The 72089-nt window shown below is 42.9% G+C and overlaps 2 protein-coding genes across 6 annotated transcripts; both read left to right on the top strand.

Moving 5' to 3' along the window:
- Positions 1-17923: 17923 nt before the first annotated feature.
- On the top strand, positions 17924-26515 carry LOC115134087 (adhesion G protein-coupled receptor G3-like). Of its 2 annotated transcripts, none has more exons than XM_029667717.2 (15): positions 17924-18011; positions 18214-18324; positions 18911-18982; positions 19122-19292; positions 19566-19869; positions 20106-20232; positions 20336-20464; positions 21297-21416; positions 21611-21653; positions 21752-21852; positions 22162-22286; positions 22557-22825; positions 23101-23191; positions 23340-23620; positions 25580-26515. In XM_029667717.2, exons 1-15 carry the CDS (start codon positions 18005-18007, stop codon positions 25660-25662), a joined length of 2034 nt encoding a protein of 677 aa, XP_029523577.1. In that variant the 5' UTR covers positions 17924-18004; the 3' UTR covers positions 25663-26515. The 2 variants fall into 2 exon arrangements, with proteins under 2 accessions (XP_029523577.1, XP_029523576.1); XM_029667716.2 differs by having other exon boundaries at positions 22557-22834.
- A 10560-nt stretch (positions 26516-37075) lies between these two features.
- On the top strand, positions 37076-65182 carry LOC115134088 (adhesion G protein-coupled receptor G3-like). 4 transcript variants are annotated; one of them, XM_029667719.2, is made up of 18 exons: positions 37076-37160; positions 37368-37463; positions 37638-37676; positions 37773-37826; positions 38157-38195; positions 44664-44831; positions 49836-50006; positions 54736-55027; positions 55379-55505; positions 55592-55720; positions 56329-56448; positions 56623-56665; positions 56765-56865; positions 57175-57299; positions 57556-57833; positions 58037-58127; positions 58273-58553; positions 58983-65182. In XM_029667719.2, exons 2-18 carry the CDS (start codon positions 37376-37378, stop codon positions 59063-59065), a joined length of 2229 nt encoding a protein of 742 aa, XP_029523579.2. In that variant the 5' UTR covers positions 37076-37160; positions 37368-37375; the 3' UTR covers positions 59066-65182. The 4 variants fall into 4 exon arrangements, with proteins under 4 accessions (XP_029523579.2, XP_029523582.2, XP_029523578.2 ...); XM_029667722.2 differs by having other exon boundaries at positions 37773-37832; positions 57556-57824; XM_029667718.2 differs by having other exon boundaries at positions 37773-37832.
- The last annotated feature ends 6907 nt before the right edge of the window (positions 65183-72089 follow it).

Raw genomic sequence — 72089 nt, 5'->3', positions numbered from 1 at the left:
ATTGGTCATATCTCCCGAGTGGCGCATTCCTCTATGGTACTGCATCTCAGTGCAAAAGGCATCACTATAGTCCCTGGTTCAAATCCAGGCTATAAAGAAAAACCCTTGAATGAGTAGGAGTCCTAACGCTTTTAACCGGTAGTGTAAATATATTTTTTCTTCTTCAGAACATTAACCATGTGTGTTCTCTTGTTTTGTACTGTTCTGTAGTTTTCGACCCACGGATTCATCTGATAAACAAAGAACTTTGCTTAAAGATGTTGATGAAGAAGCCACATTTGCCTCAGGGTTTATCCCAGTTGATATTCTGTGGAAACGTGCGTTTTTTTCTGGTGCGGCCCATTGTCTAGCCCTTTGTCCACTGATCTCCACGGATGGTTGTTGGCATGGTTGTATGCTCTGCAAAAACACATTCACGTTTTTAGTACACAATTATCTATATTATTACACAGTATGCCTACACATTGATAGGCTATATAGATTTTTTTTAAAGAAAATGCACTGAAACCAAAATACCTCTAGTTTTGGTGATCCTCTCAGCTCCGGCTCATTTTCAAGTCCTCTGGTGGTTACAGTCCTAACCCTATTGAATGAATGCATTAATTATAGTAATTTACCATTCTCATTCTCGGACTGGAAACGTTGTTGCAGAGTTCACAATCTCATTTTCATGCCCTTGTTTAAAAATAATGTTTTGGGGATGATTTCGTTTTCAAATAACCGAAAGTAAGCGGTTATAATCTGAATAAAGGGGAAAAGGCCATTCTTGAACATGGGGTGAGACAATAGGCCCTTTTTATTTTGTCTGGCTTGCCATTCCAATTTTGCTTTTATAATTTAAACAGGTCACTCTCCACCTGACTCTCCGCCAATGCAGCCTGGCAATCAACCAGAAACACAGCATCTACCGGGGTATTCCATTTCCAGCCATACTATTCAAGCCATGGACTCATTGATGGTTGAAGAAAATGAGCGATCGGCAAAGGCGATCTGGAATCTGCATGCTGCAAAACCAGTTTGGATTTAAGTATAACTTTTGTCTGACTGACGCCTTTAGTGAGATGTCTAATGTTTTAATATTTAGTCATTTCTTCCTTCCCAAATTCATATTCATTGTATAAATAGGCCCATGTGCACCTGTATATAATACAGTTGCAGCCAACTATATTGGCACCATTGCACTTTTCTTTAATAATTCCCTATTTCTTCCAAAATAAGTAAAAAATATAAATAAAATAAACTTTTGGTCACCACACCTTGTTATTGGATTTTCAACATTGCAGAACCGATTTTATTTTTGTAAACTTAAGTTTACAATTTTTGTTTAGATAATTAAGAGAAAAGGCATGGACAAAATTATTGACACCCCGGAGCTAGTACTTAGTTGCACTGTCTTTGGCTAAGACGCTTATTGTAGCCATCAATGACCTTGCTGCACCTTTCTAATGGCAAGTTGGCTCCTGAGTGGTGCAGAGGTCTAAGGCACTGCATCTCAGTGCTTGAGACATCACTACATACACTCTGGTTCAAATCCAGGCTGTATCACAACTGGCTGTGATTGGGAGTCCCATAGGGCAATACACAATTGTCCAGGTTTGGTGAGTGTAGGTTTCATTGTAAATAAGAATTGTTTGCTAACTGAGTTGCATACTTAAATAAAAAATGAATTACAAAAAAAATGTATTTTTTGTTTTATTTGTTGGTCACACTAAAAGTAAACTGACCAAAATAAATTAAACCTGATTTAAGTTGTCAGTAAATTAAATTCCACAAGGGAATCCAATCAGTAGCATTGTTGTTTATCTTGTTTGTCTGTGGGTTTGGTCATGCTAGTCGTCATGCTGACACTCCCTATGCACTTGCATTGACACACCACTAGAGGACAATGCTAACTTGCAACGGAACAGTTTCTTCCTTAACGGTTTCTGTTTTCTATCTCAACAGACACCACTAGTCAAATTTCTCTCTCTTGACTTTATAGTCTGCACCTTTAAGACCTCACCTGTGAGGTGGAAAGTGGTGGAGACGTGGAGAGAGCAAAGATGTAGAGAATAAACAGTCATAGCCATGTCACTCATTTGAAAGGGATATACAGAGAGAATCAGCCAGTCTGGAGAATCACAGGTGTGGGAGGAACAAAACAAAATCCACTAACGGGCCATCTACCTACAGAGAGGTGATAACAATAATATCTCTCTCTCTCTCTCTCTCTCTCTCTCTACCTCTCTCTCTCTCTCTACCTCTCTACCTCTCTCTCTCTCTACCTCTCTCTCTCTACCTCTCTCTCTCTCTCTCTCTCTCTCTCTCCCTCTCTCATATAATGGTGTGATTGTGGAGAAGTGTGCCCTGAGGTGGGGGGTGTTCTCAACCGACCGGCCATGTCTGTGTTGGAGAGGAAAGCAGCGAGCCGCCGGCACCCCCATAAATGTCTTCCTAAAGTAGCACAGCTATGGATTATGGAGGCTAAAGCTAATTTCATGCATTTCTACACAGTCTAATATGACCAATGGCCCTTCTAGAAGTCTCTATTTGGAACAACAAAACGTAGGCAAAAAAATGCCAACAATCAAGCTAGGTAAGCAATCATTATTAAGTGATTGATAAGACTAAACTACATCAAGAATAATTGAATAATCAATATTGTGTTGCACCTTTAACCAATAGCCTAACAAATCAACATCTCTTTTTAAAAAAAGTATGAAGACATTTGATTGTCTTTATTATGACATCCTCTTTATAAAATTTCTGGCAGACCGTCCAGCCAGCCCGAGCCGCCTGCATGCTCGACCACCACCAGTCTAGTCAATAACCCTACTCTCTCCCAACAACATTTCCTTCCCACTTTTTGGAAAAAAAGTTTAATAAAACCACTAATTTTTTCGTACTGTATTCAATATACGGCATCCAGACTTCATGAAAGTTGCCCAGTATACCCTTAATCCTGTAAAAATCTAGTGATACATAACCTTCCCAACCTTCCAATTAATGGCAATGCATTTCCTAACCACTATAAATACTACGTTACACAGTTTCCTTTGATAACAGTCTCCAGTATCAGAATTTCCATACAAACAACAACAGGGAGAAGGGATAATCTTTGTAGACATGCTGAGATAAAAGAAGAAGAATTGAGCTCAGGTGCATCCTGTTTCCATTGATCATCCTTGAGATGTTTCTACAACTTGATTGGAGTTCACCTGTGGTAAATTCAATTGATTGAACATGATTTGGAAAGGCACACACCTGTCTATATTAAGGTCCCATAGTTGACAGTGCATGTCAGAGCAGAAACCAAACCATGAGATCAAAGGAATTGTCTATAGTGCTCCGAGACAGGATTCTGTCAAGGCACAGATCTGGAGAAGGGTACCAAAAAATGTCTGCAACATTGAAGGTCCCCAAGAACACATTGGCCTCCATCATTCTTAAATGGAAGAAGTTTGGAACCACCAAGACTCTTCCTAGAGCTGGCCGCCCAGCCAAACTGAGCAATCGGGGGAGAAGGGTCTTGGTCAGGGAGGTGACCAAGAAGCCGATGGTCACTCTGACAGAGCTCCAGAGTTCCTCAGTGTTGATGTGGAAAAAAGCAATTGAATCCATTTTAGAATAAGACTGTAACGTAACAAAATGTAGAAAAAGCCAAGGGGTCTGAATACCTTCCGGTTACACTGTAATGTATTGTGTCACTTTTGTTGTAAATAAGAATAGAATATGTAATGTATTGTGTCACTTTTGTTGTAAATAAGAATAGAATATGTAATGTATTGTGTCACTTTTGTTGTGAATAAGAATAGAATATGTTTCTAAACACTTCTACATTCATTTGGATGCTACCATGAATACGGATAATCCTGAAAGAATCGCGAATATTGATGAGTGAGAAAGTTACATAGGCATAAATATCATACCACCCCCCCTCCCCCCAAAAATGCTTACCTCCCCTGTTATTGTAATGGTGAGAGGTTAGCATGTCTTGGGGCAAAAATAACATTTCACAATGTGGGGGACCCCCCCATCCCCATATAAATTTGCATCCCTGCATTCAATGTAGACCCACTTGCACGCCTGCTCCCCCTCCCCTCCCTGGCACTCTAGGGCACCAGGCTGCCCATCATTACGCAAACCTGTCATCATCATTACGCTCATCAGCGCTCATTGCACTCACCTGGACTCCTTCACTTTGTTGATTGCCCCCTCTATATCTGTCTGTTCCTTAGTTTGTTACCTGTGTCAGCATTATTTTCGTATTGTTGTTTTGTTACCCATGTCCAGACGCTGTTCTTGTTTTTGCTAAATGTCCTTTTATCCATTAAATGTTCACTCCCTGTACTTGCTTCTCGTCTCCCAGCGTCTGTCCTTACAGAATGCTGACACCACTATTTGTTTTTTGTTGGGGTTTGTGACGTTTGGTCCGGGTGCCGCTGCCGAAAGAACCGGGGGTGCCTCAGCTGGCCCGTCGGGCTTCCATCCCTTAGCTGGCTCGGTTGGCTCGGCAGGCTCCCATCCCACGTCATGCCTCAGCCGGCTCGTCGGGCTCCCACGCCTCAGCCGGTTCATCAGGCTCCCATCCACCGCCTCAGCGGTATCGTCAGGCTCTCACGCCTCAGCCGGCTCGTCAGGCTCGCCCAGGTGGGATGCCAGGTGGCGCCCCTAGAGGGGGGTACTGTCAAGCCTGCTCCGCTCTCCCTCCCTGCCGCTCGAGTGCGCCAAGATGCCCATCCTTACACACACATGTCACCATCATTACACGCATGAGCGCTCATTGGACTCACCTTCACTTTGTTGATTGCCCCCTCTATATCTGTCTCCTTAGTTTGTTTCCTGTGCCAGCAGTATTGTTGTATTGTCATTTCGTTACCACTGTCCAGACGCTGTTCTTGTTTTTGTTATATGTCCGTCTATCCATTAAATGTTCACTCGCTGTACTTGCTTCTCATTTCTCAGCGTCTGTCCTTACACCCACACACTTTCTGAGTGGTTATGATGTTGCTTAGGGGAGGATGTTTCCACCCAGAAAGGAGATAGTGTGGGTTTTCTCTTGCTGCTTATACTTTTAATAGCTTGCACTCTACATGTACAACATTATAGACATACTTTATACTAATAATGAGACATGTATTGTCGTTTTATTATGTTTTGATAGAAAAACAACAGGCTTAGTTTGATCTTGTCGTCTTGTACACTCCATGGACAAAAGTATTTGGACACACCTTCAAGTAAGTGGATTCGGCTATTTCAGCCACACCCATTGCTGACAGGTGTATAAAATTAAGCACATAGCCATGCAATCTCCATAGACAAACATTGGCAGTAGCATGGCATGTACTGAAGAGCTCAGTGACTTTCAACGTGGCACCGTTCCTACAAGTCAGTTCGTCTAATTTCTGCCCCGCTAGAGCTTCAACTTTAAGTGCTGTTATTGTGAAGTGGAAATGTCAAGAAGCATCAACGGCTCAGCCGTGAAGTGGTAGGCCACACAAGCTCACAGAACGGGACCTCTGAGTGCTGAAGCGTGTATATCGTGGAATAATCGTCTGTCCTCGGTTACAACACCCACTGCCGAGTTCCAAACTGCCTCTGGAAGCAACATCACCATGCGCAATGCCAAGCGTCGCCTGAAGTAAAGCTCGCTGCCTTTGGACTCTGGAGCATGTGGAAACACATTCTCTGGAGTGATGAATCACGCTTCACCATCTGGCAGTCCAACGAATGAATCTGGGTTTGGTGTATGCCAGGAGAACGCTACCTGCCCCAATGGATAGTGGCAACTGTCAAGTTTGGTGAAGGAGGAATAATGTTCTGGGGCTTTTTTTCATGGTTCTAACTAGGCCCTTTAATTCCAGTGAAGAGTCATCTTAACCCTGCAGCATACAATGACATTCTAGACGATTCTGTGCTTCCAACTTTGTTCGAACAGTTAGGGAAAGGTCCTTCCTGTTTCATCATGACAATGCCCCAGTGCACAATGCAAGGTCCAGAAAGGGTTTGTTGAGATACGTGTGGAAGAACTTGACAGGACAGCACAGAGCCCTGACCTCAACCCAAAAGAAACACCTTTTGAGATGAATTGGAATGCCAACTACGAGCCAGGCCTAATCGCCCAACATTAATGCCCAACCTCACTAACGCTCTTGTGACTGAATGAAAGCAAATCCCTGCAGAATTGTTACAACATCTAGTGGAAAGCCTTCCCAGCAGAGTGGAGGCTGTTATACCAGCAAAGGGAGGACCAAATCCATATTAATGCTCGTAATTTTGGAATGAGATGTTCGACGAGCAGGTGTCCACATTCCTCTGGCCGTGTAGTGTATATTGACACCCTTGCCCTTTTCTTAAATAATTTCCTATTTCTTAAAAAAAAGAATTGGTCTCAACATCTTGCTATTGTATTTTCAACATTCCAGAACCATTTTTTTCAGAAAATGTAAGATTATATTATTTTATGAGGAAATAAAGACAAATGTCATGGACCAAATGATTGACATCCCGCAGCTAGTCCCTGGTTGCACAGCCTTTGGCCAAGATAACTGCCAACAATAGCTTATTGTAGTCATCAATGAGCTTACTGCACCTTTATATGGGTAATTTGGCCCACTCTTCAGCAGCAAACAATTATTCAACGTTTGAGGAGTGCCCTCCACCAACGGCTGTTTTCAGCTCTCTCCATATGGATGTGATGTAGATCTGGACACTCCAGAACAGTCCAGCGTTTCTTCTTGAACCGGGGATTGTGATGTGTGTTGGGGGTTGTGGGAAGACCCACAACCTTTAACAGAGACTGGGTTGAACATTAAACTCCAAAACACCTTGATCATCTGCTGATTTCACGATGTCTTGCACACATTCAAGAGCCCCAGTACCAGAGGCAGCGAAGCAACCCCACAGCATTATCAAACCTTCCCCATGTTTGATTGTGGGGAAGGTGTTTTCTTCTTCTGATTCTTCCTTTGGTCATTGGTAAACATAGGAAGACCCCACTGCTGAAGGAGACACATTAGAGCCTGAATGAACTTTTCATAAACCCACCTAAACAAGCATAAATCCTATGTAAAATGTTCTGTGGACCAATTAAACAAAATTAGAGCTCTTCGGCAAGAGAAACCAGCTGTGTTTATTGAGGACCAAATGAATCATCCAATGAAAATAACACCCTCCCTACAATCAAAGATGGGGAAGGTTTGATATTAACATGATGTTTCTTTGCAGACTCTGGTACTGGGAGTCCTTGAACTGTAAAACCCACAAACTTAAACAGAAGGTTTTGTGATTTATAATATTGTAATACTGAATTGCTTAAAGGGTAACTTCAGCACTAGATACTTGTGTTTCAGACACAATTATACACTATAGCAGTATTGTTTTATTTTCACGCCGGGAGAGTTCAACCAGTGACATCGGTTGATTGAGCCTGCTGTCTAAAAATTTATGGAGTCATGTTTTTCAGCAATTAAATATGTCTGTCCTTGTTCAATAAAGCCATTGGATTTGTCTCAACAATGTCCTCTGCCAGGACATTGCAGGATATCTAGATTGACTCATTTAACCTGCCTTTGTAAAGACTACAGCCGGACGTGAGCGCTAATTACCTTGTCCAATTGTGTTCCCATCCTTGAAGGTGGGCTTGTAAAAATGGGGGTGGTAATAGTTTCTACAGGTTCACAGGAGCCATGTCTATCCGCGATTGCTAAACAATTACAATGGCTGCTTCTGACTATTCATTTTTCCAAGAAGAGCTGGACGACAATTCGTTTTTATCTGTTCTTTTACATAGGAACAATACAGCTATATTTGTTTGAGCTTGAAAACACTGAATAGGAGTTGAGAAAGCAAGAAACACTATTACGAGGCCAGCAAGCAGAGGTGGCAGACTAGACCAGATGGACCAGGAGGGCGAATGACAAACGAGTAAGTTATTTTGCTGTTGGTAGCTAGCTAGCAATATGTTCCCTATTCAATGATCACGCGGACTGGAATATGTCCCGGGTTGCCTCTGAGAATAGCATTAACGTATACACGGACATAGTGACTGAGATAATCAGGAAGTGCGTAGGGAATGTTGTTCCACACTGTGACTATTCAAACCTACCCAAACCAAAAACCGTGGATAGATGGCAGCATTCGAGCAAAACTGAAAGCACGAACCACTGCATTTAACCATGGCAAGGTGACTGGGAATATGGTTGAATACAAACAGTGTAGTTATTCCCTCCGTAAAGCAATCAAACTGGCAAAACGTCCGTACAGAGAACAGAGTCGCAATTCACCGGCTCAGACACAAGACATATTTGGCAGGGTCTATAGACAATCACAGACTACTAAGGGAAAACCAGCCACATTGTGGACACCGATGTCTTGCTCCTGAACAAGCTAAACACCTTCTTCACTGCCACCTACACAGCCCACACCCAAGGACTGTGGGCTCTTGTTCTCTGTATCCGACTGTGAGTAAGACCTTTACAGACCAGCTGGCTGGAGTGTTTACGCACATATTCGATCTCTCACTATCCTGTACCCAAGAAAGAAAAGGTAACTGAACTAAATGACCATCGTCCCATAAGACTCACTTCTGTCACCTCAACCTTACCTGACACCCTAGACCCACTTCAAAATGTCTCAGCTCGGCGCAAGCTCAGGCAACCCTCGCCGTTTTACGGGCTCTTGACCAATTCTGCTATTTTGTGTGGTTTTTGCGCCACCATCATTTCCGAAGACTGGAAAAAACTTCTGGACATCAGCATTCACTTACCTCGATCTGGACGAAGACTTCTACGTCTATGAGTCTTCGACACGGGAGATACTCCTTACCTCAGACCAGGTCCTAATCCCTGACACTTGAAAGAGGAAATGATGTCGCTATAGAAGTTGCCATGTGGGCATATTGATGAGACTACGGAACCGCACCTACCTTCTGTTCTACTGGTACATGTGCAATCACTGGGGAACAAACTGTAGGAGCTTGATTCAAGAATATCCTATCAACGGGACATTAATAACTTATTTGGGATAGGGGGTGGTATTTTGACATCCGGATGAAAAGTGTACACAAAGTAAACTGCCTGCTACTCAGAAGCTAGGATATGTATATAATTGGTATATTTGGATAGAAAACACTCTAAAGTTTCTAAAATTGTTAAAATAATGTCTATGAGTATAACAGAACTTATTTGGCAGGCGAAACCCAGAGGGCAAACCATCAAGTAAAATTTTATTTTGAGTTCACTGTGTTTTCAATTGGGTTTCTATGGGAATCTAGATTTCTGAGGCACCTTGTTGCAGTTTCTATGGCTTCCCACGAGATATCAACAGTCTTTAGAAATTGGTTGATGTTTTTCTTTTGAGTAATGAAGAAGTAGCCCTTTCCTTTCTGAGTGTCGAGCCTAGTGGACTGTTTTGTTTGGGGCGCGCGAACTGAAGCTCACTCACTTTCATTTTATTCGCTATTGAACACAGTATATTCTGTCTTAAATGTTATCGATTATTTACATTTCAAAATACCTAAAGTTGGATTAGGAAAGTTGTTTGAAATGTTTGGACCAAGATTACAGTTAATTTATTAGATAATTTGTAGTGATGTTGGGCGAGTTGGAACCGGTGTTTTTCTGAATCATTTTGGGGATATAACGACGGAATTTATCGAACAATAGGACCATTTGTGATGTTTATGGGACATATTGGAGTGCCAACAGAAGAAGATCTTCAAAGGTAAGGCATGAATTATATCGTTATTTCTGAGTTATGTGTCGCGCCTGGCGAAATATGATTGTCGTGTTTGTATGATGGGGTGCTGTCCTCAGATAATTGCATGGTTTGCTTTCGCCGTAAAGCCTTTTTGAAATCTGACACGGTGGCTTGATTAATAAGAAGTTAAGCTGTATTTTGGTGTATTGCACTTGTGATTTTATGAAAGTTAAATATTTCTAATAATTTAATTTGAATTTGGCGCTCTGCCATTTCACCGGATGTTGTCAAATCGATCCCGCTAACGGGATTTGGTCCATAAGAAGTTTTAAGAACAGTAATATACTAATATAAAGATCAAATCAAATCAAATCAAATTTTATTTGTCACATACACATGGTTAGCAGATGTTAATGCGAGTGTAGCGAAATGCTTGTGCTTCTAGTTCCGACAATGCAGTAATAACCAACAAGTAATCTAGCTAACAATTCCAAAACTACTACCTTATAGACACAAGTGTAAGGGGATAAGAATATGTACATAAAGATATCTGAGTGAGTGATGGTACAGAGCGGCATAGGCAAGATACAGTAGATGGTACTGAGTGCAGTATATACATATGAGATGAGTATGTAAACAAAGTGGCATAGTTAAACTGTGGCTAGCTTGATAGAGCTCTGGAAATACGCTAAATGCTAATAGTATTAGTTAAAACTCAAAAGTTCATTAAAATACACATGCAGGGTAATAAAGCTACATCAGAATCCAGGCAACAAGTCAGATTTTTAAAATATACATATATCTGATAGCATGCAACACCCCAAAAGACCCACAGGGGACGTAAACAAAATAATTAGGCACAATAAAATAGAAAACATTCATTACCTTTCACCATCTTCTTTGTTGGCACTCCTAGATGTCCCATAAACACTATTTGGGTCTTTATTTCGATTAAATCGGTCCATATAAAGCCTAGATATCGTTATATGTAGACTGTGTGATAAACGAAAAAAAACATTGTTTCAAAACGTAACGTCATTTTTAAAATTCAAAAAGTGATAAACTTTCACAAAACACTTCGAAATACGTTTGTAATGCAACTTTAGGTATTAGTAAACGTTAATAAGCGATAAAATTCATCAGGAGGCGATGTAAAGATCATTAGCTGTCCGTCTGGAAAAATGTCCGGCTAGAAACTCAACGAAAATATCCGGTCCTACCGGATTAGATACGGTGTCCTGTATGTGTTTGACCAAGAAAAAACTCGAAGGAAATGACAAGACTCTAGACACCCTGTGGAAGCTGTAGGTACTGCAACCTCAGTCAATTAATTGTGGTTCACGTTTATCAATGGGTTCAAGTAGCGCATGGATATATTTTCCCCATTTTCAGTGATCAGTTTTTCCTGTGCTTTTCGATGTAAATGCCGTTCTGGTAAAGCCACAGCAGTGATTAAACCAGTTTTTTAAACGTCTGAGTGTTTTCTATCCACACAGACTAAGCAAATGCATATACTATATTCCTGGCATGAGTAGCAGGGCGCTGAAATGTTGCGCGATTTTTAACAGAATGTTCAAAAAAGTAGAGGGTCGACTGAAGAGGTTAAAGTGGCTAGTGATACATGTATTACATAAAGATGCAGTAGATGATATAGAGTACAGTATATACATATACATATGAGATAAATAATGTAGGGTATGTAAACATTATATTAGGTAGCATTGTTTAAAGTGGCTAGTGATATATTTTACATCATTTCCCATCAATTCCCATTATTAAAGTGGCTGGAGTTGAGTCAGTGTGTTGGCAGCAGCCACTCAATGTTAGTGGTGGCTGTTTAACAGTCTGTTTTTCAGTCTCTCCGTCCCAGCTTTGATGCACCTGTACTGACCTCGCCTTCTGGATGATAGCGGGGTGAACAGGCAGTGGCTCGGGTGGTTGTTGTCCTTGATGATCTTTATGGCCTTCCTGTGACATCGGGTGGTGTAGGTGTCCTGGAGGGCAGGTAGTTTGCCCCGGTGATGCGTTGTGCAGACCTCACTACCCTCTGGAGAGCCTTACGGTTGTGGGCGGAGCAGTTGCCGTACCAGGCGGTGATACAGCCCGACAGGATGCTCTCGATTGTGCATCTGTAGAAGTTTGTGAGTGCTTTTGGTGACAAGCCGAATTTCTTCAGCCTCCTGAGGTTGAAGAGGCGCTGCTGCGCCTTCTTCACATTTACATTTACATTTAAGTCATTTAGCAGACGCTCTTATCCAGAGCGACTTACAAATTGGTGCATTCACCTGATGACATCCAGTGGAACAGCCACTTTACAATAGAGCATCTAAATCTTTTAAGGGGGGGGGTGAGAAGGATTACTTTATCCTATCCTAGGTATTCCTTAAAGAGGTGGGGTTTCAGGTGTCTCCGGAAGGTGGTGATTGACTCCGCTGTCCTGGCGTCGTGAGGGAGTTTGTTCCACCATTGGGGGGCCAGAGCAGCGAACAGTTTTGACTGGGCTGAGCGGGAACTGTACTTCCTCAGTGGTAGGGAGGCGAGCAGGCCAGAGGTGGATGAACGCAGTGCCCTTGTTTGGGTGTAGGGCCTGATCAGAGCCTGGAGGTACTGAGGTGCCGTTCCCCTCACAGCTCCGTAGGCAAGCACCATGGTCTTGTAGCGGATGCGAGCTTCAACTGGAAGCCAGTGGAGAGAGCGGAGGAGCGGGGTGACGTGAGAGAACTTGGGAAGGTTGAACACCAGACGGGCTGCGGCGTTCTGGATGAGTTGTAGGGGTTTAATGGCACAGGCAGGGAGCCCAGCCAACAGCGAGTTGCAGTAATCCAGACGGGAGATGACAAGTGCCTGGATTAGGACCTGCGCGGCTTCCTGTGTGAGGCAGGGTCGTACTCTGCGGATGTTGTAGAGCATGAACCTGTTAGTTGAGAACGACAGGGTGTTGTCCAGGATCACGCCAAGGTTCTTAGCGCTCTGGGAGGAGGACACAATGGAGTTGTCAACCGTGATGGCGAGATCATGGAACGGGCAGTCCTTCCCCGGGAGGAAGAGCAGCTCCGTCTTGCCGAGGTTCAGCTTGAGGTGGTGATCCGTCATCCACACTGATATGTCTGCCAGACATGCAGAGATGCGATTCGCCACCTGGTCATCAGAAGGGGGAAAGGAGAAGATTAATTGTGTGTCGTCTGCATAGCAATGATAGGAGAGACCATGTGAGGTTATGACAGATCCAAGTGACTTGGTGTATAGCGAGAATAGGAGAGGGCCTAGAACAGAGCCCTGGGGGACACCAGTGGTGAGAGCGCGTGGTGAGGAGACAGATTCTCGCCACGCCACCTGGTAGGAGCGACCTGTCAGGTAGGACGCAATCCAAGCGTGGGCCGCGCCGGAGATGCCCAACTCGGAGAGGGTGGAGAGGAGGATCTGATGGTTCACAGTATCGAAGGCAGCCGATCTGCCGGTCTAGAAGGATGAGAGCAGAGGAGAGAGAGTTAGCTTTAGCAGTGCGGAGCGCCTCCGTGATACAGAGAAGAGCAGTCTCAGTTGAATGACTAGTCTTGAAACCTGACTGATTTGGATCAAGAAGGTAATTCTGAGAGAGATAGCGGGAGAGCTGGCCAAGGACGGCACGTTCAAGAGTTTTGGAGAGAAAAGAAAGAAGGGATACTGGTCTGTAGTTGTTGACATCGGAGGGATCGAGTGTAGGTTTTTTCAGAAGGGGGTGCAACTCTCGCTCTCTTGAAGACGGAAGGGACGTAGCCAGCGGTCAGGGATGAGTTGATGAGCGAGGTGAGGTAAGGGAGAAGGTCTCCGGAAATGGTCTGGAGAAGAGAGGAGGGGATAGGGTCAAGCGGGCAGGTTGTTGGGCGGCCGGCCGTCACAAGACGCGAGATTTCATCTGGAGAGAGAGGGGAGAAAGAGGTCAGAGCACAGGGTAGGGCAGTGTGAGCAGAACCAGCGGTGTCGTTTGACTTAGCAAACGAGGATCGGATGTCGTCGACCTTCTTTTCAAAATGGTTGACGCAGTCATCTGCAGAGAGGGGGAGGGGGAGGGGGAGGAGGATTCAGGAGGGAGGAGAAGGTGGCAAAGAGCTTCCTAGGGTTAGAGGCAGATGCTTGGAATTTAGAGTGGTAGAAAGTGGCTTTAGCAGCAGAGACAGAAGAGGAAAATGTAGAGAGGAGGGAGTGAAAGGATGCCAGGTCCGCAGGGAGGCGAGTTTTCCTCCATTTCCGCTCGGCTGCCCGGAGCCCTGTTCTGTGAGCTCGCAATGAGTCGTCGAGCCACGGAGCGGGAGGGGAGGACCGAGCCGGCCTGGAGGATAGGGGACATAGAGAGTCAAAGGATGCAGAAAGGGAGGAGAGGAGGGTTGAGGAGGCAGAATCAGGAGATAGGTTGGAGAAGGTTTGAGCAGAGGGAAGAGATGATAGGATGGAAGAGGAGAGAGTAGCGGGGGAGAGAGAGCGAAGGTTGGGACGGCACGATACCATCCGAGTAGGGGCAGTGTGGGAAGTGTTGGATGAGAGCGAGAGGGAAAAGGATACAAGGTAGTGGTCGGAGACTTGGAGGGGAGTTGCAATGAGGTTAGTAGAAGAACAGCATCTAGTAAAGATGAGGTCGAGCGTATTGCCTGCCTTGTGAGTAGGGGGGGAAGGTGAGAGGGTGAGGTCAAAAGAGGAGAGGAGTGGAAAGAAGGAGGCAGAGAGGAATGAGTCAAAGGTAGACGTGGGGAGGTTAAAGTCGCCCAGAACTGTGAGAGGTGAGCCGTCCTCAGGAAAGGAGCTTATCAAGGCATCAAGCTCATTGATGAACTCTCCGAGGGAACCTGGAGGGCGATAAATGATAAGGATGTTAAGCTTGAAAGGGCTGGTAACTGTGACAGCATGGAATTCAAAGGAGGCGATAGACAGATGGGTAAGAGGAGAAAGAGAGAATGACCACTTGGGAGAGATGAGGATCCCGGTGCCACCACCCCACTGACCAGAAGCTCTCGGGTGTGCGAGAACACGTGGGCGGACGAAGAGAGAGCAGTAGGAGTAGCAGTGTTATCTGTGGTGATCCATGTTTCCGTCAGTGCCAAGAAGTCGAGGGACTGGAGGGAGGCATAGGCTGAGATGAACTCTGCCTTGTTGGCCGCAGATCGGCAGTTCCAGAGGCTACCGGAGACCTGGAACTCCACGTGGGTCGTGCGCGCTGGGACCACCAGATTAGGGTGGCCGCGGCCACGCGGTGTGGAGCGTTTGTATGGTCTGTGCAGAGAGGAGACAACAGGGATAGACAGACACATAGTTGACAGGCTACAGAAGAGGCTACGCTAATGCAAAGGAGATTGGAATGACAAGTGGACTACACGTCTCGAATGTTCAGAAAGTTAAGCTTACGTAGCAAGAATCTTATTGACTAAAATGATTAAAATGATACAGTACTGCTGAAGTAGGCTAGCTGGCAGTGGCTGCGTTGTTGACTTTGTAGGCTAGCTGGCAGTGGCTGCGTTGTTGACACTACACTAATCAAGTCGTTCCGTTGAGTGTAATAGTTTCTACAGTGCTGCTATTCGGGGGCTAGCTGGCTAGCTAGCAGTGTTGATTACGTTACGTTGCGTTAAAAGAACGACAATAGCTGGCTAGCTAACCTAGAAAATCGCTCTAGACTACACAATTATCTTTGATACAAAGATCACGATGCTGTCTGTGTGGGTGGACCAATTCAGTTTGTCTGTGATGTGTACGCCGGGGAACTTAAAACTTACTACCCTCTCCACTACTGTTCCATCAATGTGGATAGGGGGGTGTTCCCTCTGCTGTTTCCTGAAGTCCACAATCATCTCCTTAGTTTTGTTGACGTTGAGTGTGAGGTTATTTTCCTGACACCACACTCCGAGGGCCCTCACCTCCTCCCTGTAGGCCATCTCGTCGTTGTTGGTAATCAAGCCTACCACTGTTGTGCCGTCCGCAAACTTGATGATTGAGTTCGAGGCGTGCGTGGCCACGCAGTCGTGGGTGAACAGGGAGTACAGGAGAGGGCTCAGAACGCACCCTTGTGGGGCCCCAGTGTTGAGGATCAGCGGGGTGGAAATGTTGTTGCCTACCCTCACCACCTGGGGGCGGCCCGTCAGGAAGTCCAGTACCCAGTTGCACAGATCAGACAGAATACCAGGACGCATACTCAGAACATGCACTGGCAAGTGCATTCACTGCCATTTTCAACTTCTCCGGGACACGATCTGTAATATCAACATGTTTCAAGCAGACCACCATAGTCCCTGTTCCCATGAACGCCAAGGTAACCTGTCTAAATGACTACAACCATGTAGCACTCACAATTGTACTCATGAAATGCTTTGAAAGGCTGATCATGGCTCACATCAACACCATCATCCTAGAAACCCTGAACTCACTCCAATTCGCAAACCGTACAAACAGATCCACAGATGATGCATTCTCTATTGCACTACACACTACCCTTTCCCACCTGGACCAAAGGAACATCTACTGTTCATGTGTGAACTGTTCATAGACTACTATCAGCGTTCGACACAATAGTGCCCTCTAAGGTCAACACTATGCTAAGGTCCCTGGGAATGAACACCTCCCTCTGCAACTGGATCCTGGACTTCCTGATGGGCCGCCCTCAGGTTGGGAGGGTAGGCAACAACACATCCTCCATGCTGACCCTCAACACAGGGGCTCGTCAGGGGTGCGTGCTTAGTCCCCTCCTTTACTCCCTGTTCACCTACGACTCAGTGGGTGCTCACACCATCATCAAGTTTGCAGATGACACAACAATCACCGACGACGATGAGGCAGCTTATCGAGAGGTCGTCAGAGACTTGGCAGTGTGGTGCCAGAACAACAACCTCTCCCTCAACGTGGGCATGACACATGAGATTATTGTGGACAACAGGAAAAGGAGGGCAGAACACGCCATTCACATCGACAGGGCTGCAGTGGAGTGGGTCGAGAGCGCCAAGTTCCTATCATGGTCCAAACAGACCAACACAGTCATGAAGAGGACACGACAATGCCTCTTCAACCTCAGATCCTCAAAAAGTTATACAGAAGCACCATGGAGAGCATCTAGACTGTCTCTATAATCGGTTGGTATGGCATGGGTCTCCTGGTCGCTGCCGGCTGCAACAGAGCCTGGACTCAAACCCAGAATCTCGAGTGGCACAGCTGAACAAAAAGTTATATTGACTACGTCCATCCTAGCTTGCTCATTAATGTCTTAATCGACATTAAGGATTGCCTCTTATCCACTCATCGTCCCCTTATGCCATAGTTTGTACATCTCAACTGGAAATGAGGCTGAATGAACTGTTTCACTGCCAGACAAGGCTCCGCTGATAGCCAGGTGTAGCAGTGGTAAGGTGTTGGGATTGCTGTAGGGACTGCAGTTAGGACAGCTTTACGGAGGCCCTAACAGTTTGTGGGCACCGTTTGTTACTGTTATATTGCAATTAATGTATTGTTTAGCATTGTGTTGTCCTTTGTATTGGCTTTGCTGGCATGCATATTTTACAAAATTGAGTTCGTCCCACCAAGATTTACATGCTTAAATCACCACTGTTGCTGGCTCCAGAAAATAAAAAAAATTCCGATCATGTATAATTACAAAAAATACTGGGTTCATATTTGCATCCAGAAAATTGCCCATTTCTGTTATGGTATTTGGTGTTTTCAGACTCCTCGGCACACCGCCTGAAATTTCATTCTGTTTTGGTGGGATGGAGTTTTGTCCTGCACTCTTAGAAAAAAGGGTTCCAAAAGGATTCTTCCGCTGTCCCCATAGGAGAACCCTTTTTGGTTCAAAGTACAACCCCTGTGTTCCATGTAGAACCCTCTGTAGAAAGAGTTTTACATGGAACCCAAAAGGTTCTACCTGGAACCAAAAGGGTTCTTCAAAGGGTTCTCCTATAGGGACAGCCGAAGAGCCCTTTAAGGTTCCATTGTTCTAAGAGTGTGCTTGGTGACATCAACGGGTGGTAAATTAGTTCATTAACTATTAAGAAAGAAAGTACCAAACCTCTCTGACAATAACAGATAGTTTTCAGTTTCTACTCCCTACTCAGATGACTCCTAAGCAGTCCTAGTACAATTCTTGCCGGAGTAATTGCTATTTTTGTTTCTTTTTGACCATTTTAATTGAAACCAATCACAGTAAGGTACTTAATTGTGAGCCAGAAATGATTTGATATTGAGATAAAAATGGCTGCATTGGACCTTTAACCACCACATGCAAAACATGACATTTTTCCTCCCTTGATATTGACTTCTCTTCGTCAGAGTCACAGAGCGGTGCGAGTGCGGAGCTTGATAGGGATCAATTCATATGAAAGGTAAGTTGAACACCTTCTGCAACGTGTTTCTGTTAAGTTGACTAACAAAATTTACAGCATGCATAACGCACATGAATATGACACTTTACGTAAGGTTATGTACCACTGAAATATGGCTCATGTGAGTATGTGTCTGTGTAGTTCCACTGCAGCCAGCTAATTAAGGTATTTTCTGATAATGTGGTCTTCTTCTAATTTACAGTTCCATCTTCATCTAATATGTTTCAAATTTCACAATATGGCTATGGCGTTTTTGTGTTGGTGGTTTGTTTTTTTGTGTTGTTGGTTTATAAAGCATCCTCTTCCCAACCTGGTGAGTATAGACCAATGTGTAGACTAACTAACTAGGCTAATGTATTGAAATGTCTCTTCTCACTCCAAATTCACAATATTCAAATATTTTTTCTTCCCTGGATGTTTAGTAAGTCTTTTAAATAGAACAATTTGTGTGTATTACAGTATAACAGTATAAACAATGGATGTTTAGTCATGTTTATTGGTATTCCAATTGCAAGTGATGCCATTTTGTGCTGAATTTGCTGAATTTTTTAGGTCTATTGTTGATTAACATGACAAATAAAATACCTATATATGCTGTAATGTGTTACTTTGACTGATATTACATTTGCATGTTTTATTTTTAAAAATCTGTTTCCTCATATACATTGACAACAGCTTTCATGGTGGTGGACTATGTAACTTTTTGTAGTCCAGTGGTGTTCTTGGCAAACAATTTAGTACTTATTACTAAATTATTAAATACATTACATGAGTGTATATTGTCATTGGGACTGTTTCATAATTTAATGAGCATGAAATTATTTTTTGTGTTTAGTTTGTATTAAGCTGAAGTAAGTCATGGAATACTGTTCAGAGATCGCATCAACTGTTTGTTTCAGATTGTATGGGTGTTTGTGAGAACTCCCAAGGAAAGGATGCAACAGATATGCCACTTTGTGTGGATGAAAAATGTAAGTAAAAGCCTACAAAAAAATTCTAACAGTAGGTTCAACTATATTTGAACTAGATTTATTGTACCCTGTTTCTCTCGCAAGAGAAACAGGACACATGTGAAACTCATTTGTGTTAAGTTTCTTGCCATGCTTCCAGGGCATGAACGCTTCTGCACTTATCAAATATCCAGTCTTACACGGATGTGTACTTTAATAAGGGAAAAAAGTCATATCCAGCAGTGCAATGATTTAGACTCAAGACAGGTGTCATTTTCATTCACATGGAACACAACCTGCAAACTTCCTGACTTGTCGTCTGGATTTTCAGGTAATTTTGATACAGCAAAGTGCCATTTCTCGAACCTTGATGTCCAGCTGCTGAAAACACTATTACAAATCTGAGTAACACATTTGCATTAATTTATTTCAACTTCGTTCAGGTTATTCTCAAATGTTTGAAACAAACATGGCCCATTTGCCCCGAGAGGAATCGTGTGTAGATGATCTAGTCTTCTACTGTCATTAACCAAAATAAAGCATGTGTTTTTACTCAGTGTATGTTGATTTGACCAATAGCCTGGACTCTGTTCTCTACTTACAGATTGCGCCATCAACATCAAGCTGCCATATGTTGACAACTGCAAAGACAGACATCTAATACAATGTGTGGATCAATGGACCTTTATTAAAATGACAAATCAGTCCACTACTAGTCAGGCAACTACTATCAGCATTGAAAATAAAGTCACAACCAAAACCTCACACATTGCGAGAGAATGTGATTTTGAAAACTTTGGACTGACTCATGCAAATAATAACCTGACCTCTGTTGATGCATTTGTCAGAAATTGTAAAAGAAAGGCAAAACCAATAATGACTGGTCAGCAGTTGCGTTCCATAAAAAAGTGAGTCCATGTATAATTTGAACTGAAATCAGGGCCGGCCCTAGCCTTTTGGGGGACCTAAGCAAAAGTGTGTTGCTTATGTCACCTATGCCTAGGGCCGGCCCTGACTGAAATGTATTTTTAATGTAATTTGAGCTATGTCAATGTCTGACTGAAAGCTAAACATATTTTCATGGATTCGTTTTGGGCTGAATTATTCAGAAATTTGATTTTCTTTTAAATATTCCCTACAACAGCATATTTCACAACATTACCAAGCAGGGACCTCAGAAAGTGATTCTTGACAGCATCAAAGGTTCAGTGACATCACATCAGAAGAACAATTTGCTAAAGTTTAGAATGGCTCTACCCTCCACCAATAATGTAAGCATCAACGAAATGGAGTGATGGAGAGAGAGAGAGGTCAAAAGCAAAATGGGGAGATAGTCAGTAATCACATGTATAACTCTTTCTCCATCTCCACCAGGCCACGTTGGAGGAGATGGATGACATTTGGTTGGAGATTCCTACTGAGGCTTTGAATGCTATTCTGGGAGACATGAAACAGGAAGTTAACCTGGGAGTATTTTGGTTTGAGAATGACAGCCTGTTCCCGGTAAAACAACAGTAACAACTACAACATCTCAGAGATTACTAATGAAACAGTCCTGCACTCATAACACACAGACATATTTCAGAACATCCTGATTTTAACAAAAGCACAGAAAAACATCTGTGGTACTTTCTCATTTAACACCAGTTTGTGAATCATGTGGTGACAACACATTTTTATTTATTTATTTCCCCTTTATTTAACCAGGTAGGCTAGTTGAGAACAAATTCTCATTTGTAACTGCAACCTGGCCAAGATAAAGCGTAGCAATTCGACACATACAACAACACAGAGTTACACATGGAATAAACAAAACATACAGTCAATAATACAGTAGAACAAAAGAAAACAAAAAGTCTATATACATTGGTACCAACATTATCTGATGGAGTGCACATTTCAATGAAGCCCTTAATCAAACTGCATCGTGACAGCCTGCTACGGAAAGTAGCTCTATGAGCACGTTTACAATTTCTCGGAAAGACCCAGCAACCACTTGTATCGCTGTCATCTGTGTAAAGTTACAATGCAAACTGACTGCCTGATCTCCTACTTCATTCATTCATTGTCATGCTATTAGGCTAGCTACCAGTAACACTATGCTCAAAATGCACTACAACACAACTTGTGGACACAACATCAGATAAAAGAGAACAAGTTCACTGAGAAATACGTTGTTGCATGTTGTTGTGACTCAAACATCATACCCAGTGCCTATAGAAAAAAATATCCTTGAAAGTATTTGGTTCTAGGGAGAATTGTTGTCCTCCTTGACATTTCTTATTAACTTGTATCTTTAAAGAGAATGTATATCCTCTCTTCTGATCCCTACTAGGTGGAGGAGAACAACACTGAGCTCCTAAACAGTCGAGTGGTATCCGTCGATGTGGGAGAGGACATCTCAGGCCTCAGTAACTATTTTAAGATCACGTTCCACTTCCAGAATGTATCAGTGGTTAGTGAGAAGTGCATATCTACATCACAATCAACCGTCACGCTCTCTTTTTGAAATATTTGTTATGTTTTTGTTCTGTCACCTGTCAAAAATCTATCAATCGCTTTACATCTCCAATAATTCATGTTTATGATATGGTGTGGATTGGATTGGAATAGAAGAAGGGTCTAATCAGGTTCTATTCTCTCTGATAGGAAAACAAATCACTAGCATGTGTGTTCTGGGATCTTGAAAATGGTAGTATTATTTATTAACTAAAAAAATAGTTTTATGATGCACAATATACAACTAAATGAAATGTTGAAAATGTTTTACTGTATCTCTTTGTTACACAGATACTGTTGCACATTGGAATTCCTCTGGATGTGTCACTGAGACAAAGGAAAATGAAACAGTGTGCTCTTGTAACCACCTTTCATTCTTCGCTGTACTTATGGTGAGAAATAACATCTTAACCTAACTCTTAAAATATGTTGTGACCTCACTTTAACTTTCTTTTGATCAATTGATTAAGGGCTTGATTCAAACTGTATTACGGAAGATCTGCGTAGCACCACTGAGAGTTCAGTGCAATGTTCCCACGTTCGCTGAGACTGCATTCACGCTAAGTGACTTGTTTGTCCGCTCAATCGGAAATTACCTTTCATTTTAAATTGTGCTGTACCACGATACGGATTCATTTCAATCCAAAATGAAACACTCAACCAACGTGTGATCTAACCACTGTGTGTTTTGTTGACGGCAGTCTCCGGTCAGTGGCTCCAGTGCCAGTCTGAGCTCCTCCTCTGTGTGGTTGCTGACGTTGTTGTCCAGGGTGGGCTGTGGAATATCCCTCTGTTTCCTGTGTCTGGCTCTCCTCATCCACCTCAGGTCAGATTATACTGAAAACGAATACTTATGTCCACAACATGCAAACAACGAGCCACCACACACAATGCCACTCAAACAGAACATCCTCATTGGAAAAACTCGTTCTTCTATTCTAAGTACTCTTTTTACATCAGCAGTTGTCACGCAGTGCTTTTACAGAAACTTGACCCCAAAGAGGAAGCAGAATGAAGCTAGAGAGGAACTGCCTTAACAATGAGCTTTGCTATGTTGTTGATTTTGACATTAGATTTCAATCTCTTCTTCCCCCAGAAGGGGAAAATCTGATGATTCCCTGTGCATCCACATCCACCTGTGCGTGGCGCTGCTGTGCCTCAACCTAACCTTCCTCATCAACGACAGCCTAGCCTCCCTTGGTGTCCATGGCCTGTGTGTTGCTACGGCAGCAGCCACCCACTACTCTCTGCTGTGCACCCTCACCTGGTTCTCCCTGGAAGGCTTCCACCTCTATCTGCTCATCATCCGGGTCTTCAACATCCACGTCAAGAGATACCTCCTCAAACTGGGCCTGGTAGGATGGGGTGAGTGCAGTAAGTCAATGGGGAGGACAAGTATGACTGGACTTTACCTGATCAATGAGAAGTGAAACTGTTTCACCAAGCTGCACATGGTATTGTCCATGTGGTATTGTCCATGTGGTATTGTCCATGTGGTATTGTCCATGTGATATTGTCCATGTGGTATTGTCCATGTGGTATTGTCCATGGGATCTTTGGATCCTTCCAGCTTTCATCGCTTTAAGGAATCAACGATGTCTCTTGGTGTTTGACTCAACGGGGAACCACATCTCTTTCAGGAATACCTGGCATAGTAGTTACCATAATTGTTGCTTGTGGCAAATATGGAGAATACAGAATATACCAGCAAGACGGTGGTGCTATTCAAATGTAAGTTATATCACGATATTCATAATAATGTGTTTTCAAATCACCAAAGACTCCCTTACTCTCTGTAAAACATTTACTGAATGTGTCCCTGTCTGTCTATGTATGTGATTGTGTCTGTGACTCTCTCCGTTCGTCCGTCCGTCCGTAGGTGCTGGCTGACTGACTCTGCTCTGACCACGGTGTCCTTCTCGTACTTCGTGCTGACATTCGCGGTGAACATGCTGTGCTTTGGGTCTGTGACAGTGAAGGTGGTGAGGGCCCACCGTCAGAGTCCTGTCCTGAGGGAGAGGGGTATGAACAGGGGGACAGTACTCAGTCTTCTGGGTCTGGCCTGGCTCCTGGGGGTCTCCTGGGGGGTCCTGCTCTTCCAGTTTGGCCCCCTGAGGGAGACAGCCTTCTACATCTTCTGCACCATCAACTCTCTCCATGGTGAGATAAAATAAGCCCTTATTCTCATTCACATCAGATGCACACATACATACACAGTAGTTCTGTGTACGGGAGCACAATCTCATAAAAAGTCAATGATAAAAATCTCATCATGGTAATTTTACTGCTGATAATGCAATAGTACATACACTACAGTTCAAAAGTTTTAGAACACCTACTCATTCAAGGATTTTTCTTTAATTTGTACTATTTTCTACATTGTAGAATAATAGTGAAAACATCAAAACTATGAATTAACACATGGAATCATGTAGTAACCAAGAAAGTGTTAAACAAATCTAAATATATTTTATATTTGAGATTCTTCAAAAAGCCCCCCTTTGCCTTGATGACAGCTTTGCACACTCTTGGCATTCTCTCAACCAGCTTCATGAGGTACTCACCTGGAATGCATTTCAATTAAAAGGTGTGCCTTCTTAAATGGTAAATTGGTGGAATTTCCTTCTTTCTTAATGTTTTTGAGCCAATCAGTTGTGTTGTGAGAAGGAAGGGGGGTATACAGAACATAGCCCTATTTGGTAAAATACCAAGTCCGTATTATGGCAAGAACAGCTCAGATAAGAAAATAGAAATGACAATCCATCATTACTTTAAGACATGAAGGTCAGTCAATACAGATATTTACAAGAACTTTGAAAGTTTCTTCAAATGCAGCCGCAAAAACCATCAAGCACTATGATGAACTGGCTCTTATAAGGACCGCCACATGAATGGAAGACCCAGAGTTACCTCTGCTGCAGACGTTAAGTTCATTAGAGTTGCCAGCCTTAGAAATTGCAGCCCAAATAAATGCTTCACGGGGTTCAAGTAACAGACCCATTTCAACATCAACCGTTCAGAAGAGACTGTGTGAATCAGGCCTTCATGGTTGAATTGCTGCAAAGAAACCACTACTAAAGGACACCAATAATAAGAAGAGACTTGCTTGGGCCAAGAAACATGAGCAATGGACATTAGATCAGTGGAAATTTGTGCTTTGGTCTGGAGTCCAAAGTGGAGATTTTTGGTTCCAACCGCCATGTCTTTGTGAGATGCAGTGTGGGTGAACGGATGATCTCCACATGTGTATTTCCCAACGTGAAGCATGGAGGAAGAGGTGTTATGGTGACACTGTCTGTGATTTATTTAGAATTCAAGGCACACTTAACTAGCATGGCTACCACAGATTTCTGCAGCAATGCGCCATCCAATCTGGTTTGGGCTTAGTGGGACTATCATTTGTTTTTCAACAGGACAATGACTCAACTCCCTTCAGGCTGTGTAAGGGCAATTTAAACAAGAAGGAAAGTGATGGAGTGCTGCATCAGATGACCTGGCATCCACAATCTCCAGACCTCAACCAAATTGAGATGGTTTGGGATGTTTCAGACCGCAGAATGAAGGAAAAGCAGCCAACATGTGCTCAGTAACTCCTTCAAGACTGTTGGAAAAGCATTCCAGGTGAAGCTGGTTGAGAGAATGCTAAGAGTGTGCAAAGCTGTCATCAAGACAAGGGGTGGCTATTTGAAGAATCTCAAACATAAAATATATTTTCATTTGTTTAACACTTTTTTAGTTACTACATGATTCCATATGTGTTATTTCATAGTTTTGATGTCTTCACTATTATTCTACAATGTAGAAAATAGTACAAATTAAGAAACATCCTTGAATGAGAAGGTGTTCCAAAACTTTTGACCGATAATGTCGATCTTGGAGTATGATGGATGCAAAACATATTTACATTGGTGTAAGTAAAAGCATGCCTTTATAAAACACTGTAGGTAATGTCCTGGTTGTGGCATTGACACCAGATGACCAAACCAGTCAAATAACGTTGTCAATGGTCAGGGACCTACAGCTACACCAATGTGTCTCACTATTGTATACAAACACAGACTTATCATCTTCCAAGAGCAGCTCTTGTAATTCAGTAAAAATGTTTATTGCACCCTACAGGCCTCTTCCTCTTTCTACGCTATTGGGCTTTAACTCGGCCAGAGAAGGCATCTATCTCCATGGCAACCACTGTATCTTCTTGAACTGAGATGCAACCAGCCTTATAGGCCAGTCCCTGACTAACACGGTTAAACCTTTTACTACTAATACCACTGCTTCCATTGTAATACCACAGAAGCAGAATATTTAGTATGTTGGTTTATAACTTTCACTATAGGCAAACCTAGGTTTCCAGGTTTGCATGTAAGCTTACTGTGCTCATAATACTTTTTTTTCAAAGTTGTGCTGTTTATTTCACTTTGTGTGCATATTGTTGTATGTTGTGACATATCTTCCATGCATATTCAGTTTTGATGTGTATAGTCCTAGGCAAACAGGGAACACATCTATTAGGTTCACATGATTTTCATCTCTGAAAATAATCAAATACGTTTGGATACCCAATCGATCACTCACCGTCGTACACGAGGGTAAGATGATGTGGTCGACTGTGAATTGGTGCCTTTCTGTGTCTTTGACTGTTATCAAAAACCCTCTGAAAGATATGCCCTTTTTTAGTCCATCTAACATTTTGGAGAATTTTAATTCCCTTTTGGTTTTTGCAGAAAAGGCGTACAGTATATAACCTCCTAGCCTATGGGCTACCTGAGAGAACATTAGGCCTACAAGTAGATAGTACCTTAGCATAACACCATATTTGCAGGGATGGGAAAACATTGTTTAGAAATGAACACTTTTAGATTGTGTAAACTTTATTCTTTGTGTAAATAACTTGTGTAAATAATAATTCCATAAGAATTTGAAAGTGGGAGATGCCTCACAAGCCTCTGGGGTTTTCTACCTCTTCTGCACATGCTCTTTTTGTTTTCCTTTTACTTTGTGATCATATTGTTTTGGATTTTCTTGTGTGCCATTAAAAAGGAAATATATATCCTAGAGGCCCTACTGTGTCATTGATATTGAGGGGGTTCAATTGAAACCTATGACTACTTTCTCCCCTCCCAAACATCGAAATCATTATGTGGAAATATACTGCTGCCTTTTGGAAGACGAGGTTCAGTGTGAAAAAGGTTCAGTGTGAACAGAATAAAATAATGAAGAAACCCAACCCGAGCAAAGAGGAGCTACAATCTCTGAAAAAGCTACAGACAGAACCAACCATTGCAATTCGACAGGCGAATCTCGTACACAATTGATTGTGATGAACTGTCTTTTGCTGGTCATCATTCTCCCGTCGACATTCAGAAAGTATTTATACCTTTTGACTTATTTTACATTTTGTTGTGTTACATCCTGAATTCAAAATGTATTAAATGTGGGGAAAAATGCACCCATCTACCAAGTCACATGGCTCTGTCATAACCTCACATGGTCTCTCCTATCATTGCTATGCAGACGACACACAATTAATCTTCTCCTTTCCCCCTTCTGATGATCAGGTGGCGAATCGCATCTCTGCATGTCTGGCAGACATATCAGTGTGGATGACGGATCACCACCTCAAGCTGAACCTCGGCAAGACGGAGCTGCTCTTCCTCCCGGGGAAGGACTGCCCGTTCCATGATCTCGCCATCACAGTTGACAACTCCATTGTGTCCTCCTCCCAGAGCGCTAAGAACCTTGGCGTGATCCTGGACAACACCCTATCGTTCTCAACTAACATCAAGGCGGTGGCCCGTTCCTGTAGGTTCATGCTCTACAACATCCGCAGAGTACGACCCTGCCTCACACAGGAAGTGGCGCAGGTCCTAATCCAGGCACTCGTCATCTCCCGTCTGGATTACTGCAACTCGCTGTTGGCTGGGCTCCCTGCCTGTGCCATTAAACCCCTACAACTCATCCAGAACGCCGCAGCCCGTCTGGTGTTCAACCTTCCCAAGTTCTCTCACGTCACCCCGCTCCTCCGCTCTCTCCACTGGCTTCCAGTTGAAGCTCGCATCTGCTACAAGACCATGGTGCTTGCCTACGGAGCTGTGAGGGGAACGGCACCTCAGTACCTCCAGGCTCTGATCAGGCCCTACACCCAAACAAGGGCACTGCGTTCATCCACCTCTGGCCTGCTCGCCTCCCTACCACTGAGGAAGTACAGTTCCCGCTCAGCCCAGTCAAAACTGTTCGCTGCTCTGGCCCCCCAATGGTGGAACAAACTCCCTCACGACGCCAGGACAGCGGAGTCAATCACCACCTTCCGGAGACACCTGAAACCCCACCTCTTTAAGGAATACCTAGGATAGGATAAAGTAATCCCTCTCACCCCCCTTAAAAGATTTAGATGCACTATTGTAAAGTGGCTGTTCCACTGGATGTCTTAAGGTGAACGCACCAATTTGTAAGTCGCTCTGGATAAGAGAGGGGCGAATCCTATCCATGGAAAACTTATTGACAGATGCCATGGAAACAATAGCATATGCTAAAAAGAAAATCGAGCATCTGGAAGAGAAAACAGAGGACCTGGAAAACAGGGGGCGAAGGAATAATTGTGTTCTATTCAATCTGGGCGAAAAAGAAGAGGGAAACATGCCACTGATCCGCTACCTGCAAGACAAACTTCCCGAGTGGCTCCACCTGCCCACCGACGGGCCCATAGAACTCGAGAGAGCTCACCGAGCACTGAGGCCCCCACCAGCAGCCAGACAACCACCGCGCCCAATCACTATACGTTTCCTGAGATTCACCGACAAGGAACGAGTCCTACAGGCGGCGAAAAACAACACCATCACAGTGGGAAACGCCAAACTCGCTTTACACCAGGACCTGTCAGCTGGAATACGCCGAAAGCGCCGAGAATTTGACGAAGTGAAGAAATACTCCATTGACCGAGGCATCTTCAGGGGATTCAAATACCCAAACGAGCTCAGGATTCTTCACCAAGGAGCCTTGCGACACTTCAAAACTCCCGAAGAGGCAAAACGTTTTTTGAAAGACAATCCTGGCCAATGAGAAACAGACCAATGACTAAATGCGATTAATGCCATTACTAAAGGAGGTAAGACGACATATAGCCGATATCCAGAGACCCACCCCCTAAATGTCATTACAGCCGTCCAATTTATATTTATTTTCCTTTAACTGAGAGGGATGGGCTGTATAGCCTAACCTAAGGCCTACTAATGTTACAGCCTACTTTTATTTCCCTGTTTTTTTTTGTTGTTGCTATTATTACCTGGGGTTCCCTATGTCCCTTGGGGGAGGTATATGTAGGCTGGGCTATTGATTTTATTTTTCTCCCCTCTTTTACTGAGGTCTGGACGAGGGCAACTGTGTTATTTACTCAATGCGGGGTGGAGAGGATGAGGCATTTCTCTGGTGGGGAGAGGGAGACGTTGTGCGTTGCTAACTGTTCCCGGTTTTTGTTTTATTCGGAACACAGAATTGAGACTGAGCGGGGGGGTAATAGATCCAACGGGATGTGTCGAGTTGTTTGGGAACTCGGCTGGGGTGTTCAGAGATGATTATTTTATGTACACCATTTATTTTCCTTTTATGTGAACGCAGCTGTAATTACTATCCACTTTTACCCAGCGATGACTTGCACTAAAGTTCGATTACTGCTCGATGACGATGACTAGTACCTTAAATCTATTGACATGGAACTGCCATGGTCTAGGGCATGCAATAAAACGGAAAAAGATACTATGTGCTCTAAAAAAGGAAAAAGCAGACATTGCGCTATTACAAGAGACACACCTCTGTGATGTGGGACAGGTGTATTTCTCATCTTTCAAATCAAACAGTAGAGGCACAGCCATACTCATCCATAAAAATGTTCCATTCATAATAGACAAAAACATATCTGATCCGGAGGGGAGATTTATTTTGATAACTGGGTCACTATATGGTCAACCAATTACTATATTAAACATATACGCCCCTAACACAGATACTCCTGCCTTCATGTCAAAAATTATAACCCTGTTCAATGAGCATTGTGTCTCCTTTGGTGTGGTGGCCGGAGATTTTAATTGTACCCTTAACCCAACCCTAGACAAATCATCTCAAGTCCCCACCACAAATCCTAGATCTGCAAAGATGTTGAACTCTCTTACTAAAGAGATGGGACTGATAGATATCTGGAGAGAGACTAATAGCTCATCTATGGACTATACATACTACTCTAATGTCCATAACACCTACTCCCATATAGATTACATTTTTATCCAAAAGAGTTTCATAAATTCAGCCACTTGTACAATCGGACCCATAGCACTTTCAGATCACGCCTTTGTCCACCTCCGCTTTGACCTCTGCAAAAACATCCCGAGGTCAAAGAGCTGGAAATTCAACACCTCCATGCTATCAAATGACGAGTTCCATACATTAGTAACTACATGGATAGACAACTACACACAAGACAATAAAGATTCCCCTGTTTCTCCGGCCACAATGTGGGACGCTGCTAAAGCCACACTAAGAGGTCATCTAATTGCATATGCTTCCTCTAAGAAAAAAGCAATGGAAGCACACAGGCTAGATCTTGAGAGGGAGCTGGAATGCTGTGAAAAAATACATAAACAATCCCTAGACAGCACTTCCTGGAGTCATCTTAAAGCAGCCAAAGCCAAACTGAATTTGGACTACACTCGGGAGATAAAAAAAAGTTTTCTTTACTAAACAGAAATACCATGAGTATAGCAATAGGCCCAGTAGATTGCTTGCTTACCAATTAAAAAGGAGCAGTCAGAGCGTACAAACATGGCTATCCGAACAGCAGAGGACGAGGTCACATATGACCCAAAAAAGATCAATTTAACTTTTCATGATTTTTACTGCAAACTATATACCTCTGAGAGAAAACACACGGAGGCAGAACTCCACTCTTTCCTAGAGGGAATCTCGCTACCTAAACTATCAGAGACCGACCAGGAAGATCTCAACTCCCCCTTCACTCCTGAGGAGATCCTGGAGGCAATTACCTCCATGCCACCTAATAAGTCCCCAGGCCCAGATGGATTCCCCAGAGAGTTCTATAAAGCTTTTTGGCCCCAGCTCAGCCCTATCTTCATGCCAATGCTGGAGGATTTTTGCAAAACGGAGTTCTCCCAGACTCAATGCACACAGCTCGCATTACAGTGTTGCTAAAAAGGACAAGGACCCCCTATCCTGCTCGTCCTTCCGGCCCATAAGCTTGTTGGATTTCGACTATAAAATAATTACCAAATTGCTCGCCATAAGACTAAACACTCTTCTTCCCAAAATAATAAAAGCGGACCAAACTGGATTTATTAGAGACAGATACTCTTCTGATAACATTCACCGTCTTTTTGATATTATTGATCAAGTAAACGCACAAAAGACCCCTGTCCTGCTGGCTTCACTGGATGCTGAGAAGGCGTTTGACAGGATGGAGTGGAGCTTTCTGTTTTCAGTCTTAGAAAAGTTCAATATGGGCCCAAATTTTATTAAATGGATCAAATCACTATACTCTCATCCAAATGCCATGGTGACTACTAATGGACTGAACTCTGACAGATTCCCTCTGGAGCGGGGCACAAGACAAGGGTGCTCGCTGTCCCCGCTGCTCTACTTGTTGGGGGCGGAGCCTCTGGCAGAGCTGATAAGGAGCAATCCAAGTATTATGGGTGTTTCTGCAGGTGGCCTGCAGCACAAGATTTCGCTTTACGCGGATGATGTCTTGCTCTACATATCCAACCCTGAGAAATCCCTCCCTCTCATTTTAGACACAATTGCCCAGTATGGCAAGTTCTCAGGTTATAAGATCAATTTGAACAAATCCACTGTCTGCCCTCTCAATATTACACTCACCAGCTCTATGAAGACACTTTGTCCTTTCCAATGGAAAACACAGGGGTTTCAATACCTCGGGATCTTCATAACACCAGATGTTACGAATCCCTTTTGGCCCGACAGTCTAGAGGGGATGGTAATGAGACCCGTAACATAACTCATGCAAATTATTATTGTGACAAAGTAAAAGTGTGAACGAAATAACCACGACAACAGAAATCTACCGTCAAACTCCAGGTTTATTTATAAACACACGGTAATGGGGGGAGCAGGAAAAGGGGCTGAGCTGGACCCAAGGAAAGAAACAATAAGTATTCAAAAACACCCCTAAGCTAGACTAGCCTACTTTAACAACAGCTAACTAACTAACCAAAAATACAGTGGGTGGTCCGCCCAGTTCTAACTAGTGTATTTAACAAAGTTCACCTACGGGTAGTGTATGCCCATGGGCGACTTGTCTTGGTTTCCCCCTTTTCCCACCAGCAACAAACAAACACCATAACCAAAAACAATACTCACAGGTGATGACAAAGTGCTATGAAGGTGCTTTAAACAAAAGAGAGTGAAACACAGAGACCTACAGACATGGCATTTACAGAGAGATTGAGCTAGAGATTGAGCTAGAGATTGCTCTAGAACAAACAAATGATGGGGTTGTTAAACCATGGGGAAGGAACTGTGATAGGGTAGGAAATAGGAGGAGGTGTGTCTTCTGATTGATGATTGATTGTTGACTGATTGGGGAGTGATGATTTTCACCTGTGAGGGGAGAAGGAGAGAAAAGAAACACACACAGGATACACACACACACACAGGATAACTGTATCCGTAACACTCCCACCCTTAAAAGAGCAACCCTAGGGGTGGCGACTACAGTATTTCAATGAATACTCACAACCTTGCAAAACATACAGAAATCATTTTCACACACGAGACAAAGCATCTGCCAACACATTATCAGAACCCTTTTTGTGGCGGATCTCCAAATTATAATTTTGTACAATCAGCGCCCAACGCATAAGGCGCTGGTTCTGGTTGTACATTCGGTGGAGAAAAACTAAGGGGTTATGGTCAGTATATACAATCACGGGTAGGGCACTGGAACCAATATATACTTCAAAGTATTGCAGAGCCAACAACAAAGCAAGAGCTTCTTGTTCTATTGTCGCATAGTTTGTTTGAAATTTATTAAATTTACGTGAAAAATAACAAACGGGATGATCCACTCCACTCTTGTCCTGCTGCAGTAGAACAGCACCAGCACCTCTGGCACTAGCATCTACCTCAAGTTTGAACGGTTGTTCAAAATCTGGAGCAGCAAGTACAGGTGTACTACATAAGAGTGCTTTCGCTGATTCAAAAGCTCTCTTACAATCAGGGGACCACACAAATGATCTAGCTGGACAAAGCAAATTGGTCAATGGAGCAACTACCGCAGAGACATTTTTACAGAAGCTACGGTAGTAGCCAACCATCCCTAAAAAGCGGCGTAGCTCTCGTCTGGTGGTAGGTGCAGGGAATGCAGTTATAGCCAAGACCTTGGCATCAACAGGGCGCACCTGTCCATGGCCAACCTCTTTACCGAGATAGGTAACAGTAGCCTTCCCAAACTCGCACTTTGCCAAGTTCAGGGTTAGAGAAGCAGCTGCCAACCGTTCACATACTACCCTTAGCGAGTCAACATGATCTGTCCACTCAGACGAATAAATCACTAGGTCATCAAGGTATGCACTACAATTAGGAACGCCAGCTAATACGGAGTTAACCAGTCGTTGGAAAGTGGCTGGTGCATTTCGCATCCCAAAAGCCATGACTGAGTACTGTAGGAAGTTGTCTGGGGTCACAAAGGCAGAAATCTCAGAAGCACGTGAAGTTAACGGAATCTGCCAGTAACCTTTTAAGAGGTCTAACTTAGTTACATACTTAGCAGCACCAATAGTGTCGATACAGTCGTCCAGTCGGGGTAACGGGAACGAATCTGGCATTGTGACAGAATTTACCTTTCGATAATCCGTACATAACCTGGACGTACCATCAGGTTTAGGAACCAGAATGCAAGGAGAACTCCAAGGGCTTGAACTTGGCTTAGCCAGGTCATTCTCCAACAAATATCTCACCTCATCCCTCATTATCTTCCTCTTGGAAGCGTTGATACGATATGGGTGTTGCTTGATAGGTGTAGCATTTCCAACATTAATGTCATGTTCCAACACATTTGTGCGAGTAGGAACGTCATTAAAGAGACATGGAAAACTGTGTAGTAGCCTCACAATATCATTGGCCTGTCCATCCGTTAAATGAACCAGACCGGATTGGATAGACAGCAGCATTTCTGAGTTGGGCAATCTAACACACTGCTGCTGAGTATTGCGCAACTCCAAGCCATCAACATCATCAATATGACAGTCCACTATCATAGCAGTAGTAGCAGAGGAGACAGCAGTACCTTCCTCTGTTTTTGAACTCTCTAACTGTGTGATGGGTCGGGTGTGGTAAGCTTTCAACATGTTAATGTGACACACACGAGATTGGCGTTGTCTATCAGGAGTTTGAAGCACATAGTCAGTTTCACTTATTTTCTTTTCAATTAAATAAGGACCAGAGAAACGAGCTGACAGTGAAGATCCTGGAACAGGTAATAACACCAGTACTTGGTCACCTGGCTGTAGTGGACGAGAAACAGCCTCTTTATCATAGTGTCTTTTCATGCTCCTCTGTGAGGAAGACAGAGCTTCCTTTGCGAGAGCACAAGCTTGGTGTAGGCGCTCACGAAAGCGACTAACGTAGTCCAACACATTCTCATCTCTGGTACACAACTCTTGGGACAAGAACTGTTCTTTAAGGACTTTCATTGGTCCTCTCACTGTGTGACCAAACACCAGTTCAGCCGGGCTGAAACCTAGGGACTCCTGCACAGTTTCACGAGCAGCAAACAAAACTAGAGGAACTCCCTCATCCCAATCTTTCTCAGATTCCAAACAATATTTACGTAGCATAGACTTCAGTGTCTGATGCCATCTTTCAAGTGCACCCTGAGACTCTGGGTGATAGGCGCTTGACACACGGTGCGTAATTGACAAGGATTTTAACACCTGCCTGAAGAGCTTGGATAGGAAATTGGTTCCTTGATCGCTTTGTACCACCCTAGGTAACCCGAATGTCGTTGTTCTCGTTCTTTTTCTGCCTCTATTTTACATATCTCCAACTGGAGAGTCTCTTGCCTAATTTGGGCTCTCTCTTCCACCTCCAGTTGGAACTGTGCTAAACGGACATCCCTCCTGGCATCACCATTTACAGTGGCAAGAAAAAGTATGTGAACCCTTTGGAATTAACAGGGCTTCTGCATAAATTGGTTATAAAATGTGATCTGATCTTCATCTAAGTCACAACAACAGATAAACACTGTCTGCTTAAACTAATAACACACAAACAATTATATGTTTTCTTCTCTTTATTGAACACACCGTGTAAACATTCACAGTGCAGGATGGAAAATGTATGTGAACCCTTGGATTTAATAACTGGTTGACCCTCCTTTGGCAGCAATAACCTCAACCAAACGTTTTCTGTATTTGCAGATCAGACCTGCACAACGGTCAGGAGGAACTTTGGACCATTCCCCTTTACAAAACGGTTTCAGTTCAGCAATATTCTTGGGATGTCTGGTGTGAACTGCTCTCAAGTTCATGCATCTTAATTGTGTTGAGGTCAGGACTCTGGCTGGGCCACTCCAGAAGGCATATTTTCTTCTGTTGTTGATTTACTTCTGTGTTTTGGGTTGTTGTCCTGTTGCATCCCCCAACTTCTGTTGGGCTTCAATTGGTGGACAGATAGCCTTACATTCTCCTGCAAAATGTCTTGATAAACTTGGGAATTCATTTTTCCATCGACTGTCCAGGCCCTGAGGCATCAAAGCAGCCCCAAACCATGATGCTCCCTTCTCCATACGTTACAGTTGTGATGAGGTTGATGTTGGTGTGCTGTGCCTTTTTTCTCTCCACACATAGTGTTGTGTGACATTTGAGCTAGTGAGTACATATCACATTACACAAGGATCTTAAGGGACATCCACGTTCACTCTCCTTGCCGACTCTCCTCAATTAACTCCTCAATTGACCTTTTCCAGGAGACAAGATTGGATAGAGGAGGAAGCAGGAGTGAGCAAACAAATTGATAAAAGACCATTGACTTGAGACACATCCCTCCCTCTGAATTAATGAGGTTGGTGGTCACCCAAAAATGACTTCAAGTTTGATGGGTACAAGGAAGGCACCGAGCATTGATAACCTGCACCTCAGACATGTTGAAAAAGCCAATATTCTAAACAAGAAGTCCAACCATTTTCTTGAGAACCTGTTTGTTTGGAAACACTATATTTATGACATTTTTGTGGTTTACAAGGTTGACCTTACCTCCCTGATGCCCTTGCACAAATTTCTAAATTCCATGAACGAACACCTGCGTTTCAGTATGGAACATGGCAAGGGAGTTGTGGACTCCCTGGATGTATGCGTCACCAAAACAGGTACCTCCCTTATAATCAGAAAGAGCACGAACACAAACAATTTCTTCCATCCCCGATCTTGCAGAAGAAAGGACAAAGTTCTAGACAGATTCAGAGAAAAGGGGTACAATCAGACGTGGATAAACTGAAAGCTGAAAGTATAAACTCACAGATGTTCCTAGAGCACAACTACTGAGCAAGTCTGGAAGCCCTAGAGCTAGACCCTCCATCCAAATGGTCATTACCTACACCCCATTACCTACACTCCAGAACTCCTAGGCATCATCAAAGACCATTGGCATACGCTCAGATCCAGATCTAGGTAACACATTTCAGCTGGCTCTGGCGGTCGCTTACCGTAGAGCTAAACATATAGAAAAACAGTGTTGTCCAATCCGTACAAGTCGAAAAAGGCTGGCCTCTACAAGTGTGGCATGTACCCAATACCAGTACACCAAATGTATGAATAGTTTCTCGCACCCCAGATCAGATCATTAAATAAACATTTAAAGCACCCTCACCACATTGCAATTCTAGCAATGTGATCTATGTGATTCACTGCCCATGTGGTTAATTTCACGTAGGAGAGACCACAAAAGAGTTAAGCATTATAATGTGTGAGCACCGAAGTGCTATTCGTTGTGCTGACCCCACTGGCGCAGTGGCCTTCCATTTTAAAGAGTTGATTTTATTTTGGAATGAAACAAGTTACCATTAACAAATGCAGCAGCGATGTTGACAAATACCTCAGTTCCAGAGAGAAGCTCTGGATCCATTCCTTAGATTCTCAAGTCCCCAGGGGTCTTAACCTAGAGAAGGACTATTGAATGTGTTTGTGAAGGGCCTCCTCCCTTTGACAGCTCAGTGACCCCCTTCCTTTAACAAAGTCACACTATGAAGCTATTTGTACTTTTTGTTTGTTCATTTAAAAGGTTATCTGCTTTCTAACTATTTAAACTGTTTTTGTTAGTCCTTTGATTTAGTTATTTCTAGTTTTGCAATTTTTGGTTGTTTACTTTCCATTATTGAACATATTTAACCAATACTCTACACATTCTAGCATTGGTTTTACAACAATTATATCTGCTGCAGTTCTAGTATGCTTGGCCTGCCCTTTTCATTGTAATATTGTTTTATCTTCAGTATTTTACCACTAGGTGGAGCCATTTACGCAGTACCTAACCCTGAGCATCAACTTGTATTGTCAACCACACCATCTCTCATTGGCACCACCAGCTGAAGAGAGTTTTCTCCCTAATTGTCTGCCCCAGTCTTTCCCGAGTATATCGCAGAGAGGTTTGTGAAGAAACAAAAGAATAATCAATTCATACGGTATGTTGCCTTTGCTTTAAATATATTTTTTGTTAACCAGAAATGCATTGCCTAATAGCCTAGGAATTTGCAAGTAGACTATGAAATGTAGCCTTGTGCAAGGTTAGGCCTAAAATTAATTAATTTTGTAATTTGTTTTTATCTGCTATTACCAGCAAGGTATTTTGTGTAAAAGCCAATCTGTTCTTCCTCTGTTTCTTCTTCTAGCGCTACATATGGCACAGTTTGGCTGTACTATTTTTGCTTTGATGGTTTATTTCTCTCTTTCTATGAAGACATCTACTACTAAGTTACTTTGTCCTGGTGAGTTGATGGACATACACCATTACATCACAAAATAAACACGAATGATTATTTAATTAATAGCATGTCATAAATGTCTATAAATAAAAAAAGACAACTAAGCTACAGTATTTGCCACTTCAATTATTTAGCCTACTTTATCTTACTGATAGTGTTTCCTTTTTGATTCATTAGATGTTAATTTATCAGGCATCATCCCAAATGTCCATGCTAGTAAGTATCCATTCACCTACTTTCTCCCAAAGATGGGTTGCTGAACTGCAAAATGACCCTTTAACAAACAGTATGCAATTTGAAAATGTATTCCAGCCGTTGGAGATCAAAACTCTTATGATGGAGGACTACACATGGCTGTCATTGCAAGTAAAGGTCATTAACTCCTTGATCAATTCACAAGCAGTATTAGCCTATTTCAGTAATAGGGTTACATTTGTCGATAGATCCATTTCTTGCAAACATCACATGGACGGGTTGTGTGTGTGAAATTTATTTAGCAAAAATAGAGTTTGCAAAACTCAATGCATATGAAAGGTGTTTCAGCTCAACAAGGTGTAGTACAGTAATATGAAATTCCATAATATAATATTTAGGTGTTTTCTGTTAAGTATTCTCTTACACATTGTAATTATATTGTACATTGTATTATACACACTAAGTCATGATTTGTTTGTTTTCTTGTTTAAAATGTTATAGATGTTTGTGAAAACAATCCAACAACGCAAACAGTTTGTGGTAAGACCTTTTTTTTTACTCAAGTTATTTTACAGTTACCGGTAAGTCTAGACCCGGAAGAACAAGCAGAAGCGTAACCTGTAAGCCTAGACCCAAAATATCAAGCAGAAGTCCAGTGACCAGTTACGGCACACAGAAACTCTGAAGAAAAACATCTCTGTCCGTCTGTCTGTTTTTTGGAGTTTGAGTGTGATGTGGAGGGTTCTGTCCTAACTAACTTTCTTGGTCTTTTCTTTCAATGTTATTTCATATGGTGGATGGTTAATGCACTATTTGTTTTAGCGGTATCCACAGATTGTTTTTCAAAGTTAGGGTGGAAGAGGACAGAGTAAGTTTCCTGGGGTTTAGAAGGTGTGGTGTGCACGATGGCTTCTCAGCCTAGCGCGGAGGAGACGCTGTCGATACGGCATGGATTCAGCTGTGTTCCTGAGAATGTTAAAGTGGAGGAGGTTTTGCTTGCAGTCGGTGAACAGGTAGGGGTTGAATGTATATATTCTGCTTCTAGAATGAACAAAGCTGTGGTTGTGTTCATGAAAATAGCTAATTTGGTTGGCAGGCTAATTGCTAGTGGAATATTTGTACGGGGTGTGTTGGTGCCAATTTCACCTCTCTCTACCCCTTCGACCAGGGTGGTAGTTGAAAATTTGCCTCCGTTTATTACGGATGATCAAATCAGGAAATAGCTGAGTTGTTTTGGTAAGTTTTCTAGCGGGTTTCGTGTATTGTCGGCAGGTTTTCAGGCAGATGCCATTAAGCATGTTTCGTTCCGGAGGCAAGTGTTTTTTCTGAAAAACAATGAGCAACAGCTAAATGTGCATTTCAAAGTGAGGCATGGGGAGGGGCTCTATGCAGGGTGTGCCAGCACAGATAGTCTACGGTGTTTTGAGTGTGGGGATTTGGGGCTTAAGAGCTTTGCGTGCCCACATAAAGGCCATAGACAAGGTGAGGACACAAGCGCCAGTGGGGGAAATCGAGGTCAACATGCAGGGGGTAATGAGATGCAGAGGGGTAGCTGAGGCTGGATCTAGTCATGCTATGGATGGTGGTGTACCGGAGGCTGGGTCTAGTCAGGCTAGAGATAGTGGGCTAGCTGAGACTGGGTCTAGTCATGCTATGCTAGTGGATGAGGAGAGTATAGTGGGGAAGTGTAAGAGACTAGAGGGGAGGAGGGTGTCAAGCGGAAAAGGGAAAGGGGTGTGGTCAACGGCACCATGGAACCTTTGCCTGTTGCTGTGGGGGAGGCCCTGACCAGAGAGGAAGGGCAGGTGGTCAGGATGGGAGATAGAGATGAGGAGTAAAGTGAGTCTGAGGAGCTATTTTTTTCAGACTCCTCTTCAATGGGTCCGGAGCTGACAGCCAGTCAAGCAGAGGGGTCAAAGTACACATTGAGAGAACTGACAAGGTTCCTGAATGAGACCAAGGGGGAAAAAGTTAATCTTGGGGCTTTCTTTTCTGATCTGAGAAAGTTTGTACGATTAGTACAACATGCTATAAAAATGAAGGACATGGTGTCCTCTCAACCAGGAAACGGTTTAGGTTGAGGAAGTGGGTCACAACAGAGAGAAAGGGTCTTACCTTCAGACACCGTTTAGATGTATAGTTTCTTTCTGACAATGGGGCTTTTTGAGCTTTGCTATTGGTCTCTTTCTTTGCTGGCTTTTCTCCCACTTATCGAGACTCTTCGGGTAGGCTCGCTTCATATAAATGGCGCCAGAGATACGGGAAAGAGGAGTGTGTTGGGTGAATATGTAAAACAAAAACGTACAGGTGTTGTTTCTGCAGGAGACTCATAGTGATGTGTAGAATGAAGTCGATTGGGGGTTCTGGTGGAAAGGGGGAAGTGTGTTAAGCCATTGGACAAATTTTAGTGTAGGGGTCTGTCTAAAAATGTGCTCCTAAAAGGAGGTGTGTAGGGATAGGGTGCTTGTTGTAATAGCATAATGGCCTAACACAGGGAGAGAGAGGGAGGTTCTATTTGGGAGTCTTAGACAGGAACTGTCAAAGGTAGCGCATGAGGAGACGCTGGTGGTCGGAGGGGACTGGAACTATACAATGGATTTTATGAAAGACAGAAATGGGGAAGAGCCTCATTCAGTGTCAGTGGGAGTGTTAAGGGACATCATTAACCTCTTGCTCCTACTGAGATGCTTGCGTCCCATCCAGAGCTCTGGAAATGCAAATGCGCTACGCTAAATGCTAATAGTATTAGTTAAAACTCAAACGTTCATTAAAATACACATGCAGGGTATTGAATTAAAGCTACACTCGTTGTGAATCCAGGCAACAAGTCAGATTTTTTAAATGCTTTTCGGCGAAAGCATGAGAAGCTATTATCTGATAGCATGTAACACCACAAAAGACCCGCAGGGGACGTAAACAAAATAATTAGCATATTCGGCGCTACACAAACCGCACAATAAAATAGAAAACATTCATTACCTTTGACCATCTTCTTTGTTGCCACTCCTAGATGTCCCATAATCACTATTGGGTATTTTTTTTCGATTAAATCGGTCCATATATAGCCTAGATATCGTTATATGTAGACTGTGTGATCCACGGGAAAAAAAAGCGTTTCATAACGTAACGTCATTTTTTTAAATTCAAAAAGTCGACGATAAACTTTCACAAAACACTTCAAAATACTTTTGTAATGCAACTTTAGGTATTAGTAAACGTTAATAAGCGATCAAATTAATCACAAGACGAAGTATATTCTATAGCTGTCCGTCTGGAAAAATGTCCGGCTAGAAACTCAACCAAAATATCCGGTCCTAGACCTGAAGAACTGCGCTGCCTTGCATCTGTTTGACCAAGAAACAAATCGTAGGCAAATGACAAGACCCTAGACACCGTGTGGAAGCTGAAGGTACTGCAACCTCAGCCTCATTAATTGTGGTTCACCTTTATCAATGGGTTCAAGTCGCGCAGCAATATATTTTTCCATTTTCAGTGATCAGTTTTTCCTGCGCTTTCCGATGAAACGCACGTTATGTTATAGCCACAGCCTTGATTTAACCAGTTTTATAAACGTCTGAGTGTTTTCTATCCACACATACTAATCATATGCATATACTATATTCCTGGCATAAGTAGCAGGGCGCTGAAATGTTGCGCGATTTTTAACAGAATGTTCAAAAAAGTAGGTTAATCAGGTTAATCAGTTCGACCTAGTGGATGTTTGGAGAAGTAAACATCCCAACACAAGACAGTATACATGGGTGAAGGTTTTTGGGGTAGGCTGAGTGCAGCCCGACTTGATCGTTTTTACACGTCTAGGAATCGGCCAATAGGCTGTTGGGCTCTACCATTCTCCCGGTGGGGTTTTGCCACTTTTTGCTCAGGTTTCCAGACCTTTTGGGAAAGGTGGGGGCAGTGAAGAGAGGAGGATGAGTCTGAGTCAATGGTGGGATGTGGGGGAAGTCCAAATTCAGCTTTTCTGTAAAGAGTGCACAGGTCTCTCATCCTCAAGAGGTTAGGAGAGTATTGGGGCAACTAGAGCGTTGTATAAGTGAGATGGTGGGGCAAGGCAATATAGACCTCCAGGCTAATTTAGCTGAATTGTGTAGGGACCTGGGCAGTTTTTTCCAGGTTAACGCAAAGGGAGCACTTGTAAGAGCTAGGTTCTCCATGCTCAAGGAGATGGATGCTCCCAGCTCCTTCTTCTTCGGTTTGGAAAGACAGAGCGGTGAAGCCAAGGGTAGGCATTGTCTACGGCTGTCTGATGGGCGGGTGACCTCTGTGGTGGATGAGATGCGGGAGCAGACTGTGAAGTTTTATACTGAATTGTATAGGGCAGAAGTGTATGATCCTATGTGTGCTTAGGTCTTGTTCACATGACTCCCTAAGCTCTCTCTGGCACAGAGGGATGAAATGGACATTCCTCTGTTGTCCCATGAACTGTCAGAGGCCGTAACCCAGATGTCCTCCGGTCGTGCACCAGGGGTCGATGAACTGCCAGTAGAGTTTTATAAACATTTCTGGAGAATAATTGGACAGGACTTCTTTTGCGTGTTGTGTGAATATGTCGTGGTAGGAGAGTTGCTGATAAGCTGCCTTCGGGCAGCTCTGACTCTCCTGCCCGAAAGGAGGGACTTAAGTGTGAACTTAAGAACTGTAGGCCTGTGGCATTACTCTGTGGACTACAAGATATTTGCCAAGGTCCTCTAACAGACTGAAGTCACATTTGGACTCGATAGTACATAAGGACCAAACATATTGTGTATCGGGACGCTCAATCACGGACAACTTGTTCTTAATCAGGGACATGTTGGACTTGTTGAGAGGTGTTAATGTGAACTTTGGACTGGTCTCTTTAGATCGAGAGAAGGATTTTGATAGTGGACTATGAGTATCTGTTTAATGTGATGTTTGGGAAGTGTTTTTTTTTACCTGTGTGAAGCTATTGTATGCTGGGGCATCATGTATGTTCAAGGTGGGAGGGAGGGGATCAGTAGGCCAGTCTGGGTGAAACGGGGAATTAGACAAGGATGCCCTCTATCTGGGCAGTTATACCCACTAGCCATTGAGACTTTTTTGGGACTGCTACGCAGGAGACTGCAGGGAGTGTGCTGGGCAGGCATGGAAGTGGTGACAGGCATAGCAGTGTCACCATATGCAAATGTTTCTGTGATGGTCAGGATATGCAGGCACTAGAGACCAGTCTGAAGGTGTACGAGGAAGCTTCATCAGCAAAGGTAAACTGGGGAAAGAGCAAAGCTCTGTTATGTGGGGCATGGGGGGATAGGGCTCCTCCTCTGCTTCCAGGGGGTTTACAGTGGGGTTGTGAAGGGCGTAAAGTGTTGGGGGTGTACCTGGGCTCTGAGAAGTGGGTCAGGAAAAACTGGGAGGGCCTGTCACAGGCAGTGGTGTCAAGACTGGCCAGGTGGAGGTGGCTCCTGTCCCAAGTGTCATATAGAGGGAGGGTGCTGATAATCAACAACCTGGTGGTGTCTTCCCTATGGCAAAAACTGGCTGTCCTCAACCCCCCTGCTCGCAGACCTGCAACGCAAGCTGGTGGACTTTTTCTGGTCGGGCCATCACTGGCTGAGGGCGGTAGTGTTGTACATGACCGTCCACAAATGAGGACAGGGTCTCGTGGAACTGGAGAGCAGGATGGCTGCTTTCCGGCTAAAGGCGGTGCAGAGACTGCTGTACCATACTGATGTTGGCTGGAGGGAACCAGCATGAGCGCTGCTGAGGAGAGCTGGTGGATTAGGGTTGGACCGGCAGCTGTTCCTCATGAAGCTGAGGAGGCTGAGTACAGCAGGTCTCTCAGATTTGTACTCTGCAGTTCTGAGGGCCTGTCAGCTGCTAAGGCCCACATGAGAAGGGGGTGTGGAGCCTGGGCTGTGGGAGGAGCCTATCTTCCACAACCCAGCCATCCCTTTGAGATCGGTTCAGTCAGCCACCCTGCAGAGGCAACTGATGGCAGCGGGTTTACAAAGGCTGGGTGACCTGAGACTGCTGGGAGAGGAGGGGTGGAAAACCCCAGAAGTCTTGGCACAACAAACAGGAAAACAACTCTTAGGCTGCTGGGGAGTTTGAGCGGCCAAAGGAGGAGGGGCCACCAATGTTTCCGCCACTGCAGGTGATGGCAGAGACTGGAGACTGGCAAGGGGGTCTGGAGGACTTGTTAGATTGTAACACTCCAAGCCTGGGGGAGTTTGAAGGGGTAGGAGGCAAAGCCCTCTACAACCTCTGTGTTAAGGATTAGGAACATTAGGAGCCTAACAGGAGTGCGGGCACATCAGTGGCACAGGGTATGTGGGGTGGAGAGTATGGTGGGTTTTAGATGGAGGGGGCTCTACTTACTCCCAGTACCAAAGAGGTCAGGGGACCTCCAGGGGAGGGTTCTTCATGGATCCCTGGCCTCTAACAGCTGGTTGGAACGGGTTGAACCGGGAATTGGGCAGGGGTGCTTTCTGTGTAATGAAAGAAACTGTGATTCATGTTTTTTTTTTGTGTGCACCAGGTTAATGCCATTAATGTCTCTGTTGGAATGTCTGTGAGAAGTTGGGGTGTTTTTTACTGTTGGGATGTTTGTAATGGGATACAAATGTGTTTTGTTGAATTTTCTGTTTGCTCAAGCGAAGGAGGAACAGGGTCAAAGGTGGTGGGATAACAGACCGTTTACTAGTGTTTAATGGGATGGTCTCTGCGCACCTTAGGGTTGAGTTTGAGTACTATAGAATGATAAAAGTGTGGAGATGGTTCAGGAGATATGGTGTGTTGGGGGGGCTGTCTGTATAGCGTGGGAAGATGTTTTGGATATACGGTTGTAGAAGTGGTGTGTTGTTTTGGGTGTTGTGATGTTGGTTTGTATTGTGGTAGATGGAAAGGTGAGTATGGTGAATATATGCAGTACAGGATATATTTTGGTGTTTTATTTTTAATGGGGGGTGAGTGTGAAATGAGACAAAGAAAAAGTCAAAAGTCTCTCCTCTCTCTCCTCTCTCTCATCATCAGGCATCATTTTCAGGAAGACAGAGTTGCCCCTTGAATCCCTTCAGTTCATCTGTCTGCCACTGACTAATGTACTAAATACTATGATCATACGTGGTATCGACAAGTGCTGTGAATTTTTATTCACACAGTTCAAAGACTGCAAACTTTCAAGCCAGCATGGAATTCCAGGTAATTGTTACTGTACACATTTCATACCACCTATAAACATTGTGAATTAGAGTATTGTACAAAGTTTGATTCCAAATATGTATTTTACAGTTATAAGGAAGGTGAAATCTTATTTAGTCGTTTTCTAACTTGATTATACTATATTTAGAAAGCATTTAAATCATAAGCCTTATTCATAGTTTTGTTGAAATGGAAATACATACAAATATTTCACTTTTATCATTTTTGTACTGTGAACTTGAGCCTGTGTCCTCCTATTTTTACCAGAAAGGTGAGATTTTAACCTTTCTTGGAGTATGCAACATTACTTTTTGTTTATGGTTCTCTCATGATAATTACTTTTGGGGAATACGTAGATTACATTGTAAGGATCCATTTTCGGCTAAAATGGTCAACGTGCAGGGGGTAATGAGATGCAGAGGGGTAGCTGAGGCTGGGTCTAGTCAGGCTAGAGCTAGTGGGCTAGCTGAGACTGGGTCTAGTCATGCTATGGATGGTGGGGTAGATGAGGCTGGGTCTAGTCAGGTTATGCTAGTGGATGAGGAGAGTATAGTGGGGAAGTGTAAGAGACTAGAGGGGAGGAGGGTGTCAAGCGGAAAAGGGAAAGGGGTGTGGTCAACGGCACCATGGAACCTTTGCCTGTTGCTGTGGGGGAGGCCCTGACCAGAGAGGAAGGGCAGGTGGTCAGGATGGGAGATAGAGATGAGGAGTAAAGTGAGTCTGAGGAGTTATTTTTTTCAGACTCCTCTTCAATGGGTCCGGAGCTGACAGCCAGTCAAGCAGAGGGGTCAAAGTACACATTGAGAGAACTGACAAGGTTCCTGAATGAGACCAAGGGGGAAAAAGTTAATCTTGGCTTTCGTTTCTGATCTGAGAAAGTTTGTACGATTAGTACAACATGCTTTAAAAATGAAGGACATGGTGTCCTCTCAACCAGGAAACGGTTTAGGTTGAGGAAGTGGGTCACAACAGAGAGAAAGGGTCTACCTTCAGACACCGTTTAGATGTATAGTTTCTTTCTGACAATGGGGCTTTTTGAGCTTTGCTATTGGTCTCTTTCTTTGCTGGCTTTTCTCGCTTCATATAAATGGCGCCAGAGATACGGGAAAGAGGAGTGTGTTGGGTGAATATGTAAAACAAAAACGTACAGGTGTTGTTTCTGCAGGAGACGCATAGTGATGTGTAGAATGAAGTCGATTGGGGGTTCTGGTGGAAAGGGGAAGTGTGTTAAGCCATTGGACAAATTTTTGTGTAGGGGTCTGTCTAAAAAATGTGCTCCTAAAAGGAGGTGTGTAGGGATAGGGTGCTTGTTGTAATAGCATAAATTAACAACATGAGTTTTGTCTTTATAAATGTGTATGGCCTAACACAGGGAGAGAGAGGGAGGTTCTATTTGGGAGTCTTTGACAGGAACTGTCAAAGGTAGCGCATGAGGAGACTCTGGTGGTCGGAGGGGACTGGAACTATACAATGGATTTTATGAAAGACAGAAATGGGGAAGAGCCTCATTCAGTGTCAGTGTCAGTGGGAGTGTTAAGGGACATCATTAATCAGTTCGACCTAGTGGATGTTTGGAGAAGTAAACATCCCAACACAAGACGGTATACATGGGTGAAGGTTTTTGGGGCTAGGCTGAGTGCAGCCCGACTTGATCGTTTTTACACGTCTAGGAATCGGCGCAATAGGCTGTTGGGCGCTACCATTCTCCCGGTGGGGTTTTGCCACTTTTTGCTCAGGTTTCCAGACCTTTTTGGGAAAGGTGGGGGCAGCGAAGAGAGGAGGATGAGTCTGAGTCAATGGTGGGATGTGGGGGAAGTCCAAATTCGGCTTTTCTGTCAAGAGTGCACAGGTCTCTCATCCTCAAGAGGTTAGGAGAGTATTGGGGCAACTAGAGCGTTGTATTAGTGAGATGGTGGGGCAAGGCAATATAGACCTCCAGGCTAATTTAGCTGAATTATGTTTTTTCCAGGTTAAAGCAAAGGGAGCACTTGTAAGAGCTAGGTTCTCCATGCTCAAGGAGATGGATGCTCCCAGCTCCTTCTTCTTTGGTTTGGAAAGACAGAGCGGTGAATCAAATCAAATCAAATTTATTTATATAGCCCTTCGTACATCAGCTGATATCTCAAAGTGCTGTACAGAAACCCAGCCTAAAACCCCAAACAGCAAACAATGCAGGTGTAAAAGCACGCCAAGGGTAGGCATTGTCTATGGCTGTCTGATGGGCGCGTGACCTCTGTGGTGGGTGAGATGCGGGAGCAGACTGTGGAGTTTTATACTGAATTGTATAGGGCAGAAGTGTATGATCCTATGTGTGCTTAGGTCTTGTTCACAGGACTCCCTAAGCTCTCTCTGGCACAGAGGGATGAAATGGACATTCCTCTGTTGTCCCATGAACTGTCAGAGGCCGTAACCCAGATGTCCTCCGGTCGTGCACCAGGGGTCGATGAACTGCCAGTAGAGTTTTATAAAAATTCTGGGGAATAATTGGACAGGACTTCTTTTGCGTGTTGTGTGAATATGTCGTGGTAGGAGAGTTGCTGATAAGCTGCCTTCGGGCAGCTCTGACTCTCCTGCCCGAAAGGAGGGACTTGTGTGAACTTAAGAACTGTAGGCCTGTGGCATTACTCTGTGGACTACAAGATATTTGCCAAGGTCCTCTAACAGACTGAAGTCACATTTGGACTCGATAGTACATAAGGACCAAACATATTGTGTATCGGGACGCTCAATCACGGACAACTTGTTCTTAATCAGGGACATGTTGGACTTGTTGAGAGGTGTTAATGTGAACTTTGGACTGGTCTCTTTAGATCGAGAGAAGGCTTTTGATAGAGTGGACTATGAGTATCTGTTTGAAGTGTTGTTTTTTTTTATCTGTGTGAAGCTATTATATGCTGGGGCGTCATGTATGTTCAAGGTGGGAGGGAGGGGATCAGTAGGCCAGTCTGGGTGAAAAGGGTTATTAGACAAGGATGCCCTTTATCTGGGCAGTTATACCCACTAGCCATTGAGACTTTTTTGGGACTGCTACGCAGGAGACTGCAGGGAGTGTGCTGGACAGGCATGGAAGTGGTGACAGGCATAGCAGTGTCACCATATGCAAATGTTTCTGTGATGGTCAGGATATGCAGGCACTAGAGACCAGTCTGAAGGTGTACGAGGAAGCTTCATCAGCAAAGGTAAACTGGGGAAAGAGCAAAGCTCTGTTATGTGGGGCATGGGGGGATAGGGCTCCTCCTCTGCTTCCAGGGGGTTTACAGTGGGGTTGTGAAGGGCGTAAAGTGTTGGGGGTGTACCTGGGCTCTGAGAAGTGGGTCAGGAAAAACTGGGAGGGCCTGTCACAGGCAGTGGTGTCAAGACTGGCCAGGTGGAGGTGGCTCCTGTCCCAAGTGTCATATAGAGGGAGGGTGCTGATAATCAACAACCTGGTGGTGTCTTCCCCGTGGCAAAAACTGGCTGTCCTCAACCCCCCTGCTCACAGACCTGCAACGCAAGCTGGTGGACTTTTTCTGGTCGGGCCATCACTGGCTGAGGGCGGTAGTGTTGTACATGACCGTCCACAAATGAGGACAGGGTCTCGTGGAACTGGAGAGCAGGATGGCTGCTTTCCGGCTAAAGGCGGTGCAGAGACTGCTGTACCATACTGATGTTGGCTGGAGGGAACCAGCATGAGCGCTGCTGAGGAGAGCTAGTGGATTAGGGTTGGACCGGCAGCTGTTCCTCATGAAGCTGGAGAGGCTGAGTACAGCAGGTCTCTCAGATTTGTACTCTGCAGTTCTGAGGGCCTGGCAGCTGCTAAGGCCCACATGAGAAGGGGGTGTGGAGCCTGGGCTGTGGGAGGAGCCTATCTTCCACAACCCAGCCATCCCTTTGAGATCGGTTCAGTCAGCCACCCTGCAGAGGCAACTGATGGCAGCGGGTTTACAAAGGCTGGGTGACCTGAGACTGCTGGGAGAGGAGGGGTGGAAAACCCCAGAAGTCTTGGCACAACAAACAGGAAAACATCTCTTAGGCTGCTGGGGAGTTTACTGTACGAGGTCCAGAAGGAACTGTCTGGGGTGTTTGAGCGGCCAAAGGAGGAGGGGCCACCAATGTTTCCGCCACTGCAGGTGATGGCAGAGACTGGAGACTGGCAAGGGGGTCTGGAGGACTTGTTAGATTGTTAACACTCCAAGCCTGGGGGAGTTTGAAGGGGTGGGAGGCAAAGCCCTCTACAACCTCTGTGTTAAGGATTAGGAACATTAGGAGCCTAACAGGAGTGAAGGCACATCAGTGGCACAGGGTATGTGGGGTGGAGAGTATGGTGGGTTTTAGATGGAGGGGGCTCTACTAACTCCCAGTACCAAAGAGGTCAGGGGACCTCCAGGGGAGGGTTCTTCATGGAGCCCTGGCCACTAACAGCTGGTTGGAACGGGTTGAACCGGGAATTGGGCAGGGGTGCTTTCTGTGTAATGAAGGAAACTGTGATTCATGTGTTTTTTTTGTGTGCACCAGGTTAATGCCATTAATGTCTCTGTTGGAATGTCTGTGAGAAGTTGGGGGTGGTTTTTACTGTTGGGATGTTTGTAATGGGATACAGGTATTTGATAAAGGAGAAGGCCAAATGTGTTTTGTTGAATTTTCTGTTTGCTCAGGCGAAGGAGGAACAGGGTCAAAGGTGGTGGGATAACAGACCGTTTACTAGTGTTTAATGGGATGGTCTCTGCGCACCTTAGGGTTGAGTTTGAGTACTATAGAATGATAAAAGTGTGGAGATGGTTCAGGAGATATGGTGTGTTGGGGGGGCTGTCTGTATAGCTGGGGAAGATGTTTTGGATATACGGTTGTAGAAGTGGTGTGTTGTTTTGGGTGTTGTGATGTTGGTTTGTATTGTGGTAGATGGAAAGGTGAGTATGGTACATATATGTAGTACAGGATATATTTTGGTGTTTTATTTTTAATGGGGGGTGAGTGTGAAATGAGACAAAGAAAAAGTCAAAAGTCTCTCCTCTCTCTCATCATCAGGCATCATTTTCAGGAAGAAAGAGAAGTTGCCCCTTGAATCCCTTCAGTTCATCTGTCTGCCACTGACTAATGTACTAAATACTATGATCATACGTGATATCGACAAGTGCTGTGAATTTTTATTCACACGGTTCAAAGGCTGCAAACTTTCATGCCAGCATGGAATTCCAGGTAATTGTTACTGTGCACATTTCATACCACCTATAAACATTGTGAATTAGAGTATTGTACAAAGTTTGATTCCAAATATCTATTTTACAGTTATAAGGAAGGTGAAATCTTATTTAGTCGTTTTCTAACTTGATTATACTATATTTAGAAAGCATTTAAATCATAAGCCTTATTCATAGTTTTGTTGAAATGGAAATACATACAAATATTTCACTTTCATCATTTTTGTACTGTGAACTTGAGCCTGTGTCTATTTTTACCAGAAATGTGAGATTTTAACCTTTCTTGGAGTATGCTACATTACTTTTTGTTTATGGTTCTCTCATGATATTTACTTTTGGGGAATACGTAGATTACATTGTAAGGATCCATTTTCGCCTAACATGACAACAAAATCTAATTGCCTGTAGCTCAGGACCTGAAGCGAGGATATGCATATTCTTGATACCATTTGAAAGGAAACACTGATGTTTGTGGAAATGTGAAATTAATGTAGGAGAATAACACGTTACATCTGGGAAAAGATAATAAACAAAAACACATCTGTTTTCAATTTTACATCTTTGAAATGCAAGAGAAAGGCAATACATTAAGTTAGGATCCTAGGTGTAAGATTTTGTCCACAAAAATCAAATCAAATGTTATTTGTCACATACACAGGTTAGCAGACGTTAATAGGAGTGTAGCGAAATGCTTGCGCTTCTAGTTCCGACCATGCAGTAATATCTAACAAGTAATCCAACAATTTCACAACTACCTTATACACACAAGTGTAAAGGAATGAATAAGAATATGTACATATAAATATATGGATGAGCGATGGCCGAACAGCATAGGCACGGTGCAGTAGATGGTATAGAGTACAGTATATACATATGAGATGAGTAATGTAGAGTATGTATACATTATATAAAGTGGCATTGTTGAAAGTGGCTAGTGATACATTTATTACATCCAATTTTTAATTAAAGTGGCTAGAGATGAGTCAGTATGTTGGCAGCAGCCACTCTGTTATTGATGGCTGTTTAACAGTGGGATGGCCTTGAGATAGAAGCTGTTTTTCAGTCTCTCGGTCCCACCTTTGATGCAGCTGTACTGACCTCGCCTTCTGGATTATAGCAGGGTGAACAGGCAGTGGCTCAGGTGGTTGTTGACCTTGATCTTTTTGGCCTTCCTGTGACATCGGGTGGTGTAGGTCTCCTGGAAGGCAGGTACTTTGCCCCCGGTGATGCGTTGTGCAGACCTCACTACCCTCTGGAGAGCCTTACGGTTGTGGGTGGAGCAGTTGCCGTACCAGGCGGTGATACAGCCCGACAGGATGCTCTCGATTGTGCATCTGCAAAAGGTTGAGTGTTTTTGGTGACAAGCCGAATTTCATCAGCCTCCTGAGGTTGAAGAGGCGCTGCTGCGCCTGTGTGGGTGGACCATTTCAGTTTGTCTGTGATGTGTACGTCAAGGAACTTAAAACATTCCACCTTCTCCACTACTGTCCCGTCGATGTGGATAGGGGGATGCTCCCTCTGCTGTTTCCAGAAGTCCACAATCATCTCCTTTGTTTTGTTGACATTGAGTGTGAGGTTATTTTCCTGACAACAGACTCCGAGAGCCATCACCACCTCCCTGTAGGCCGTCTCGTCGTTGTTGGTAATCAAGCCTACCACTGTAGTGTAATCTGCAAACTTGATGATTGAGTTGGAGCCGTGCATGGCCATGCAGTCATAGGTGAACAGGGAGTACAGGAGGGGGCTGAGAACGCACCCTTGTGGGGCCTCAGTGTTGAGGATGTTTCCACCTGGGGGTGGCCCGTCAGGAAGTCCAGGACCTAGTTGCACAGGGTGAAGTCGAGACCCAGGGTCTCGAGCTTAATGACGAGTTTGGAGGGTACTATGGTGTTAAATGCTGAGCTGTAGTCGATGAACAGCATTCTTACATAGGTATTCCTCTTGTCTAGATGAATTAGGGCAGTGTGCAGTGTGATTGCGTCGTCTGTGGACCTATTGGGGTGGAAAGCAAATTGGAGTGGGTCTAGGGTGTCAGGTATGGTGAAGGTGATATGGTCTTTGACTAGTCTCTCAAAGCACTTCATGATGATGGAAGTGAGTGTTACGGGGCAATTGTCATTTAGCTCAGTTACCTTAGCTTTCTTGGGAACAGGAACAATGGTGGCCCTCTTGAAGCATGTGGGAACAGCAGACTGGGATAAGGATCGATTGAATATGTCCGGAAACACACCAGCCAGCTGGTCTGTGCATGCTCCAAGGACGCAGCTAGGGATGCCGTCTGGGCCGGCAGCCTTGCGAGGGTTGACACGTTTAAATGTTTTACTCACGTTGCCTGCAGCGAAGGAGAGCCCGCAGGTTTTGGTAGCGGGCCATATCAGTGGCACTGTATTGTCCTCAAAGCAAGCGAAGAAGTTGTTTAGTTTGTCTGGGAGCAAGACATCGTGGTCCGCGACTGGGCTGGTTTTCCTTTTGTAGTCCGTGATTGACTATAGACCCTGCCACATACCTCTCGTGACTGAGCCATTGAATTGCGACTCCACTTTGTCTCTATACTGACGCTTAGCTTGTTTGATTGCCTAGCAGAGAGAATAGCTGCACTGTTTGTATTCGGTCATGTTTCCGGTCACCTTGCCCTGATTAAATGCAGTGGTTCGCACTTTCAGTTTTGCGCAAATGCTGCCATCAATCCACAGTTTCTGCTTGGGAAAGGTTTTAATTGACACTGTGGGTACAACATCACCAATGCACTTGCTAATAAACTCGCTCACCAAATCAGCGTAGTCATCAATGTTATTGTCCTACGCTATGCGGAACATATCCCAGTCCACGTGATTTGAAGCAATCTTGAAGCGTGGAATCCGATTGGTCGGACCAGCGTTGATCAGACCTGAGCAAGGGCGTTTCCTGTTTTAGTTTCTGTCTATAGGCTGGAGCAACAAAATGGAGTCGTGGTCAGATTTTCCAGAAGGAATTGTGGGGGAGGGCTTTGTCTGCATCATGGAAGTTGGAATAACAATTATCCAGGGTTTTGCCAGCCCAGGTTGCGCATTCAATGTGCTGATAAAATTTAGGGAGCCTTGTTTTCAGATTAGCCTTGTTAATATCCCCAGCTACATTAATCTACCCATCGTGTCCGATTAAAAAAAAAAAAAAAAAAAAAAAAAAAAAATGTTTTACAGCGAAAACAGATGACCACCGAATTCAAAAACACACACAGCGATTTTTCAGTCACAAAAGCATAAATATAGATAAAATGAAACACTAACCTTTGATTATCTCCATCAGATGACACTCATAGGACATCATGTTATACATGTATTGTGTGTTTTTGTTCGATAATGTGCATATATATATATATATATATATATATAACAAATCTCAGTTTACATTGGCGCGTTACGTGCAGTAATGTTTTGATTCCAAAACATCTGGTGATTTTGCAGAAATACTCACAATAAACATTGATAAAAGATGCAAGTGTTATTCACAGAATTAAAGATAAACGTATCCTCTATGCAACCGCTGTGTAAGATTTTTGTTTTTAAACTTTACGGAAAAATTTTGGTTGAAGAATTAACCCACCCAGTGGGTCAAATCTCAATCACCCAACATCAGTAACCCAGCATTAACAATCCAACCTTGCTCTTTGTAAGGAAAAAAGCCCAATTAACGTTAAGTGACCCAACGCCTGCAACCGATCAACTGGGTTGACCCAACAACCCAATATGTTTGTCATATCTGACACACTTGCTTTAACTGCAATATCCAGAACCATGTATTTAGAGAGTTGGGATTGAGGTTTATGTATTATGATACATTTACATGACACTGCAACAGTCTATGGCTGTTTAATTGTAAATTAGGTTTCTCTAAATATTTTTTCTACACTTCGGAACATAATCACATCTGTATTATAATTTAACCCCTGGTTTGGGGCTAGATTCGGGGCTGGAATCAATCTGTATCGCCGAAATAGGCTATGACAGATAATCATGGACAATACCAATTGAATCCAGCCCTGAATCTAGGTTTTACAGCTGGATTCAATCCATAACGCTGAAGTATTGCGGTAGATCCGGGTTCACAATTTAAGGTGATATCCGATTGAGCCGACATTTGTAGCGTTTATCGTAAAATTAAACGACCTATAAACTGATATCTATTGGCTGTCGGCTGCAAACGACAGCAGGCTGTGTCACTCCAACAATAGGAATTAATCCATCCTTGACAGGAAAATGAATTCCGACAGACTTTCAATGTCCTTAAATAGTCCTTAAATCTTTCCATAAAGTTTATATAATCTAACTGAAAAAGCTTCCCTTGATTTATCCTAACAAAAACTATTTAAACCCCAATTGGGATACTTTTTCTATTGTTCTGTTATTTGAAAAGGATATATAGCGTTTTGCCACAACATGATTATTTGTCTCCCTGAAGTAAAATAACCTTCAAATATACTGTGGTCCAAACAAAATCATGGCTGTCTTTTCACTAACCCATGTCATGGTAAAATTTTAAAAGAATATCATTCACAAAATAAATGTTTAATGTCAATTTACAAACATGAATGAAAATGAATATATTGCATTTTGGAATTAAACTCTTCATACATTAATATGTAGATTATCTAGACTTTTACTGTTATGAATGAAAAATAATGAAGAATGCATTTCTATTCAGTGTAATTTGATTTGACCAACACCCAGAACTCTGTTCTCCTCTTACAGACTGCACCATCAACATCATGCCAAATTGTGAAATCTGCAAAAAAATGTGTCTAAAGAATTGTGTGGATCAATGGATGCAAGATCTATGTCAGAACAGCACTTGTATAACTAAAAATAACATCACAACCATCACCAATGAAACGCTTTTACCAAGTGTGAAAACATGTGATTGTGAAGGCATTGAAAAGACATTTAACAAGAATGACCTAACCTCTGTCGATGACTTGAACAGAAATTGTAAAGGAAAGGAAGAAACAGTATACCATTGCGAGAAGTTGCATTCCATAAAAAAGTAAGTCCACTTATTAGGATTGACATATTTTACTGTTGTTTGAGCGATGTCATTATTCGACTGACATCTCCCGAGTGGCGCAGCAGTCTAAGGCACTGCATCACAGTGCTTGAGGCGTCACTACAGACACCATGATTTTATTCCAGGCTGTATCCCAACTGGCCTTGATTGGGAGGCACAAAATTGTCCCAGCGTCGTCCGGGTTTGGCCGGTGTAGGCCGTCATTGTAAATACGAATTTGTTCTTTAACTGACTTACCTCGTTAAATAAAAAAATGAAAGAGATATTTTCATGGCATCTTTTTTTTGGCATGCTTATTCTGAGCTGTGATTCTTCATTTCATTACAACAGCACATTTCAACAAATTACCAAGCAGGGACCTCAGAAAGTGATCCTAGACAGCATCAAAGGCTCAGTGACATCACATCAGAAGAACAATTTGCTAAACTTTAGAATGGCTCTACCCTCCACCAATAATGTAAGCAACGAATGAGAGGGACGCAGAAAGCAAAATGGGGAGATAGTCAGTAATCACATGTATAATTCTTTCTTCATCTCCACCAGGCCACGTTGGAGGAGATGGATGACATTTGGTTGGAGATTCCTACTGAGGCCTTACGTGTTTTCCTGGGAGACACGGCAGAGGAAGTTAACCTGGGAGTATTTTGGTTTGAGCATCACAGCATGTTCCCGGTAAAACAACAGTAACAACTACAACACCTCAGAGATTACTAATGAAACAGTCCTGCACTCATAACATACATTTACATATTTCGGGACATCCTCATTTCCAGCAAAGCACAGAAAAACATCTGGGGTACTTCCTAATTTTAACTCCAGTATGTGAATCGTAGTGACAACACATTGTTACAAACATAACACTGATGTTTTTGTGCATATTTCAATGAAGCCCAAACTACAATGTGACAGCCTGCTATGGAAAGTGGCTCAATGTTTTTGAAGGGCATTATTAACATGTTGACAGTTTCCTGGAAGACCCAACAACCACTTGTATCTCTGTCATCTATGTAAAGTTACAGTACAAGGCAAACTTCTGCCTGCTCTCCCACTTCTTCATTCATTGTCATTCTACTAGGCGAGCTACCAGTCACACTATGCTCAAAATACACTGCAATACACCCTGTGTACACAACTTCAGATAAAAGAGAACAAGTTAACTTTGAAATATGTTGTTGCTTGTTGGTGGGACTCAAACATCATGGAGAATTGTCCTCACTGACATTTCTTATTAACTTGTATCTTTAGAGAGAATGTATATCCTCTCTTCTGATCCCTACTAGGTGGAGGAGAACAACACTGAGCTCCTAAACAGTCGAGTGGTATCCGTCGATGTGGGAGAGGAAATCTCAGGCCTCAGTAACTATCTTAAGATCACTTTCCTCTTCCAGAATGCATCATTGGTTAGTGAGCAGTGCATATTGACATCACACTCTTTAAAAAATGTATTTATTATATATTTGTTCTGTCGGCAATCTATCAATCGCTTTACATCTCCAATAATTCATGTTTATGATATGGTGTGGATTGGATTGGAATAGAAGAAGGGTCTAATCAGGCTCTATTCTCTCTGATAGGAAAACAAATCACTAGCATGTGTGTTCTGGGATCTTGAAAATGGTAGTATTATTTATTAACTAAACAAAATAGTTTTATGATGCACAATATACAACTAAATGAAATGTTGAAAATGTTTTACTGTATCTCTTTGTTACACAGATACGGTTGCACATTGGAATTCCTCTGGATGTGTCACTGAGACAAAGGAAAGTGAAACAGTGTGCTCTTGTAACCACCTTTCATTCTTCGCTGTACTTATGGTGAGAAATAACATCTTAACCTAACTCTTAAAATATGTTGCGACCTCACTTTAACTTTCTTTTGATCAATTGATTAAGGGCTTGATTCAAACTGTATTACGGAAGATCTGCGTAGCACCACTGAGAGTTCAGTGCAATGTTCCCACGTTGGCGGAGACTGCATTCACGCTAAGTGACTTGTTTGTCCGCTCAATCGGAAATTACCTTTCATTTTAAATCGTGCTGTACCACGATACGGATTCATTTCAACCCAAAATGAAACACTCAACCAACGTGTGATCTAGCCACTGTGTGTTTTGTTGACGGCAGTCTCCGGTCAGTGGCTCCAGTGCCAGTCTGAGCTCCTCCTCTGTGTGGTTGCTGACGTTGTTGTCCAGGGTGGGCTGTGGAATATCCCTCTGTTTCCTGTGTCTGGCTCTCCTCATCCACCTCAGGTCAGATTATACTGAAAACGAATACTTATGTCCACAACATGCAAACAACGAGCCACCACACACAATGCCACTCAAACAGAACATCCTCATTGGAAAAACTAAGTACTCTTTTTACATCAGCAGTTGTCACACCGTGCTTTTACAGAAACTTGACCCCAAAGAGGAAGCAGAATGAAGCTAGAGAGGAACTGCCTTAACAATGAGCTTTGCTATGTTGTTGATTTTGACATTAGATTTCAATCTCTTCTTCCCCCAGAAGGGGAAAATCTGATGATTCCCTGTGCATCCACATCCACCTGTGCGTGGCACTGCTGTGCCTCAACCTAACCTTCCTCATCAACGACAGCCTAGCCTCCCTTGGTGTCCATGGCCTGTGTGTTGCTACGGCAGCAGCCACCCACTACTCTCTGCTGTGCACCCTCACCTGGTTCTCCCTGGAAGGCTTCCACCTCTATCTGCTCATCATCCGGGTCTTCAACATTCACGTCAACAGATACCTCCTCAAACTGGGCCTGGTAGGATGGGGTGAGTGCAGTAAGTCAATGGTGAGGACAAGTATGACTGGACTTTACCTGATCAATGAGAAGTGAAACTGTTTCACCAAGCTGCACATGGTATTGTCCAGCTTGATCAGCTCCTAGCTGGAGGTATCTCTGCATCTTTCCAGCTTTCATCGCTTTAAGGAATCAACACTGTCTCTTGTGGTTCCCCGTTGAGTCAAACACCATCTCTTTCAGGAATACCTGGCATAGTAGTTACCATAATTGTTGCTTGTGGCAAATATGGAGAATACAGAATATACCAGCAAGACGGTGGTGCTATTCAAATGTAAGTTATATCACGATATTCATAATAATTTGTTTTCAAATCACCAAAGACTCCCTTACTCTCTGTAAAACATTTACTGAATGTGTCCCTGTCTGTGTTGTATGTATGTGATTGTGTCTGTGACTCTCCGTCCGTCCATCCGTAGGTGCTGGCTGACTGACTCTGCTCTGACCACGGTGTCCTTCTCGTACTTCGTGCTGACATTCGCGGTGAACATGCTGTGCTTTGGGTCTGTGACAGTGAAGGTGGTGAGGGCCCACCGTCAGAGTCCTGTCCTGAGGGAGAGAGGTATGAACAGGGGGACAGTACTCAGTCTGCTGGGTCTGGCCTGGCTCCTGGGGGTCTCCTGGGGGGTCCTGCTCTTCCAGTTTGGCCCCCTGAGGGAGACAGCCTTCTACATCTTCTGCACCATCAACTCTCTCCATGGTGAGATAAGATAAGCCCTTATTCTCATTCACATCAGATGCACACATACATACACAGTAGTTCTGTGTACGGGAGCACAATCCCACGAAAAGTCAATGATAAAAATCTCATGGTAATGTAACTGCTGATAATGCAATAGTACATAGTACAAAAGTTTTAGAACACCTACTCATTCAATGGTTTTTCTATTCATTTTTACTATTTTCTACATTGTAGAATAATAGTGAAGACATCAACTATGAATTAACACATGGAATCATGTAGTAACCAAGAAAGTGTTAAACAAATCTAAATATATTTTATATTTGAGATTCTTCAAATAGCCACCCTTTGCCTTGATGACAGCTTTGCACACTCTTGGCATTATTTTCCATCATCTTCCAAGAGCAGCTCTTGTAATTCAGTAAAAATGTTTATTGCACCCTACAGGCCTCTTCCTCTTTCTACGCTATTGGGCTTTAACTCGGCCAGAGAAGGCATCTATCTCCATGGCAACCACTGTATCTTCTTGAACTGAGATGCATCCAGCTGAGAGGCCAGTCCCTGACTAACACGGTTAAACCTTTTACTACTAATACCACTGCTTCCATTTTATTACAGAAGTACAATATTTAGTATGTTGGTTTATAACTTTCACTATAGGCAAACCTAAACATACATTATAAATCGTAATTACAAAATTAAAACTTGTTTCCAGGTTTGCTCGTAAGCTTACTGTGCTCATAATACTTTTTTAACTTTTCAAAGTTGTGCTGTTTATTGCACTTTGTGTGCATTTTGTTGTATTTTGTGACCCACTTTCCATGCATATTCAGTTTTGATGTGTATAGTCCTAGGCAAACATCTATTAGATTCAAATGATTTTCATCTCTGAAAATAATCAAATACGTTTGGATACCCAATCGATCACTCACCGTCGTACACGAGGGTAAGATGATGTGGTCGACTGTGAATTGGTGCCTTTCTGTGTCTTTGACTGTTATCAAAAACCCTCAGAAATATATGCCCTTTTTTAGTCCATCTAACATTTTGGAGAATTTGAATTCCCTTTTGGTTTTTGCAGAAAAGGCGTACAGTATATAACCTCCTAGCCTATGGGCTACCTGAGAGAACATTAGGCCTACAAGTAGATAGTACCTTAGCATAACACCATATTTGTAGGGATAGGAAATCAATGTTTAGAAATGAACATTTTTAGATTGTGTAAACCTTTTCTTTGTGTAAATTGTGTAAATAATAATTCCATAAGAATTTGAAAGGGGGAGATGCCTCACAAGCCTCTGGGGTTTTCTACCTCTTCTGCACATGCTCCTTTTGTTTTCCTTTTACTTTGTGATCATATTGTTTTGAATTTTCTTGTGTGCCATTTAAAAAGGAAATAGATTTCCTAGAGGCCCTACTGTGTCATTGATATTGAGGGGGTTCAACTGAAACCTATGACTACTTTCTCCCCTCCCAAACATCGAAATCATTATGTGGAAATATACTGCTGCCTTTTGGAAGACGAGGTTCAGTGTGAAAAAGGTTCAGTGTGAACAGAATTAAATAATGAAGAAACCCAACCCGAGCAAAGAGGAGCTACAATCTCTGAAAAAGCTACAGACAGAACCAACCATTGCAATTCGACAGGCGAATCTCGTACACAATTGATTGTTTCTGAATTCAAAAGGCAATTGTCAGACCAACACTTCTACATGCCACTGCCCTCTGACCCCATTTCCACCTACAATGAACAGATCAAAGAGACATTGTTTGAAGGAGTCAATCATAACATCGTAGATGAAGAGCATTTTTGTATGTCCCACACACCTGCACCCCCCCTATACTACATGGTGCCTAAGCGACATTAGAATCTGGACGACCCTCCGGGAAGACACATTGTGTCAGGGATTTGGAGCAGAACTGAGAACATCTCACTTTGTCAACCATCACCTGAAACATGTTTTTTTCTTAACTCAGACTGGTGACTGTACAACTCTTGACTGACATTGATACCAGAATAGGTTTTCTTAGTCTTTTTTTGACATTCAATCTTTGTACACAGTCATTCATGGTTAACTAGGAACAGAATTTGAGCTAATGTGTCAACTTTTTAAAACTCTTGCTGAGTAAAATTACAAATTCATGTTTGGCTTGGAAAGGCAACACTGTAAAAAAAAGCCAAATTAAAGGTGAAGTTATTTTTCTTTCAACCATAGTTTATAATGTAAATGGAGTGTTATAGAAGGAAAGGGTCCAGACAATTTTTTTTGAGATTTCACATGTTTTTGAGAAACGTAGGGACAGATATGCAATCGGGTTACTAGCAATCATACCACACATTAAATCATTAAAATCTGCCGAATTTTCAATATAAATCCTGAAGATAGGCAGCGGAGAGGTCATTACGTAAGAACAGTAAAGACACGCAGCTCAAAAGGCTCCCCTTTGTTTAGGGATAATACAAATATCCTAAAACATTCCATTTGGATAAGTTGTGGGTCTACTCTGGACATTATAGAACGGTACTGTAGCAGGCCAGTGTGTATTTGTACATCCTGAATTCAAAATGTATTATGTATTAAATATGAAAAACATTCACCCATCTACACACAATACCAAATAACGACAGAGTAAAAAATGTTTTTAGAACATTTTGCAAATGTTTTAAATTAAATACAGAAATATCTCATTTACACAGGTGTGCAACATTGCTACACAATCTAATTCTAGCAGTCTCTAAGGAACAGATGGCCACAGTCATCTAGCTACAGTAGGTAAGAGATCAAACAAACATATTGATAAGACTGAACTAGATCAAAGGTAATTCAATAATCAAGACTGCGTTGTACCTTTAACCAAAAACCTAACAAATGAACAACTCTCAACCCTCCTGCTGTGTTCCGGTCGAATTGGATTCATTTGCAAGTTTTCTCTCTGAAAAATGTAGTTCATTTCATCTGATTGTCATAAGTTTCCAGGACTTTGTCCACGCAGGGCATCTGAACACACAAAATGCATTTGGATGATTTTCATAACATTTTGAGTGTTTTATTATCTTTACACCTGTGGTGTTCCTGGTAAAAAATGACCGGTTATTAGAAATGAATGGGTGAGACTACAATTAGCGTATAAAATTGAGTTCAGGCACATGCCCATTCATCAGATGGACACACTTCCTCTCCCAGACCCCCACATGCAATTGTGCTTGAGCACACACACACACACACACATACACCTCACTCCCCTTCTTGGCTTCCATGGCAACCCCCACAGGAACCTTTCCCCAGTAGAATCTTTCTGCCACGGGAACAACACCTGTTGGCATTCTCACAAACAATCACAACATTGTTTCAATAATATATAGATCTTTTCTCGCAGCTCTGGTATATAATAAAGCCTTTTTGAGGCCTTGCTCACAATTCATTCTGTGGCATCACAATGACCAAATGATATACTATATGTGAGGCTCTTGATCATAGCTTTGATCATGACACTGGTGAGGAGGAGAGTGTCCTTGTTAAGCTTTGACACAAGCAGTCTGTGATAAATAGCACAATATATTTCATCTGATTATTTGTTATAGTCAAAATAATCCACACATTATGCTTTTTTTTTTAATAACTAAAAATGAGTTGTATGAGCTCAGGTCAATGAGGCCTACAGGCCATAAATAGCAAATAGAAGTTCACAAGAACTTAAGTTGATAAAAGATCTAACACAACATTGGGTGATTCATACATGTATTATCAGTGATTTTATAATCAGCTATAATGGGGCAGTCAGTTTGAACCAGGAACACAAAATTAATGAACATGAAACAAACACAACAGGAGGGTTAAGACATCCTCTATTTCAAATTTCAGTCAGACCACCCAGCCAGCCTGAGCCGCCTGCACGCCCGACCCACACCAGTCTAGTCAATAACTAAACTCTTGCCACAACACAATTTCCTTCCCACCTTTTTTTCCCCCAGGGAAAGTTTTGGAAACAAAAGTAAAAAATACATTTGTAAAACTATTTTTGTCATACTGTATTCCACATAAGGCATTCAGACCTAATGAAAGTTTCCCAGTATACCTTAATTTTGGAATAAAACAAATCCAGTGATACGTGACTTGACATTCCTGCCATCCATTGTGACATTCTGGGAGGATAAGCAACCTTCCAATTATTGGCAATGCATTTCTAGGCAGCTATAAATGCTAGTTTACACAGTTTCTTCTGATAACAGTCTCCAGTATCAACATTTCAGCACAAATGAAAACAGGGAGAAGGGAGAATCTGTAGACATGCTGAGATAAAAGAACATCCTCCTTGCCAGAATTCAGCCAACCTTCAGCCAACCTTCACAATACCATAACATATACAAATAGAAGGAGCTCAAAAAGTATTGGGACAGAGACCATTTTTGTTTTTTTGGCTCTAATCCAGCACTTTTGAAATTATACAATCACCATGAGGTTAAAGTGCAGACTGTCAGCTATAATTTGAGGCTATTTTCATCCGTTTCGGGTTTATAAATTACAGCACTTTTGTACATAGTCCCCTTATTTCATAGGACCAACAATATTGGGAAATGCACTTATGACCAAATAATATTGGGAAATGTCACTACATGACCAAAAGTATGTGGACACCTGCTCATCGAATATCTCATTTCAGAATCATGGGTATTAATATGGAGTTGGTTGCCCCTTTGCTGCTATAACAGCCTCCACTCTTCTGAGAAGGATTTCCACTAGATATTGGAACATTGCTGCAGGGACTTGTTCCCATTCAGCCACAAGAACATTAGTGAGGTTGAGCACTGATGTTGGGTGAATAGGCCTGGTTCGCATTTGGCGTTCCAAATCATCCCAAAAGTGTTCGATGATGTTGAGATCAGGGCTCTGTACAGGCCAGTCAAGTTCTTCCACACCGATCTCAACAAACCATTTCTATATGGACCTCACTTTGTGCACAGGGGCATTGTCATGCTGAAACAGGAAAGGGCCTTCCCCAAACGTTTGCCACAAAGTCGGAGTCACAGATTTATCAAGAATGTCATTGTATTCTGTAGTGTTAAGCTTTCCCTTCACTGGAATTAAGTGGCCTGGTCCAAACCATGAATAACAGCCCCAGACAATTATTCCTCCTCCACCAAACTTTACAGTTGGCACTATGCATTCGGGCAGGTAGCGTTCTCCAGGCATCCGCCAAACCCTGATTCGTCCGTCGGACTGCCAGATGATAAAGCCTGATTCATCACTCCAGTGAACACGTTTCAATTGCTCCAGAGTCCAAGGAGGCAAACTTTACACCACTCCTGGCGACGCTTGGCATTGCACATGGTTGTCTTAGGCTTGTGTGTGGCTGGTTGGCCATGGAAACCCATTTCATGAAGCTCCTGACAAACAGTTATTGAGCTGATGGTGCTCCCAGAGGCAGTTTGGAACACAGGAGTGAGTGTTGCAACCGAGCACTGCACTCGACTGTCCCGTTCTGTGAGCTTCCGTGGCCTACCACTTCACAGCTGAGCCGTTGTTGCTCCTAGACATTTCCACTTCACAATAACAGCTCTAGCAGGGTAGAAATTTGACGAATTTACTTGTTGGAAAGGTGGTGTCCTATGATGGTGCCACTTTGAAAGTAACTGAGCTTTTCAGTAAGGTCATTCTATGCCAATGTTTGTCTATGGAGATTACATGGCTGTGTGCTTGATTTTATACACCTGTCAGCAACAGGTGTGGCTGAAATAGCCGAATCATTTGAAGGGGTATCCACATACTTTTACATATATATAGTGTACCTTAAACCGATGAAAGCTGAAGAGATCCAGAGACCCTTCCAGCTCAGGGCCGTAACTACGCTTAAAAAAACCATAAACGTACTTTCTAAATTGTTGGTCCCATGTTTTATGAGCTGAAATAAAACTCCTAGACATTTTACATTGGCAGGAAATGCTTATTTCTGTTAGTGAGCATTTCTCTTTTGCTAAAATAATCCATCCACCTGATACCTGTCCATATCAACAAGCTGATTAAACAGCATGATCATTACACAGGTGCACCTTGTGCTGGGGACAATAAAAGGCCACTTTAAAACGTGCAGTGTGTTCATTTCTCTACCATAAGACGCCTCCAATGTTGTGTTAGAGAATTTGTCAGTACGTCCCAACCGGCCTCACAACCGCAGACCACGTGTAACCACGCCAGCCTAGGAACTCCACATCTGGCTTCTTCACCTGCGGGATCATCTGAGACCATCCACCCGGACAGCTGATAAAACTGAGGAGTACTTCTATGTCACGCTCTGGCCATAGAGAGGTTTTTATTCTCTATTTTGGTTAGGCCAGTGTGTGATTAGGGTGGGCCTTCTATGTTTTCTATTTCTTTGTTTTTGGCCGCGTGTGGCTCCCAATCAGAGGCAGTTGTCTATCGTTGTCTCTGATTGGAAATCATACTTAGGCAGCCTTTTTCCCACCTGTGTTTTGTAGGGTAGTTTTCTGTTTCGTGTCATTACCTGACATAACTGTGTGCTTTTGTTATCTTATCTTGTTCGTGTTTTTTTGTAAATAAATAATCATGAACACTGCGCTTTGGTCCACTCCTTCCGACGACAGGCGTTACATTCCATCTGTAATAAAGCCCTTTTGCTGGGAAAAACTCTTTCTGATTGGCCCCTGCCCAGTCATGTGAAATGGTACTTATTTAAATTGACTGATTTCCTTATATGAACTGTAACGCAGTACATTTTTGTATAAGCACTGCTCATGATGTTTGAGTCGCAAACAACAAACAATTACATTTCTCAGTAAACGTATTCTCTTTTATCTGAAGTTGTGTCCACATGCTGTGTTGTACTGTCTTTTGATCATAGTGTGACTGGTAGCTAGCCTATTATCAGATCTGCCCTTAGGCAATCTTCTCTGTTGTGTTTGTTGTCATGGCCAACATAGTCTGACAATGAATGAATGAAGACGTGGGAGGGCAGGCCAAAGTTTGCATTATAACTTAACATAGATGACAGAGATACAAGTGATTGTTGGGTCTTTCCAGGGAACTGTCAACATGGAGAAAATGCCCTTCAAACAAATCGAGCCACTTTCCATGGCAGGCTGTCACAGTGCAGTTTGTCTAAAGGCCAGTGATGTGAAAGTACCCAATTGTCATACTTGAGTAAAAGTAAAGATACCTTAATGACTCAAGTAAAAGTACAAATCAGCCAGTAAAATACTAATTGAGTTTAAGTCAAAAATGTATTTGGTTCTAAATATACATAAGTATCAAAAGTAAAAGTAGAAATCAGTTCAAATTCCTTATATTAAGCAAAGCAGACGGCGCCATTTTCTTTTTTCTTTTTATTTACGAACAGCCAAGGGCTCACTCCATCACTCAGACATCATTTACAAACAAAGCATGTGTGCTTAGTGAGTCCGCCAGATCAGAGGCAGCCGGAATGACCAGGGATGTTCTCTTGATAATTGTGTGAATTAGAGAATTTTCCTGTCCTGCGAAGCATCCAAAATGTAACGGGTACCAATGGCCATTAAAGACTGCAACACTGAAGCATGAATGAGAGCATCAGCTGTTCCGGACGACTGTGTGATCACGCTCTCCGTAGCCAATGTGATTAAGAGCTTTAAACAGGTCATTATTCACAGGGCCAGATGGATTACCAGGATGTGTACCCCGAGCATGCGTGGACCACCTGGCAAGTGTCTTCATTGACATTTTCAACCTCTCCCTGACAGAGTCTGTAATACCAACATGTTTCAAGCAGACCACCATAGTCCCTGTGCCCAAAACACTAAGGTAACCTGCCTAAATGACTACCGACCCGTAAACACTCACGTCTGTAGCCATGAAGTTCTTTGAAAGGCTGGTTATGGCTGACAACAACATTATCCAAGAAAAACTAGACCCACTCCAATTTGCGTATCGCCCCAACAGATCCACAGATGATGCAATCTCTATTGCACTCCACACTGCTCTTTTCCACCTGGACAAAAGGAACACCTACATTTGAAGTCGGAAGTTTACATACACTTAGGTTGGAGTCATTAAACTTGTTTTTCAACCACTCCACAAATTTCTTGTTAACGAACTATAATTTCCGCAAGTCAGTTAGGACATAATTTTTCCAACAATTGTTTACAGACAGATCATTTGACTTATAATTCACTGTATCACAATTCCAGTGGGTCAGAAGTTTACATACACTATGTTGACTGCCTTTATACAGCTTGGAAAATTCCAGAAAATGAAATCATGGCTTTATAAGCTTCTGATAGACTAATTGACATTATTTGAGTCAGTTGGAGGTGTAGCTGTGGATGTATTTCAAGGCCTGCCTTCAAACTCAGTGCCTCTTTGCTTGACATCATGGGGAAATCAAAAGAATCAGCCAAGACCTCAGAAAAAAAATTGTAGACCTCCACAAGTTTGGTTCATTCTTGGGAGCAATTTCCAAATGCCTGAAGGTACCACGTTAATCTGTACAACAAGTAGTACACAAGTATAAACACCATGGGACCACGCAGCCATCATACCGCTCAGGAAGGAGATGCATTCTATCTCCTAGAGAGGAACGTACTTTGAGGCGAAAAGTGCAAATCAATCTGTTGTGGTCTGGGTGTAGCTGGTGCAAAGGAGTCAGGCGCAGGACAGCAGAGATGAGTAACACAAGTAACTTTACTCAAATATTCCAATAACATGTTGTAATACCGAGCCCACAATAATGGACCGAACATACATAAAACAATCACGCACAAAAACCATGGGGAAAACAGAGGGTTAAATAATGAACATGTAATTGGGTAATTGAAACCAGGTGTGTAAAACAAAGACAAAACAAATGGAAAATGAAAAGTGAATCGGCGATGGCTAGAAGGCCGGTGACGTCAACCGCTGAACGCTGCCTGAACAAGGAGAGGGACCAACTTCGTCGGAAGTCGTGACACAATCCCAAAACAACAGCAAAGGACCTTGTGAAGATGCTGGAGGAAACAGGTACAAAATTATCTATATCCACAGCAAAACGAGTCCTATATCAGCATAACCTGAAAGGCCACTCAGCAAGGAAGAAGCCACTGCTCCAAAACCGCCATAAAAAAATCCAGACTATGGTTTGCAACTGCACATGGGGACAAAGATCGTAGTTTTTGGAGAAATGTCCTCTGGTCTGATGAAACAAAACAATAACTGTTTGTCCATAATGACCATCGTTATGTTTGGAGGAAAAAAGAACACTATCCCAACCTTGAAGCATGGGGGTGGCAGCATCATGTTGTGGGGGTGATTTGCTGCAGGAGGGACTGATGCACTTCACAAAATAGATGGCATCATGAGGAAAGACAATTATGTGGATATATTGAAGCAACTTCTCAAGACATCAGTCAGGAAGTTAAAGCTTGGTCGCAAATGAGTCTTCCAAATGGATAAGGACCCCAAGCATACCTCCAAAGTTGTGGCAAAATGGCTTAAGGACAACAAAGTCAAGGTATTAGAGTGGCCATCACAAAGCCCTGACCTCATTCCTACAGAACATTTGTGGGCAGAACTGAAAAAGCACGTACGAGCAAGGAGGCCTACAAACCTGATTCAGTTACACCAGCTCTGTCAGGAGGAATGGGCCAAAATTATTGTGGGAAGCTTGTGGAAGGCTACCCGAAACGTTTGACCCAAGTTAAATCATTTAAAGGCAATGCCTCCAAATACTAATTGAGTGTATGTAAACATCTGACCCACTGGGAATGTGATGAAATAAATAAAAGCTGAAATAAATCATTCACTCTACTATTATTCTGACATTTCACATTCTTAAAATAATTTTTTTTTTTTTTCTAAAATTAAATGTCAGGAATTGGGAAAACTGAGTTTAAATGTAGTTGGCTAAGGTGTATGTAAACTTCCGACTTCAACTGTATGTGAGAATGCTGTATGTGTCACCCCGCTCCTCCACTCTCTCCACTGGCTTCCAGTTGAAGCTCGCATCCGCTACAAGACCATGGTGCTTGCCTACGGAGCTGTGAGGGGAACGGCACCTCAGTACCTCCAGGCTCTGATCAGGCCCTACACCCAAACAAGGGCACTGCGTTCATCCACCTCTGGCCTGCTCGCCTCCCTACCACTGAGGAAGTACAGTTCCCGCTCAGCCCAGTCAAAACTGTTCGCTGCTCTGGCCCCCCAATGGTGGAACAAACTCCCTCACGACGCCAGGACAGCGGAGTCAATCACCACCTTCCGGAGACACCTTAAACCCCACCTCTTTAAGGAATACCTAGGATAGGATAAAGTAATCCCTCTCACCCCCCCTTAAAAGATTTAGATGCACTACTGTTCCACTGGATGTCATAAGGTGAATGCACCAATTCGTAAGTCACTCTGGATAAGAGCGTCTGCTAAATGACTTAAATGTAAATGTAAATGTAAATGCTATTCATTGACCACAGCTCAGCGTTCAACACCATAGTGCCCTCAAAGCTCATCACTAAGCTAAGGACCCTGGGACTCCCTCTGCAACTGGATCCTGGCAGGCATAAGCTGTACTTTACATAGACCAAAACGGATGTATACAACAATCTTAAAATTATCTTCTTTGCTTTAGATACAAGCAATATGAAACCCATAACACAATAAATGAATTTGACTTTGTGAAAATCTGTTTTTTTGGACAACTTGCTTAGGAGGGAGTGGGGTAGGTCAGTTGAGCCAGCCATGTTTCTAGGAAACCATACATAAAATGTATCATGTGACCAAATATTTAGGAAGAAGTCAATATTTCATGTGAAGGAAAAAAAAACATAGAAAAGGTGAGCCAAAGCCAAGTTACAGTACCATTTCATTCACTCTTCCAACTGCCAATCAACTTCTGGCTGAACCCTACATCACAACCACTGATGAAGCACATGCCTGCAATCCTTACACCGTAGAGCAGCTGGAGAGTGTAGTTTCACCACTAGCACATTCAGAGTTTGATTTATATCCATTAGTCTAAAATAATTAATTGATTTTAAACCAAACAACAATTTGTTGTTAAAGATGGACAATATTCATATGAGATGAAAGGCGGGTTCCTATCGAGTTCTTGAAGCCAAGCTAGAGCTCTGTGAGACATTCACAACGATGGGGGAAGATGTTTTCATCAAGAGAGTCCTTTAGAAAATACAGTGGGGCAAAAAAGTATTTAGTCAGCCACCAATTGTGCAAGTTCTCCCACTTAAAAAGATGAGAGAGGCCTGTAATTTTCATCATAGGTACACTTCAACCATGACAGACAAAATGAGAAAAGAAATCCAGAAAATCACATTGTAGGATTTTTAAAGAATTTATTTGCAATTTATGTTGGAAAATAAGTATCTGGTCACCTACAAACAAGCAAGATTTGTGGCTCTCACAGACCTGTAACTTCTTCTTTAAGAGGCTCATCTGTCCTCCACTCGTTACCTGTATTAATGGCACCTGTTTGAACTTGTTATCAGTATAAAAGACACCTGTCCACAACCTCAAACAGTCACACTCCAAACTCCACTATGTCCAAGACCAAATAGCTGTCAAAGGACACCAGAAACAAAATTGTAGACCTGCACCAGGCTGGGAAGACTGAATCTGCAATAGGTAAGCAGCTTGGTTTGAAGAAATCAACTGTGGGAGCAATTATTAGGAAATGGAAGACATACAAGACCACTGATAATATCCATCGATCTGGGGCTCCACGCAAGATCTCACCCCGTGGGGTCAAATTGATCACAAGAACGGTGAGCAAAAATCCCAGAACCACACAGGGGGACCTAGTGAATGATTTTCTGGAGAAAAAAAAATCTAATTTTGTCTGTCATAGTTGAAGTGTACCTATGATGAAAATTACAGGCCTCTCATCTTTTTAAGTGGGAGAACTTGCACAATTGGTGGCTGACTAAATACTTTTTTGCCCCACTGTATGCACATTTTCTCTACCACTAAACATACAAATATGTATTTTACATTTATAAGGAAGGTGAAATCTTATAGTTAGTCGTTTTATAATTTGATTATACTATATTTAGGAAGCATATAAGTAATTTCAAGCCTTGTTCATATTTTTGTTGAATAGGAAATACATCATAAAATATGTCATATTTTTTGCCTCTTTGTACTGTGTAGTTGAGGATGTGTCCTCAAAAGTTACTACACCTCAGCAATTTATAACTATTTTGACCAGAAATTTGATATTTTAACCTTTCTTGACGTATGCAACATTATGTGTTATTGTTTATGGCCCTCATGGGGATTACGTAGATTACATTGAACTGATTTTAAGCCGCAGACTCTGGCTAACCACTCGTTTTTTTGTTTGAATTAAAATGTCAAGCAATGGCGTAATTTTGACAGCTAAAATATGGCAACATATGGCATAATTAAAACATCCAGCCATGGCGTAATTATGTTACCGCAGTCACACCACAGGTTGCAGATTTATTTGGAGATTGGGTTGAAAACGTGATATGCCAATTTTTTTAACCAAGCACTGTTGGGCTATGTCAGTGGTCACCAACCTTTTTTGAGTTGAGACCACTGAGTCAAAATGCAAGCCGAGATCTACCGTAAATGTTTTATGCTTGACTTAAAAAATGTACGCCTATGCAACATTAACCTATTAAAAACACTACTGTAGTAATGAGGTTTGTGCAGTAGGCTATAGGCCCAAAACATTATCAACGCAGATTGGCTTTTCTTGAATTGCCCTGCCAATGCATTGTTGTTCTTCTCAGCCTAGTTAGAAATAGATATATTTAAACATTTGAGCAGTGGTGTAAAGTACTTAAGTAAAAATACTTGAAAGTTTTTCTGGGTATCTTTACAATTTATATTTTTCACAACTTTTACTTTTACTTCTCCATTACTAAAGACAATATTGTACCTTTTACTCCATACATTTTCCCTGACAACCCAAAGTACTCATTACACTTTGAATGTTTAGCAGAAAAGGAAAATTAGTACCTCGGGGACAAAGACATAACAAGCTTTTAGAAGACAGCCAAAATGGATAAATGTTGGAGAGACTACTTTCATTTCAATATGTAGCTTCCTGCACACAGTACACTGGTGGTGGGAGAAACACTTTCAGGACAATGTGTTTATTTTGTATCTGGGCGGTGAGGGACAAAGACAATGTTAACCCAGTTTTGGTGGAGAGTCAAAATGGAAAGCCTAAGCTTGGATGAACAATTGAGACACTCCATTCATTTTAAAACATGTATCTAGCTATACATTACATTCGGAAAGTATTCAAACCCCTTCCCCTTTTCCACATTTTGTAACGTTACAGCCTTATTCTCAAATAGATTAAATAACAAATATTCCTCAAATCTACACACACTACCCCAAAATGACAAAGCGAAAACAGGTTTAGAGACATTTTTGCAAATGTATAAAAAATGTCAAACTGAAATATTAAGGATTTAGTCCCTTTGCTATGACACTCAAAATTGAGCTCAAGTGCATCCTGTTTCCATTGCTCATCAACGATATGTTTCTACAACTTGATTGGAGTCCACCTGTGGTAAATTCAATTGATTGGACATGATTTGGAAAG

This window comes from Oncorhynchus nerka, linkage group LG27, assembly GCF_034236695.1.
Source record: "Oncorhynchus nerka isolate Pitt River linkage group LG27, Oner_Uvic_2.0, whole genome shotgun sequence".
Classification (NCBI taxonomy): Eukaryota; Metazoa; Chordata; class Actinopteri; order Salmoniformes; family Salmonidae; genus Oncorhynchus; species Oncorhynchus nerka.
The sequence above is the reverse complement of the archived record's forward strand: the minus strand, read 5'-3'. Positions and strand labels throughout refer to the sequence as shown.

Excerpts from the sequence above, each read along its gene's own strand:
- LOC115134087 (XM_029667716.2), top strand. Across the intron at positions 20,233-20,335 it reads CTCTACCCTCCACCAATAAT|GCCACGTTGGAGGAGATGGA; the intron begins GTAAGCATCAAC and ends CATCTCCACCAG. Across the intron at positions 20,465-21,296 it reads AGAATGACAGCCTGTTCCCG|GTGGAGGAGAACAACACTGA; the intron begins GTAAAACAACAG and ends GATCCCTACTAG.
- LOC115134088 (XM_029667718.2), top strand. The coding sequence starts at position 37,376 with ATGGCACAGTTTGGCTGTACTATTTTTGCTTTGATGGTTTATTTCTCT. Across the intron at positions 37,677-37,772 it reads CATCCCAAATGTCCATGCTA|CCGTTGGAGATCAAAACTCT; the intron begins GTAAGTATCCAT and ends AATGTATTCCAG. Across the intron at positions 56,666-56,764 it reads GTTCTGGGATCTTGAAAATG|ATACGGTTGCACATTGGAAT; the intron begins GTAGTATTATTT and ends TTTGTTACACAG.